The 51,141-nt window shown below is 38.3% G+C and overlaps 3 protein-coding genes across 10 annotated transcripts; 1 reads left to right on the forward strand and 2 right to left on the reverse strand.

Annotated features, from left to right (window-relative positions):
* LOC109726370 (transcriptional regulator ATRX-like) lies at nt 4,117–16,618 on the reverse strand. Of its 8 annotated transcripts, XR_002220491.1 has the most exons (8): nt 16,237–16,618; nt 16,046–16,113; nt 14,997–15,282; nt 13,037–14,914; nt 11,836–12,897; nt 7,292–7,358; nt 6,045–6,152; nt 4,465–4,591 (listed from the first exon to the last, which is right to left on the reverse strand). XR_002220491.1 is itself a non-coding variant. In XM_020255907.1 (7 exons), exons 1-7 carry the CDS (start codon nt 16,439–16,441, stop codon nt 4,432–4,434), a joined length of 3,708 nt encoding a protein of 1,235 aa, XP_020111496.1. In that variant the 5' UTR covers nt 16,442–16,618; the 3' UTR covers nt 4,117–4,431. The 8 variants fall into 8 exon arrangements, 7 of the variants coding, with proteins under 7 accessions (XP_020111496.1, XP_020111495.1, XP_020111494.1 ...); XM_020255907.1 differs by lacking the exon at nt 6,045–6,152 and having other exon boundaries at nt 4,117–4,591; nt 13,055–14,914; XM_020255906.1 differs by lacking the exon at nt 6,045–6,152 and having other exon boundaries at nt 4,117–4,591; nt 13,037–14,905; nt 16,237–16,617.
* Nucleotides 26,572–27,246, forward strand: LOC109726323 (uncharacterized protein CG45076-like). The gene is made up of 2 exons (XM_020255861.1): nt 26,572–26,997; nt 27,097–27,246. Exons 1-2 carry the CDS (start codon nt 26,572–26,574, stop codon nt 27,244–27,246), a joined length of 576 nt encoding a protein of 191 aa, XP_020111450.1.
* Nucleotides 36,132–39,872, reverse strand: LOC109726638 (very-long-chain 3-oxoacyl-CoA reductase 1-like). Its single transcript, XM_020256367.1, has 3 exons — nt 39,168–39,872; nt 38,420–38,489; nt 36,132–36,575 (listed from the first exon to the last, which is right to left on the reverse strand). Exons 1-3 carry the CDS (start codon nt 39,833–39,835, stop codon nt 36,318–36,320), a joined length of 996 nt encoding a protein of 331 aa, XP_020111956.1. The 5' UTR covers nt 39,836–39,872; the 3' UTR covers nt 36,132–36,317.

A 51,141-nucleotide genomic window follows, 5' to 3' on the forward strand; every position in this document is an offset into this window, starting at 1 on the left:
CGGATTAAAGCTCAGCTTGGCTCGAGCTCGAGATTTACTCGGCTAACTTTAAGAACTATAATATATTAGTTATCAAATTAAAAATATCTTGTAATGGATGTTAAACTATGTTATACAGGTTGTCAAGTTTTATGTTTTATTAACGTTCTTTACACTCGATCCCACTGTCCCAGACTCCCTCTTACTCTCTCTCTCTCTCTCTCTCTCTCTCTCCCTTTTTTTTAATCCCTAAACTTTTAATCTTACAATAGTACAAAATCCCAATACACGTTGTCACTTTCAGACTTTCTCTCTCACATAATACATTTAAATCTCAACCCGAGTTAACGTGCCAACATGAACAACCCAAATAAAATACCTGGTTATTATTACCGGGTTTAATTTAATTTCGTCGCTCGAGCTCGGCTCGAATTAATTTCAAGCCGAGCTTGAGCCTAGATTTAGGCTCGAAATTAATTTCAAGCCGAATTTGAGCTGACATAAGCTGGCTCGAGCTCGGCTCGTTTCCACCCCTAACCATTTCTCGTTTGTGAAATATCGCCATCCGACTCGCAAAAAGGTCCTATACAAAATTAAAATTTTAATCAGCCCAACTTTAATTTTATAAAATAAAAATATCTTAATATGTTATTTAAATTAACTTATATTATAATTTTATCCTTTTTAGGCTTAGTTTGGCATTGTGGCCTATCGAACGCTATTAGATAAAATAGAGTTGAGGAGAGATATGCTTCTGCGTTCTTCGGTGGGACCGTAGAAAATATATCGTAACCGACTCATTGCGATATGTGGAACGCAATATTACGTACGGAAACAAACAGGATATTTTTCTAACGTACTTTCTCACCGCACGTAACGTAATATCCCCGCAATCCTAGCCGCACGTAACGCAATATCCCCGTAATCCCAAACAAAGTCTTAGACCACTGGTTTTGTGCTTTTCGAAAATAAACTATTTTTTTGGAGTTTGAAGAGTAGGTCTAGATTTTTAGTAAACCGATAAAAAAAAAAAAAATTCTCCCTTTCCTTTTTCTCTACAAAGCATGAGGTGGTTAAGGTAGAGGGTGAGGGAGGTGGCATGGTAAGCGAAAAGGAAGAAAAAGAAAACAATTTTTATTCTCTTGGAAGGGCCACCACGCTCCATACCCACTACAAGAAAAAAGCCAAGAAGTTTTTTTTTTNCTTTTCTTTGTCAGCAATCATCTTTCTTCCACCACATATTATATAAAGTATTTATTTTCTCTATTTTCTAGACTTTTAAGTCATTATTGATCAACAAATAATAATTATTCTTTTTTATTTTTTTGACTGTATGGTATATAACATAAGCAATTAATTATAAGCATGCTTGTAGAACATAGGGATACAATTTTTTTTTTTTTTTTTTGAGAGAGAACGATAGCTTGCTACCCACTTCGTTTATTTCTTTTAGAAATAAACTCAGCTGGAAATATGAATCAACTAGAATTTAAACTTGGGATCTCGAATACCCATCACCAAGTTTTTTGCCACTTACGCTAGAAACGATCGGTATAGTAAAAAACCAATTTTGATAGCATTGTGATTATATTCTAAAAAAGCAATTGAACGGTAAAAATAGACATGTTGGAGTGAAATCTACTAAATCTATCCTAAATCTACTAAATAAGATTAAGTAAAAAAGGATTAAACCCAAGTAATGTAGTGACTAAACGTACCTACTTTGATACTTCAAAAATTTCCGAAGAGCTTCCTCTTCACATGCAATAAAATAGTGATAAAAGCTTCTGTGAAGAAGTATATTAGTTCATGCTGTTGTACTGGCCATTCCTATCAACATTAGGGATGTTAATGGGTATGGATTACCAACATATTATCCAAATCCAAACCTGAACGGGACGGGTTTATCCGAGTTAAACGGATATGAATTCAGTTATGGGTATAGAAAATAAAAATCCGATAGATTCGGATACGGATATGAATTTTGTATGCACCCGACCCGAACCCGAACCCAACTCCGAGCCCGAACCTGAATAATTTTTATATTATTTATTTATTTATATAAAACATTCTAATAATTTTAATCTATTTGATCTCCATCCAACGGTAAAGAAAATAGCCATATTATCATCCAAACCTTAACCAGCCTCTTCTTCTCTATCCGAGTTCGGGCTTTTGGGTTCGATTTGGGGTTTGGTTTCGGCTTTTTGGTCGAGGTTGGATGTGGAAATGGATTTTTAAAACCCGCGGGGTTTGGGTTTAGGTCCGGGTTCGGATTTCGATTTTGGTTGTCGGGTTCGGTTTTGAGTTTTTGAAAACCCGACCCAATGTAAGGTCCCGGACTACCCGCAACCCGTCGATGACAAGATATCGCTGAGATGAGGATGGCGGGAAGGACGATGGGTGCCCGAGCTAAGATTCGCCCTACTAATCTCGAGTAAGGTGAGGAAATTAGGGGGGAATTGGAAGATTAGTCTGAGAGGGATAGAGGAGAGGATAGAGGAAAGCTGAGAGAGGTGTGGAATTGAGGAGAGCAGGGAGGAAGAGGAGAAGAAGGTGAACTGGGAAAAGAAACGACTAATTTCATTCATGTCCTGCTGCAATTGCATTCTTGTATATATAATATATATATATATATATATATATATATATATATATACTTTCTAACAACTTGTACTGAAAATAGAGTAAAACTATCCTATGAGAGAGAGCTAAACAGCAAAAATGGTAAATTAGAGTGTGGGCCTGCCTGATGGGCTGATTTTCGGCGGTTGATGGGTCTCGGATGGGCTTATCACAGGTCCATGAGTATCACTAAAATCGGGCGAACGGTCATCGGGTCCCTCCTCTCATCCGACCGGCAGAAGGGCGGGCATTGGGTCCGCCGTTCTCGCCCGCTCCAAGAATCCGACCACCCGATCCGCCAGCAGCTTGAGTATTACCACTTCCCAACCTCCAGATTCGGTCGGATCTCTCCTCTCAATCTCGATCTTGATCGCGATCTCCCCCTTCTTCTCTATTTCAGAGGATGCCCTAATCGCCCCTTTTTCTGCCCTGCCCCGTCATCCCACCGGAGTTCTCCCAAGCACCGTCTCGCCAGCCAGCTCACCGGCCTCGCTCCTCCCATCTTGCTACTGCCTTTTATTTCATTTCTACCGCGTAAAGTTGCTACCTTTCCACTCTTCCTCTACTAACTACTACTACTAATTCTGCAGGACTAACACCCAAACTAACCCGTTGACATCCCTAATCAACATTTTGTGGCATGTAAAAAAGAAAATTTTAAAATAGTTTTGAACTTTTTTTTAACCATCCTCTACAGTATCACAATGTGTTTAGCCACAACATTCTCAAACTCGGTCTAATTTATTTTAAAAAGGTTTTTAGCAACATTTCCAGGCAATCCAATTAGTTGCCTAAAAATAGATCATTGGAACATGAACTTTTAATATTTCTTTATCCGAGAAAATATTCCACTTGAGAACATCATAATCACATATTACTTTTTACCACATTGGCGTACATCAGCATTTATTTTTTAGTTATATTTTTTATATAAAAAAATTAATTTATTATAGTATTTTAATATCTCTAGTGGCTACAAAAATAATTTTTAGCAGTATATTTCACATAATTTAGTACGAATAGAGGCGAACATCTTAATAACTAAAAAAAAAATCATATTCAGTATATGCACAATACTAAAATCCAAATCCTACTGGACAAAAATTAAAGAAAAACACTACCATGATTATATTCACTAGGTCTGAAACGATAAAAGAAATTAAAAAAAAAAAAATCTTCTTACTTATATTTTTTTTACCAACTGCTCCAAATACTAGGAGATTTATAAAATCTACAAAATCTACATATTTAAAGTATAAAAATATTTTTATAAAACTTTTTACCACAAAAGGAGAAAGAACTAGAAAAAGATAGCGAAGAAACAATGCAAAAAATATCATTTTATAAATAAGGTATCNAAAAAAAAAAAAAAAAATCTTCTTACTTATATTTTTTTTACCAACTGCTCCAAATACTAGGAGATTTATAAAATCTACAAAATCTACATATTTAAAGTATAAAAATATTTTTATAAAACTTTTTACCACAAAAGGAGAAAGAACTAGAAAAAGATAGCGAAGAAACAATGCAAAAAATATCATTTTATAAATAAGGTATCGGCGCGAACCCATGCCACAAAAGGTATATATGTTCAATCTCATTACTCTCTCAAGAGATTTAAGGACAAAGGGACAAAAATTGATCACCAAAAAAGAAACCATCACAATCTCACAAAAAACCAACAGAGTTTCTTAAATGAAGACCAAGAACAGTGCAGGTAGAACAAAAGCATCAACATGAGAATATGCAACTAATAACCCTTCCCGACAACCAAAAAATTGCAAAATTTGAGGATAACAGGTACCTAATTTGCTCGAGGCTCCCGATTTAGTCGAGGTCCGGTTGAGTTTCCAAGACTACATCGACAGGTTGACTCTCAGAATCATCAGCTTGCGACTGGGACGCCGTCAGCTTTGCCTTTTTGTAGCTGCTTGAACTCCTGAGAATTGTACCGAGGGGCAGCTTCTTTTTGGGCCCATTTGATGATCTGATAAAGCAAGATATAGCAATTTAAATTGTCTCAACTGTAAAATAGCTGCAACTTCTTTTCGTCAGCACACATTCACTAAATTTCTTATGTAAAATTGAGATGTGGACTATATCAACTGAAAAAGAGAATGCTGACAGAAGTGGTTTAACAAAATACATCAAGTAGTCTTTGAAAATGAAAGGCAGTATTCAGACGGTAAGAAACTCAAAAAACCAAAAAAAACAAGAGATGCTCTCTATAGTGCTAGGCGTCACGGACACAGATATGGAACACGACACGTCTCAGACACGACGACTCGACAGCTTCAAAAAACTAAGAACAAGAAAACAGATGGACTTATTAATATAATAATATATACCTAATAATATATATAAAGTATTAATTTTGCCAAAATATTACTATATTTCTCATAGGAATGGAAACTTAATAAAATTCTTATTAATAGTTCATATATTTTAAGGAAAGGAGGTCTCCACCATATATAATTTTATATATATTGTCTAAAAAGAGTTTGCATGTGTTCATCAAAAAGCCAAAATATCTATTATCTTATATTATATATGTATAAAAAAAAGTAAGGTAGAAAATATATATTTTTTTTTAACGGGACGCATTATGAAGGCGCATCAATGGTGTGTCTGCGTCGGACATGAATCCGACATAAACACGCGTGTATCAGACACGGACACGCGAGGCTTATAGCCCGTGTCCGTGATACATAGCTTTAGTCCCTATATTTTCGGTATATGTCTCCATACTTCCACCTTCCTCAGGCTTTTTCGCCACATTATACTATTCATTAATGCTGTTTGAGGAGCAAGATACGTTTAGCTTAATCAATCTCTCCTTAATAGACCTAGAGCTTAGCTGTGAAGCTTTTCTCTCTTGTAATTTCGCTGGCCATAACTTTGCTACCATTTACTAAATAACTAATGTCAGGTCACAGACAGGCACAGAAGATTGTCACTCTTTCACAAGCCTTCACTACCTTAACCTTAAGTTTCACTTCAGCTAAGCACATATTGTTAAATATAAAGGATCATAAAGAGTAGAGATGACGAATCAATAACTAATTCTGGATTGGCAACGAATTCCGAAGATTTACATAAGGTACATTTGTATACCCACCATTTACTCAAGCACATGTTTAACGTGAAAGTGCATTTCCTGAACAAATCCTACACCTGTTCGTGCAGTAGGTAAGAGGGTTAATCATATTTGATATATCGATTCGAGTCAGCTGCACTTCAAGTACTTGCTTGACAAACAAAATTGCACCACTCAACCTAAATTAGAAACAGAAGGTTGCTAAATTACTTACTATGACAACTCGTTAAACAGAAGAGAAGGAAAAATGATACCAAATAACAACACAAAAAAAGAATGGTTCAATAAAATGAACCGTTCCATCCTTCCAAAGCTATCAACAGAAAAACGAGATCATGCATACCTATAAGTCCACATACAAGTGAAAAGATTTTGGATACTGGGGGTCCCACAGGGGTTGAAGCTTCATATAGGATCATTCAAGAAGGGCAAGGAGTACCAAACATTAACCCTGTTACAAGAAAGGCTGCTCTTAACTTCCTATGAGTTGTAAGTTACGCAACCCAGTGGACAAGCTTAAACCATTAACACCTAATACTTGCCACGTGAATGCAAATTCAAAGTATTGTTACTTAAAATATACGGCTGCTACTGTTTTCACTCGTTAGTTGGATAAAAGATAGAGGAAGGTACAAAAATGTAATATTAAGGTAGCATAAGAGTCGTATTTTGAGATATTTGTAAGGAGAGTCAAAGAGACTGACATGCAGTAGCTTCAAATGATTAATGGCTCAAAAGAGCAGTACAATTGTCCAAAATGAGGCATCAGAAAGATCATATAACTCTTAATCCACATCTTTGAGACTTGCTGTGACCAAGGAAGTAACACTAGAGTAAAAAATAAAAACAAGGCTCCACAAAACAATGCTAAAAATCTTGAGGCATGTCTGCAAGTGAATAATAATTCTGTGTACAGTATTTCTTTGCTGTTTTTATCAGATGAAATTGATTAAAATCCAATCAGTAAACTTTTTCTGCATACTTCAGATTTTTTACGCATTTCATAACCTGACGGGAGAATGTTCCAAAGTAAAATTAACAATGAAAGATGAATCTCAATGATTGCAAATTTAATAGAATCAGATATGGAGCAGCAACATTCTTCTGAAGTTCATCAAGTTTAATATGGACTGACGAGCCTGATCTACTAATATTACAGAAGGGAAAGGATTTCGATTCTACTTGAACTTCCTTCACAAATGGCAAAAGAACAGTGGAATCTTTGAAAAAAGACAAAGCACAACTATCAGAAGTCCACTTGCCAGCACGAGAAGAAGAGATCCTTCATCTTGTGACTATTTACATTATTCCTTAGACTCTTAATTATCTCCCCTCAAACACAAATTATATGATTTTGCAACATAAAAGACATCTAAATGGACGGTTAAATAAATTTGCCAACTCAGAAGACGCTGAAAGGATTCAATACCTCAGCATTATCTGAATGTGAACAACCACCGGGCAAAAAACAACCTTCTAATTTCATTCGGGTTAGAAACGTAATTTTTCAGTATAGGAAACTTATATATTCCAAGCATAGAATGGAAGTACAGGACTACTGATGTTATCAGCTTTAAAGTTGGTACTTACTGTGAAAGACTGATGCCTCCATCATCAGCTTTCCTCTCTTTCTTATCACGAGCAGCAGAAGAAATTCCTGCCATAATAATTATACAACAAAAAAGTTTTAAAAACCTCCAGTACATTCTGACAAAGTTACTAGATATTGCTTCTGCAAAGGGGGTTTGTGATTAATACAGGAAAACATATATATTCAGATGCTTAAGAAAACTGGAAGAGCATCCTGGTGCTATAAAAAATGATTTTCTTGCACAAACAATATGAAATTGTCTGATGACTCCAATAACCAAACGCAGCAAAAAGAAACCATTGGAAAATGAAACAAGAAATTCATTGATAAAGAACAATTATAAACGAACCCAAAGATTGACCAAAGGGTGGTAAGACAAAAGAAAAGGAAGACAAAGCAAAAACAAGATGCGGCAAGGAAGCCAAACTTAACATCGGTAACCCTAGCAACATCACCTAAGTAGCATGACAGCTACCACTAATAAAAGTTAGTTATTTGCTGACAATAACAAGAATTTTCCTTAAGAATTCAATATCAACATTAGGAAATAACAAAAGATGCAAAAGAAAATTTCATGGCCTTTCTACCTCTTCTGTCCTTCTAGTCCAAAAGAACCTGCTAGTTAAAAGACAATGGAGGTATGCCTCATATTTCAAACCGACCAATCTGTTTACTGGGAACTGAGTTCAGGAAACCGGCAGACCAATAAATGGTAAAGGGGATAAAATGCAGTTTCACCCAAACAATGACGAGAAAAGAATTTGACCATAAACAGCCAGTCTTTTTCTTATACTGCATTAGTCAAAGGTCAATATTCTAGCAAACACGGCGAGATAATGGTTGAGCCCCACTACCATATGTCCAAAGGAAGGATTGCCGTACACTGGCATGGCCCATGCCAGTGGCAGCAGCACGGCACAGCGGCATGATGGCAGGCAAGGGTTTTCTTAATTGAATTGTCATGAAAAATTAATTTTTTAGAGTGTTTTAATATCTTTAAAGGTTACATCTCACATAATTAAGTAAGAATAGAGTCATAATAATCTTATTAACTAAAGAAAAATCATTTTATGTATATTATGAAAGTATATGCATGAAACCAAAATCAGAATCATAACTGGATAAAAATTTATAGGAAAGCACTACCATGTATGAAATCACTAGATCTAAAAAATGCTAAAAAAAATTGGAAGCTATCTTTTTATTTGTATTTCTTCACTAAAAGTTGGTGCTTACGATGCAATGGAACTAACTAATTTCTTTAAATGTTAGAAGATTTACAAGATCTATTGTAAAAGTTTTTACCTCAAAATTTAAAAAGATCCAAAAAAATGTAAAAAAATCCATTATGTTGATACGACGTCGGCACGACCTATGTTACGTGCCGCACAGCCTCAGCACGGCGGCATGTGCAATCCTGGTCTAAACTCTAACACTCTGTTTGGTTCGGGGTTGGGGGGGGGGGGGGGTGATAACCCTTAACCCGAACTTAATCACAAACAAAAAAATTATAGGGGTGGAGTTAACAAACCCACCCCTATCGGTTATCCTGATAACCGATAGGGGTGGTTTTGTTAACTCCACCCACCCCCCGAATAGGACTTAGCCACCCCCACCCCCCCCCCCTCTAAAAAACCCTGCGTAGCTACTGTGGACGACCCCTGCCTCCAAAATACCCTGCGTAGCTACTGTTCACCCCCCTTCATCTCTTCTTCTTCCCCCGAAAACCTCATCCCCCCTCCTCGCCGCCGTTGGTCGCAAGGGCTTCCCCTCCGGCCGAAGCGATTGGTCGTAAGGGCTTCACCTCGTCGCCATCAGTCGTAAAGGCTTCACCTCCCCCGAAAACCTCATCCCCCTCCTCGTCGCCGTTGGTCATAAAGGCTTCACCGACAGCCGAAGCGATTGGGGGTTTCCTCTTGGTCTCGGTTTAGGGTATTTCCTCTATTTCCGTCACCGTCGGGGAGGCTTCGTGCTGCCACCCTTCTTGCTATTCGGCTCAGATCTCGCCAATTGTTTTGCTTTTCATTCACCCGCACTGTTTGGCCCTTCAGCTCAAATCTCGCCAATTACCTCAAAATTGTTTTCATATGTAGCTAATGATTTTTACAAAAAACTGGGTAAAGTATTTGTAATTTGAACTCAAGAAAATTTTAGAATAGATTTTTGAAAAATTTTGGTCGTTTCAAAGTCACAAAATAATAGTGAAAAATTATATTGGTAACAAATTATGCTAAAATTAATTTAATTTGACCCCCAAAAAAATTGCAATCATCTAAATTTAAATGCAAAAATTAAAAGCTCTTATTTACATAGATTTCTTGTGAGGGATATTTTGATCTTTTTATCTCTATAACAACCCACTATCCTTTTTATTCCACTTACTCCAACCAAACACTATTTTGCTTATACCTAGACCAAACCCAATTCTCAACCAAACACAAAATTACTCTAACCCCACCTTAACCCTGAACTTAACCCTATCCCCGGAATAACTAGTTCTTACTTAACCCTGAACCAAACGGAGCCTAAAGAGACTGAAATAATCTCAAATAAACATAAATCCAAATTATGGCAAAAAAGGGTCGAATACAAGATATAATTGCCAAGCATTTGGCCTTAAGACTAGCTTAGCAAAAAGGCTGATATGTAGTAAGAAAAGGCAACAGAAAAATGGTCAATTACCCCCACAAGTGCATGCAACAATAAGAAACAAGAGCATTTGCACGAATAAAATGGTTCTCTGAACTATGGCACATACTACTCGAAAGCCCAATATCTAGATTAAAAGCAAAATATTTGAAAATGCGACTCATTTAGGTCGGATGCAATAGCACTCTTTTTCTTTTATGTTGTTTAGCCCTAACAGCAATGAGAGAAACACCAAGCTGAGCATTGTAGCAAAGAATACAAAAGATGAATGGAGGAAAGGATAAGGTATAATTCTAGTGCAGGAAAGTTTTTAAGTTGCAAGTACTAGCAATGCAATCTAAAGTTGCATTAGGTGCAATGTATGGTAAAAGGTAGAAACGACAATTTGAGAAGCCACATCAACTAGATATAAAGAAGTCCGATTGTAAAAAGCTGCAGCATTCATCTTATTAAACAATAGAAGACAAAATTAACAAGGCATAGAACCCTGAACATTATTTCAACATCGATACCTTGCATACAAGCTTTAAAAGAAAGAAGCTAGCCAGAAAAATTGGGTCATAATGAAAACCAGTGTATGGAAATTTAAACAATGTAAGGACAATTTGCCTAAAATATGCTTCAATTCTAGACAATAGGGGCTCGTTTGGTTCAGGGATAGCGAACATTGAGATAAATTTTTTTATCCCTAGAATAGCTTATTTTTTTGGAAAAGTCAAGAATAAAAAAAAAGTTGGGTTGGTTTGTAATACTGCTATTCTCAAGAATAATTTAAATTGTGTTTGCTTAATTTTATGAAACAGTAGAGGATAGTGAAAAAAAAAAAGTGATGGCTAAATTTGATATAAAATATGATTTAATAAAATTATTTATTATAAAATTAATTTAGTAAAAAAATATATTTTAATATTTAATAGGAAATGATTTATTAGAAAATATGATTTAGTAAAATAATTTATTATAAAAATAATTTATTCTGTTTTAAATTCTAATTCAACTTAAATTTAATAAAAATAATTTATTATAATATTTACGTATAATTTATTATAATAAATAAGTACAATAAAATGTAATAATATAGTACAATTAATAATTTCATAAACAATTAATCAATTTATAATAAAAATAATTTGTTATAATAATATATCATGTCTACATAATTTACTTTAATTCAATTTATAATATTAATAAAGCTTGTAATTAAACCTGGGAATAGCACTATTCCACCAAAAGAGTGGAATAGGGATAACCAAAAATAGTTAGGTTTGACCGGGATTATTTTATCCCGGCCAAAAAAAATGCGCCATTTAGCAGAATAGTGGGGATAAATTTCGTTATCCCCACTTTACCTCCGAACCAAACTAGGCTGAGGAGAATAGGCTGAGGAGAATATTAATGGATCAAAAAACAAAGGAAATAACAAATCTCTCAACCACATACTGCTAACATGATACCCCTTTAATCAGATGCACATTCCTCTCCCACCCAACCTCCATATTGAAGAAGCTTAAATGCACTCATGCACACTTAAAGAACTTTGGAAGAAAAAAAAAGCTAGCCCATCAAAGAGGGCACAACTAGTATGACAAAGTGAAGAGACAGCATACTGCCATCTATAAAAGTTACAAAATAATCATGCGATGTAACTTGTAAGACAATGATAATGTGCTTAAAGCAAAAAATTCATCAAATTGCAGTTCATAATTTGTTGGCTTACTACTTGATGTGACCTTGGTGTCTACAACACAACTAAAGGTGGAGGAAATAATACGAAGGAAATGATGCCAACATCATGTTTGATAAGCAAATCTAAGAACAAAATGATTTAGCTCCAATTTATGACAAAGTAGTTTCGTATTAATTTTGACAGAAACATTGTAACAACAACCAGTACCTTTTTGCTGCCTTCCTACATCATGGTCCCCATCTGAGTCAGCAGATGTAGATGAACTATCTGAAGTTGCTTCCATGGCAGTTCTATTAATGATGTCACTTTCATCCTCAGAACTATCACTTGTAGCACCATGGAAGATTGCAACAGAGCTAGCTCCTGTAGTCTTCTCTTGTGTTGAACTGTCCAGGGCATTCACTAATCTTCTATGTGGAATCTTCCTAACAGCAACTTTATATCTTTTTGCCAGAGATGGTGTATCTTCTTCCGTGCTGTCACTTGATGCTACTAGATCAGTAATTGTTTCGTTATGATGTGGATCAGTACGGGAAAAGGAGTTATTCTGAGATGCAGATGCACTGAGAGAAAAAGCTTTGACAAGTGCATTATCATTCCCATGTTGTGGGACTTCTTTTGCAGAGTCAATGGAAATTGTGCCAATGTCATTGTTGACATGTTTGTGCTTCTCAGATTCAGACATCTTTTCCTTTAGTTTATTCGCATCTTTACGATGCTGTTTCCTGGACGATAAAGATTCCTGAGATTTGTTTTCAACTGGACAAATCAAAGCAGAAGAGGTCTGACCAAGGTCTGCATCAAATTTACTGTTGCTCTTAACAGCTTTTTCTTTAGATGCTTTTCCTACTTTTGTTTCCTTAGCTCTTTGCTGTGCTGTGGTATCAACCAATGAACGACTACCAGTATCAGTATCATGAATCTTCCTGTCAATCATTGGCTGTTCATTTGAAGAATTAACCAGACCAGGGTTTGAACTTTGTGAATTTATGTCTGTTTTTCTTTTTCTCTTCGTTTTCTCCTTATTTTGCTTCATGGTTTCAGCCTCTGTGGCCAGTGGATCTTCTGGAGAAGGTTCGTGCACCTTTTTGGGGGCAAAATAATCAACGAAATTGATTCTATCACTATCCGAGCTCCGATTAACCATTGGCTCGTCTGCTTCAACGCAATCTGCAGAGCTGTTATATTTCCCTGCCTCAGGAGCTTCTTTGCTGGCATTCCCATGAGTATCACCTAGTGAATCCTCCCTATAGTCCTGCAACGTCCTTTCTGCCACATGATGAGCAATATAGTACTTGTTAGACAAACCATACTTAGCCCAACACAAAGAGAAAAAAAAAAGGAAAAAAAAAAAAGAGATAAGTTTAGTTGGCTTTGTTATGAAGCATCTGAATAAAAGTTTTATTACCCGAATCCTCTGGAGTACCTCTGTGTGCTTTAGCTGAAACCCTATCATTGTTTTCCTGTCTCTCTTTGGATTTTTCTTCATTAACTCCTTTCCCCAAAGGGTCGGTTACTTCTTGTGCAATAGCATCCTGATTTTGAAGTTCTGTTTTGGAAGCCTTTTTCCTTCTGCGGCGTGATTTCTTATCAGGAGGACTCCCAAAACCCATTACTGTGGAATCCACTGGAGCCACAACTTCTATACACACATCAGCCTCCTTAGATTCTTTATCTTGACCATCATCGCGGTCATCCACAGTTCCAATGTAGTTCTTTTCAGTGGCATACTTTCCTTTATCACTAGAAGAGTAAATAATTGCGTGGTCATTAGGTTCAATATGTTTTGCTGAATCTTTTCTCATTCGACGCTTTACAATTTTAGCATTACCATCAGATGGCTCTACAGTATATAATTTTGTAGAGTAATTACTATCCCTGGAATCAACAGAAGCCCTCACATCATCAACTTCTTTAGAAATCTCTTCAGTCGCATTGTCTAAAGCATTAGCAGGATCAGACTTCCGTGATGAAACTTTTGATGGGTCATTCTTGGATTTCTTCCTCCGTCCAAGTGAACGCGTAGGAACCTCAGGCTCAACTTCCAAATTATTTCTTTCCGGAACAGATTTCGTAAGTATGTCTGCATCATTTAATTCTTTAGAAAATTTTGAATAGTTACCATCGGACGGAATTTCTTGGTTCAGATCAGTGACTTCTGCTATAGCATTTACCTGAAAGTCCTCACGTAATACATCAGTAGATAGTCCATCTCTTTTATCCTTAGATCGATCGTGAGGTTTGTCATCAGAATCATTAGACTTAGTTGACAAAGGATCAGGGAGGCCAAGATCTGCAGAATCAGCATTAGCTCCATTTCGGGTGTCCTTATCAGAAACAGTCATGATATCAGATTCTTTGTTAAGTTCTTCATGATTGTTTTCCACTGCTTCTTTAGGATTGTCTTGTATAGATTGTTCGATCGCGGAAATAACAGCTTCCATGTTGGCCAACGAATTATCATTTGTAGCAGCTTTTGGAAATTGTTTTGCATTCTCACCATCAAAAGGAGCATCAACAATATCAGATTGATTTCCAGACTCAAGTTCCTTGCTAGACTTTGACGATCGCCTTCTCCTTTTCTTTCTCTTTCCATTATCATCTGGATAGTTGGGTAATGCAGGTTCTCCAATGGGTTTGTTGCCGGTTAGCTCTTTTGAATGGGCCATCTCACTTTCGTGCTGCTCATGAGTGCTTGCTTCCATAGGAACTGTTCCCAGTTCGGATGCCTCTCCTCTACTTTGAGAGTTAATTCCTCTAACAGGCTCTTCCAACAGCATCTCAGAAGAAGAGGAAACCTTTGCCTTCTTATGCCTTTTCTTCTCAGGAGAAGAAACAAGCCCTGGGTGTTGATCGATTATGCGATTTTCCTTTAAGACCTCATTTTTCTCTCCAGACTTCTCTTTACTAGATTTTTCGCTCTCATCCTTTTCTCCAGAGCTCTCTTTACTTGATTTTTCCTTCTCACTAACAACAAGTGCAGTGGATTCATCATTAGCTTCAACACTAGAATTCCTACGTTCTTCCTGTCCGTGATCTTTTTCTCGATCAACTACTAGGTCAGTACGATCCTGAACATCTTTTACCCCTCCATCAGGAACACAATTTTCACCCAACATACGAGTTTCCTCTAAGACGCCATTCCTTTCTCTAGACTTCTCTTTGCCCAAGCTTTCTTTCTCAATAACGATTCTATCGATATTGGATAGAGATGAATTACTATATGCATGGAAAGTCACCGCCTCTTTCGAGTTGGTTTGGTTTATTGGTATAATAGCTGCATCACCTGTGACAAATTAAATTAAAAAGACAAAACTAATATTTACAATAGCAATATCCAGCATTTCCTAATTATAGTCAGGAATTACCTTTGCCCAACGACTCATCCAAGACAGGCACCTCATTAAGCTCGCAATTCTCGCTTCCAGAGGATCCCAGAAGCACATTCAATTTATGATCAGAATGATCTTTTCGGTCCTGCTCCAAGTTCCCACCATCCTCAACTGTCGGATTTTGAGCACCACCTGCTTGATGTTTTGCTGCAGAGGTTGGCACAGCTTCGAGATACAGAAACTGAGTTTCTTTCATCCAACTGATTGCACTTTGAACTGGCATGGAATCAGCCAAGTGGTAGAAGCACCCTTTCTTCCTCACCTGCAACGACTTAGAACCCAATTTTCACAAAGACCCAAAGGTAATACCCAAATATAAATAAATAAATAAATAACCACCTGATGTCACGTCCCAGGGGTTCACCCATCCTCGAGCCCACGGCTCGCTTAACTGTAGCACCCTAGCCCTAATAACCTACTGGGCCCTATATACCCTACTCCATGCCCTTGGCTATCGCATGTGGGACTATTCAGCGGCCTTGAGTGTCACACCTGAAGTTTGCCTAAATTGCAATTCGCATCTTGGGTTTGAAAATTGTAAAATTTACCATTGGAAGAATCAATTATTCAGCCGAGCATATGAAGGGGAAAGTCAGTATTTTGTTCAAAGTGTGACTCATATGGGATCACGAGACGAGAATAATGAACATCTAGTCATGTTCAGCAGATGGTTGATTGCAACAGTATTATTGTTCAAAAGGTGAAGATTTGTTAAAACAGCCAATTTCTCCATAAGGTTAAAGGTGCCGAGGCGCAGAAGAACAGAAGTGTCTTTTCATAATTTATATTCAACACTTCCCCTTTTCCGTCTGGGACCGAGACTTTACTTTTTGATCCGCCAAAACTAAGAACCCGGCAAGACAACCAATTTCTCGGAAAACTTGCAAGCAAGCTGCTACAGGATGGTGTTGTTTCATTTCATTTTATTTTATTTTATTTTATATTCAACACTACTTTCCCTACTACAAAGAGGAACAAGGTTCAGAACCACCCTAAAAAGCATGCATTTATTTACTCGGACGCACCTTTATCGCCCTGACAATAATCCGTCCTATTTCAGGAAACGAAATTGCGTGCTCGATCTCTACTTTCCCTGCTCAACATAACATAGAAAGAAACCCAAAAAACAAAAAAAAAAAAAAAAGAAAAAAAAATCTTTATATAAAAGGATTTTACATTGAAGGGGGGAAAGAAACCTAGATCATAGAGGTGATACTCTTGAGATCGGCGACGGTGTCGGCGAGGGAGACAAGCATGGCGAGGTGGGTGTCGAGGGTGGAGTCGAAGAAGATGGTTCGCCCTGATGGAGGCGGCGGCGGCGGCGGCGGCGGAAGAAGGCGAGAAGAGGAAGGGAAGGTGATGGTAGTGTTGTTGTTGGTGGTGGTGGTGGTGGTGGTGGTGGTGGGGGTGGGCTTCGCCATTGGAGGCAGAGAAGCTTCAGATTGGAGTTGCGGCGGCGGAGGCGGCGGGGGCGGGGGTGGCGGCGGCCGGCGGCGGCGGCGGCATCTCTCTCTCTCAATCGCTTCCCGCCAAACAGAGCGCTCCGAGGGGCGATATGGAAGAAAAGAGCAGTGAACTGGTTACAGAGAGAGAGAGAGAGAGAGAGAGAGGAGAGAGAGAGGGCTTTTTGGAAGGGGGCAGTTACTTGTAGGGTGCCAACGAGCCCAAACACGAGCGAATTGGCCAGCTCATATTCACGACTTGTTTAATCTGCGGGCCGTTGGTGTTCGCTTGTTAAAGTGTCCAGTAGAAAAAATTTGGCTAATGTTTCTGCTCGTTAATAAGTTAATAAATTAATAAACGAGCCGAACGCGAGCCAGTCAACGGACAATAAGTTAAAAAAATTAAATTAAATATATATAAAATTAAATTTATAAAATTTTAATCATTATTCTTTGATCAAATAATTGAAATTTTATATATAAATGAGTTTTTATAATTGAGCTCGCCTTTATATTTTTATCTTGCTAAAAAGTAAATAATAAAAAAATATATTATATATATAATTATTTATTTATATATATAAATATAAATTAAATAAATTATATAAATATAAAATATATGTAATCGAGCTATTATCCAACCGAACACGAGCGAGCCGACCCTAACTTGTGTTCGGCTCGTTTACTAAACGAACGATTCGATCTCGAACTCATTTCGAGTCAAACACGAGCTCGCTCGTGAACAGCGAGCTGGATTACCACCCATAGTTACTTGTATCCTTTCTGAAAAAATTTTAGACTTTTGTATTCACAACACTTGAATACAGCTAACATAGAAAAATATTTTTTTTTAATATTTTAAGTTCTTTCCATATTTTTTTAAAATTGGATTCTGATTGTTAAATATTAAAAATAATCATTATTTTTGTAAAATTAAAAATTTATTCTTTCAAATATATCTTTCACTAATTTTTTTTATTTGTTCTTAAATTAGAGAGAAAAGAGGTATTTTGACTTCTTTAGCTCTGATAGAAATTTAATTCGGATTTAACTCACAATGACTTAACAGATACTGACAGCGAAGTTATTTTTGAATAACCAAGAAATATACAAAAGATATATTTGAAAAAAAAAAAAAAGAAAGATAGGGTATATAAGATATTTAATAAGTTTTAAGGGGTATATACGTAATTATCCCTTTCAGAAAAAATTTGGAATGTTTTTTTTTTATTTAGGGAAATGGATGGTAAAAACATACAAAAGTAATCTAAATTACCGACTAGCTTTAAATAATTATCTAATGTTTTAAAATTTAAATATGCCCCCCCGCAGAGGTTGAGGGACGAAAAAATATTTTATAATTTTAATATTTTGATAAAATAAAAAAACTTATATTATATTATTATTATAAGCCCAAGGCTCAACTTGTTAGGCCCAAGGGCCCGCCCGTGGCGGTGTAGGCTTGGGTCTATTAGAAGCCCACTAGACCGGACCAAGCTCTACATGTTAAAATCTGGCCCGGCTAAACCCGGCCCTTCTCAGCCCATGAACAAGTCGAACACTTGGCTGAGAAATTGTGTAGTAAATTTGAAAACAAAATATTATACTGAAATACCTTCAGTAGATATCTCTATTTGTCAAACGCTCTACTAAATAAAACATAAGAGCGCATTTTGTATGGAAAGCTGTCTAATGCTATTGGGCTAAAAGGAATTGCAGAAAAATCTATGTAGCTATATGCTTCTTTATTTTCTAGTAGAATCGTAAATATTATATGTCGAATCATCGTAATATATACAATGTGATATTTTTAACAAAAGGAAACGGAATATCTTCTTAGCGCACCTTCTTATTGTACCTAATATGTATTCTTGACATTTCAGAATGGAGCCCGAGACCAAAAGGACACTGAGGCCTCAAATCTCCTTTTAGTATGTTTGGTATTAGGAACTGCCTGCCACTGGAGGGTAAGGATGTAAAAATATATTTCTACATATTAAATATAAATAAATATTAGACATTATTCTTTAATAGCTCAAGCTTTCATAATATAACGATTATCTCATATTACAGCAGTAGGTTTTGAGCTCGAATTCCGTCGAGCCGCTAGCCTCATTTAAATTTCTCTTTTAGTTTAAGTATACATCTTGAGCCTATTAAAACATCTCGATTTTAAATGTGAGAAAAAATATTGAATATAGATATTTCCACACTGTTTTTTGACAACTTAAACTAACAATAATTGTTGATAGGACACGTAGATAATATTTGAATTGGGTATAAGAGGGGGGATAAGGCCTTTCCCCCCTCTTATACCAAAACAATATTTTGGATGGATGGGAACAAGCTTGCTCCAACCTCTTGTAGGTTGAAAGAGAGAGAGAGAGAGAGAGAGAGAGAGATGTTGAGAAATTAGATTGCAAATTTTAATGATGTGTATTTGACAAATTACTTAGTGAAATTTATGTGAATAATAATAATAAAATAAAATTGAAAGGATTCCTTGTGGGACATGTCTGTTCAAACAGACATGACCTTTCAATTATGTCTGTTCAAAACAGACATAACTTACCTTTTGAAAACATATAAATAGAAGCTCTTGTGCCAAAATTCATACATATCAAAAAAGGTTTCCAGATTTCAGAGTTAAGAGCGTGAGAGATTCCGAGTTTTGCTTTTTGAGTATCTCTCGCCTCGTTCTATCCCGAGAGTTCTTTGTCATAACCTGAAGCAAACTTTGTGTGGGGGCAAATCTACTCTTTGGAAAGCGCTGAACCTGTGGCTCAAGGCTTCCCCCGTGTACGAGTATTTGCTCGTGTTTATTACTTGAAGTGTTCGTGGCTCGTGTTCGAGTTCGATAATCGTCTCCTCCGGTTGTCATCCCCTACCGTCATCAACAAGAGAGAGAGAGAGAGAGTTTTGTGTGCGTGAGAAATAAATTTGTTTTCAATTAGAATTTAAATCTTTAAATTTAAAATTTGTAATCTCAAAATTAAAGTTTTTAATTTAAAATTTGATATTTTAATTTTTTTAAAATTTAGAATTTTTTGATAGTTTATATTTTTCAAATTTAAATTTGATCTTAAATTTAAAATTTAAAATTTTAAAATTTAAAATTTGAGATTGTAAATTTTAATATTTAAATTTTAATATTTAAAAGTTAAAATTTTAAATTTAAAATTATAAATATAAAATTTAAAAATTCAAATTCAAATATAATGGAAGAAATAATATCATTATTTTGGCCAATTTGCATAAAAAATCCACTTATTTTGGGCTTTTGCAAAACCGAGCCACCTTTTTCGTTTTTGCAGATTCGGTTCGCTATTTCCGCTGCCTGACCAAAATACCCCTCCTATACAATAGCCTCCCGCGTATTTCTTGACATACGTATACTACCCTACTACCATGCCGTACTGTCTGGCGCGCATTAAATGCGCCGCTTCCGCCTTACGCAATCTCGCTCATTTCTCGGAACCCGAACCACATCTGCCCCTCTATTCGCCGTCACCGTTGTTTCTTGTTCGGCTTTAAGACTTTAATATAATTACTCAAGATAAATAACAAAATCTGCACGGCCCGCAACAGGGATAATAGTGCAACGCAAAGTACAACGCCAGGAAAAATGGTGCAACTTCCCTTCTAACAGTGCATCGCTAGGCTCGTTCCAGTGCAACCTCTCCTTAACCAGTCAAAATTTTACTTTCTCTATTTCTTAATATAATCTGAACTTAAAAGTGCAAAAGAATGGCGTCCCCTCCAAATGCAGGCGAAGCGTCGGCGGCGCAGGACGGTCGCTGCGGGGTAGGGCGGTCGGCGATGTGCGACATAAGAGTCGGCGTGCCAGGAAGCTCGGCGGCGGGGCTGGACGGTCGCCGGCGGGGTTCGGAGTTCGAGAGGCGCGACATAATGGCTAAACGATTGTGTAAAGTTTTCCTATAAAAGATCACGCGTTCTTTTAACTGTTAAATAAGTTCACAGTTAAACGCGAATAATAGTGTAAGGCAGTGTGAATAACAGAACAATATTTTACAAAAGAGTGCAAAGAAGCTTGTAAGAGTGCAATACGGGGTAAATAACAGTACAATGGATTTAAAAATGAGTGCAACGAAACTTGTAAGAGTGCAATACGGTAGTAATACCAGTGCAATGTTTTAAAAAAGACTCGTACTAAGCTTGTAAGGGTGCGTTGGAGAGGTGGATACAACGTATAATAATAGTGCAACTTTAAACGCCGATAATAGTGCAATGGGTGAAATAAAATTTATATTTAAAAAAGGCTTTAAGTGGTATAACTCAGATCAAAAGAGTTCAAGATTCTCCGCTAAAGCGTGTAACAGTACGATATGTAGCACAAAATTTTCACAGAATTAGTGTTAACATGAACATAATAGTGCAAAAATGGTCCAAATTTATATTATACTATGATGTAAACAATGCAACATTGTTTGGTAAATATTATAACTGGTAAATAGTGTAACAAATCCGTAAGGAGTACATTAATTTGTGAACAAGAATTACATTTTCTTTAAAGCCGAGTACACGATTTTATAGAAGTTTACAAAATACAAAAAGGATTTGCTTACAATGCAACCTTCTATTACATCAACTATAACAAACTGAACATAATATAATTATTTAACAGAAATATGTAATCATCGAAGCTTGTCTGCAATTCCACGCGCACATAGCCTAAGGTAACAGGTATAGGCTAGGGAAGACTTCCGCAGGAGACTACGAGGAGGAGACTGCGAGGAGGAGACTGCTGAAGGAGACTACGACGAGGAGGAGGGTCGTTCGAAAAGGTAGATCCAGCAACGAGGCGTTAAGATTGATTTGCACTATCTGGAGTGCTTTATTTGCCTCAAGCCCTTTGGAGCTCCGCTCTACCATGAAACAGACAGTTCAATAAGCAAAACATAAGAATCTATCAATAACAATAAAGATCTGCAAGAATTTAAGAACCTGTATAAGAGGAGGGCCAATGGGCTCGTGGCAAATAAAGCACTCCAGATAGTGCGAATCAATCTTAACGCCTCATTGTTGGATGGTACCCTTCGGAGCGAGTCGCCTACTCCACGAACTCTGCTTCAGCTCTCTTCGGAGCGAGCCGCCTACTCCTCGAACTCTGCTTCAGCCATCTACGGTTGTTGCCAAAACGTCATGGACGAACTGTAGCCTGGTACCAGTCGTTGTGGCGGCTGCGGTGACTCATCTCTTCGTAAAGGCGACGAGGTTAAGGTGACGCAACTTTTGGTCAAGGAGGCGAAGGCGACGAACGGCGTTCCCGGCAGGAGGAAGCGGCGTGGCGGAGTAGGAGGAGGCTCCATCTCGTACTTCGGCACTGCGCTTCCTCTTGCGGGGAACGCCGTTGTCGATTCACCTCCTTCACCAAAGGTTGTGTCTCCGTAAAGGGGATGTATATGAAGAACCGATATTTAAACAAAATGAATCGTCGGCTGACAAGCCCGCCGGTGCCTCTTCTCCTCACTTAACCGAATATATAACGTACACGTCACTCTTCGTGCCTGCCGCTAGCATCAAATGCGATAGGGATTAACAGTGCAACGCGCACGGCGATTAATAGTGCAACGTAGGGTAAAAGACTACAACCGTGATTGTAATGGTGCAATGTGGTCGACAGGAAACGGTGCGCAACGCGGTTAATAGTACAACGTAGGGTAAAATAGTAGAACTAAGTTCATAAGGGTGCAACTATGTCACTATAATAGTGCTATAGATTCATGGAACAGCAAACACACGGTCTGGCGAATAGTGTGGATATACGCTCCCAGCGCAGCGCGCATTTAATGCTTCTAAAAGTACGTAGCGTAATGTCTACGTTATAGCGTCTCTTCTGTGAGGCGAGGAGACACCGGCGGTTATATCGAAGCTGCCTCGGGAAAAGTAAAAGCGACTATTCAAACATATTTTGGTTTTGTTTAAATATGGCTTCTTCAATTTTATTCCTCGTAAAGACGTTGCACTATTATAATGAATGTTACTCTAATATCGCGCCAGTATTGCACTTTTTTTGCATTTTGTTACTTGGCGTTGCACTATTATTACAGCCTATCGTTGCACTATTATTATACGATTGAATGAACAATTGATATTTTTAAGTGATGTTACAGTAATACGGCTATTGAGGTGAGCATTAGCAACTTTCTGTTCACGACGAAAACTAATATTTCACGAGCATTAATAGTCGGTGACCTAAATGGTTACGCAACCTCCCAGTCTTGGAGTTGCTCGACTCGATTCTTCAAATGCCTTTTCGTTTTCTATAAAATGGTTCTTCAGATGTATTCTTGTTTCATTACAATATATAAAAAGCACTCTCTAGGGACTTGGGCAACCGGCGACGAGAAAACGGCGATGATGGAGGTACACGAGACAAGGGGAGAGAGCCACAGGAGACGTCGACGAAGAAGGGGCTCGGTCGTAAGTGTACCATCCAGTAAGGAAACGTTAAGATTGATTCGCACTATCTGAAGTACTGTGCTTTATTTGCGACGAGGCACCACCCTATACCAGGTTCTTAAATTCTTCCAGATCTTTATTCTTATCGATAGATTCTAATTTTTTTCTGACTATACTGTCTCTTTACGAACAATATAGTACCAAAACGTCAATGCCAAAGTTCCTAGTGCAAATAAAGCACTCGACATACCCCTCCGAGCGAGCCCTCTCCTCTTTGCCATTTCATCTTCCGATAGAGGAACAGCAGCGTATGTTATGTGCTCGTAGATTTGCCGGCTAGTTTTGATGATTATTCAGTATTTTTGTAAAATGAAAGCCTAATTTTGTTCATTAATAATGTTGATGCGAAAGTTACAGTTGATGTTGTGAACATCGTATTGTATGCAAAACGTGTATTATATGTTGCATTTTCATCAAAAACAATGTATAATTTGCTAGTATATTAATAAAGAGATCCCTTTCTTTACATTGTTACGCCTTATAGTAAATATATCTGTATAATTCATTCTATTCTTGCACCGCTTTTAGCTGTATTACACTATTACAGCAGATGTTACACTATTATTTCCGACGCAATAGCCCATACAATTATTTTGAATAGATGTTGCACTTTTACATTCATATTATAAACAAATTCAGAGAAAATCTTACACTGTTTTCTGACAACTTACAGTAAAATATTTTTAAAAAAGTTCTTGCACCAACGATTTTTCTTGCACTGGTTAGAGAGTTGTTGCACCATTTAGATAATTTATTACACTAATTGGTGAACGACCACACGATTAAGTTTACAACGTTAAACACGAGTAAGTTTACAACGTTAAACACGATTAATAGTGCCACGCGCTGTAAAAGAGCTCAAATCAGCACGTAATGGTGTAATATTATCGTAGTAATCGATCAATGGTTTGAAAGTAATGGTGCAACGAGTCCACAATATTTAGAACTGGCTAATGATGGTCCATATATTTTATAATACACGTTCAACAGTATGTTGAGAATGGTGCAATAAGAAGTTTATTAATGTAAAATTACAACTTACTTTTGGAGCCCAAAGAGTAAGAAGAAGAATTGTAATAGAATATACAAATTGTTTTAATCAGGGATTAAATCCGGGATGAAATCTCCCGAGGAAACTTCGATGTGTCGCCGGTGTCTCTTCCCCTCTCTTACCGGCCAGTGCCTCTTCACTACTTACTCGAGTATAACGATCACGTCAATGTACGAATCTGTCGCTATATTTAATGCCACTATATTTCACATTCTCGCTGTTGGGTGTTTGGTGTGCTAATGTGTCAGGTTTTGTATGCACTCTTACGCTGTTTCGTAAAAAAGTTGGCCCATACTAGCATCCCACTAACTTTCAAACTCCTGTTGCTCCCTATTACCCTATTCTAATCTTTTAAGGCCTCTAAACCGCCTTACGGCGGTCATTGCCCTATCAACCGCATTTCTATTTGTAACCACCATCGTCCACTTCGAATCCCATCGGCGAATACACGACCAATCTAAATCTACATTGCTTGCAATGGCGTCGAAGTTGTCGCAATCTACTGATTCATCGTCTGCCGATGGCCGTAAGGCGCCTTCGCGGCCGGTTGCTGGCGGCCCCGCCGGTAGATTCATTGTGAATTCTCGGTGTTTCGTCGGAGCGTATAAGAAGACTTACGCGTCGGTCGTGAAGCCGCATCATCTTCCCGTTATCCAGAGTACGATATACGGTAATATCTTACACTTCCCCGACATCACCTCAGATAGGCCATTGCTGGAGTTCATCCTCCGTCATTAGAAGGAGGGTGTAGAATTCGAAATAGGCCCTCAAGTCATACGCTTCACAGCCAAGGAGGTGGCAGTTCTTCTTGGATTACCCCTGTCGGGCCAAGCTCTAGACCTAAGCCTCAATTGGGGGTTGGATATTCAAAATTGTTTCCTTGAGGGGAAGAAGGTCGACCGCAAGAACCTGAAGGTGGTTTTGAAGGAGATGTCACCCAAGCAGGACGAAAAGGACATTACCGACTTTGTCAAATTACTTATTCTCTACTTTTTTGTTGTATTCTTTTCACCAATACCAATAATCTCTGTCCCAAAGGACTGGTGGGTCTTGTTGATGATCTCCCCGCACTGGCACGCTACAATTGGCCGGAAGCAGTACACCGGCTTATAATTGACAGCCTATGCTCCGCCGCCATTAAATTGCAACCTAATTCGAAGCGGGTAGGATACGTTCTTGGATGCACCCCGCTTCTCCCAGTAAGTGTCTATTGTTCAAGTAATCGTGCAAATCCATTTTTGAAATAGTGCAAATTAAGCTATTGTATGCTTAAATCAAGTAACTGTGTGAACTCTAGTGTAATATCGTTCTGATATTAGTGTAATAATGTCTTTGCTATCAGGTGTGGATATATGAGCACACTGGGTACAGATGCCCTCTGCCTTCCCGCCGTGCAATATTTCCTCGTGTCCAGAGGTGGGATACGATTAGATGGACTCTTCATTCGCGGGGATCGTCGAGAGTGAAGGAGGATTTTAACTTCACTATGTGCCGCCGCTAGCTCGAACTCTCCCCGGAGGAACTACGGCTTGTGGGTGTCGTGGCTCAAGTTCCGAGGCGCCATCGCCGCCCCAGAAATGAGGAACCTCCGGGGGGTTATAAAGAGGTGATGGCGGCAATTAGCCATCTGGAGGCCGTGGTGTTCAGTCTTGCCACCTCCGTTGCCGGCATACTGAGCAATCCGGCACTCCTACCAGCACCAAAATCCACCCCGACACCTACTGGAATTATCAAAAGCAAGAAGAGGAGGCACGATGGGGTGCAAGTACCAACACCCCCACCGTCTAAATCATCTACGCGATCGACACAGGGAGTTTAAAAAGGAATGATAGGATCGTCCGTATTGGTGATGCCCGCACCGATCTCGGCCATTAAGGAGAATCCCGAAATCGGGAAAGAACGGTCGAGATCTTCTTCCAAATCTAGAAAGGATGGGGCACGCCAAAAACTAGAGAGTCCGCCAAAGGCTCCCAAGGAGTGTCTTAAAAATCGCACGCCGAGGAAGGGCAAACGATTTCGAAGCCCGTACGATCTCCGACCTCGCTGGGGACGAAAGAATAAAGCCGATGACACAATCGCCGACGTATGTGACGCCCTTATTATTTTACATTCTCAACATACGATTGATTCGTATATTTCATCTCAATAATAATGTAACTGTACCAGACTTGGATTAATAAATTCTTGTTTTAGTTCTGTATTTGTGTAAATTTCTTTGTAATAGTGCATCATATACTTGTGTAGTGTAACATAGAATCGCATTATTTGTATGCAGGCTTCGCAGCCGAGACGGAGCGGCCACCCGCCGGCGCCTCGGCCACTCAATATATATGAAGAAAATGTCGAAGAATATGACTGTCCAAAAGCTGGTCTTTTCGCAGGCGACTCCTTTATGAAAAGCGATGAAATAAGTAATAGTGTAAACGGTAATTAAATAGTGTAATTTCTAAATAATTAGTGTAATTGACGCCAATTTTAAATTTTTTAAAATTTAGCTGCATAACATCGTCATCCAAATATGTGAAGACGTGCCCCGTTATCTTCACTACCAGAGTTGCCGGCGGCGGGGGCACCGATGGCGGCGACGGTAACAGACGTTCCGGCGAAAGAGGAGCCGGTGGCAACCAAGACGGCTGAATCGGACATGGCGGGGGTAACTTTCGTGGCGACGGTGGATGAAAAGGAAGCGGCGGGAGCGGCAGATGAGGAGGAAAATGTGGCGGTGGAGGCGGAAGTGGAGGCTGTGGCGGAGGAAAAGGTGGAGGCGGCTGCAGCGCCGGCGGAGGATGAGGAAAAGGAGGAGGCGAAGGCGGCGGAGGAGGCTGCGGAGGAGGCGACCGCGAAGGAAAAGGTGTTGGCGGCGGCAGCTGCGGCGGAGGAGTTGGACAAGGAGATTGCGGCAGCGACTACGACAACGGAAGAAAAGGACTTCGAATTAGTGCCGGGGGTTGCTTCGGAGTTATCGGCGATACACACTAAGACGACTCGCGCATCTAAACGTGTAAGTTGATATTACATCGATACCTTTGAAATAATGCAATATATTGCTATTCGTGTAATATAACCTTTCTTGTTGCAGTACTTTAAATTCTTTGTACAGGACATTGAAAAAATGGACAAGCCTCGCCCGAAGAGACGCTTGGTGCATCTGTCGACGGCGACAAAGGCGCCTACACAAACTGCGAAGTCTTCCATGCAAGAACCCAGCATTATAGAGGTATATGAATATTGCAACGATACATTTCATTAATGCGATACAGCTTATAGTAGTGTAAGCATATCCTGCAATGGTGTAATTACGATCTCATTCTTTCATTGTTTGCTAAACAGCACCCAATAATCATCGACATCCCCCCTCGGAAGAAACATCAAAAATTAAAAAGGGCAAAACACTTAAATTGAAGGTCGCAAAATCTTCACCGCCCCTGGATTTAAAGTACTACGGCAAGGGTGAGTTACCGAAGGAGAATCAGGAGCAAATTGAAAAATTCCTGACAAGCACCACCCCCTCCGCATTAGTAGTGGCTTCGAAAAGTATTGACGTCGGGAGGAAGGACTTCGTTGACCTAACAAGTCACATGTCCTTCGTCAGTTCCGATGTTATTGACAGCTACCAGCATTTACTCAAGGAGGCAGAAGGCCACAGATGCATATACTCCACGACATTCCTTTATCAGACCCTAGGGAGTGCAATGAGCCCCGAGATATTTTTGGACGACATCACCGAGGGGAGGATCAGTGAGGCAAAGTACTGGTTCATCCCGCTCTTCGACTTCGAACACTGGCATTTGCTAGCGGTTGATCTCCAAGACGGAAAGTACCTCCACTTATCGTCCATTAAAAACCCTAAATACAACGCGGGGTTTGAAAAAGCAGTAAGTGTTTTCTAATACTTAGAAATTGTACCAGCATTATCCTATTATATTTCTAATTAGTGTAATGTTTTCTTATGCAGTGTAAGTTCATAGGAAATTATTTGCAACAAAAATTTTTCGATTTGTTTCGGCGCCGCGGTACCTGTCCCGTCGACTGGGAGAAGATCAATATGGAAGACATCCCGATGCAAGATCAGTCAAATGACTGCGCAATCTTCCTTTTAGCATACGAGGAATACTTACAGAAGGGGTGGAACTTGGACTTCTCCCAGAAGGATATGACGAGGAGACGCGGCGAGATAGCAGCAGAATTCTTGCGTCTTTTTTACTCGTAATAATTCGAGGCTGATTCGAGTTACAGTTCTTTCATTTGTACTGTCATTTTTTTCACACTAAGACGAATTGGTGTACATATTGTAATTCTCATTACATTTGTTATAAAGAAATGAATTGAATTTTACTTGTAATGTTCCTCGTTACACTATTTACAAGAATGTTGAACTATTATCCCTCCTTACTTCAAGGTGTTTGCACTGGAGCGAGCCTAGTGATGCACGCTTAGAAGGGCAGTTACATCATTTAACCTGGCATTGCTCCTTCTCGTTGCACTATTATCCCGGATGCGTCCTCTCAGTCTTGTTTTAGCTTCACATATTTAAAATTATTAAAGCCGAACAGCAAACAGTGGGGCTGGCGAATAGCGGAACAGATGTTGTTCGAGTTCCGAAAAAGAGCCATGTTGCGTGAAGCGCATGGGCCGCATTTAATGCCCCGAAGGGTTTGTCTAGGGGAATTTCTAACGGTGCAATGTAACAGACATAATAGTGCAATTGAATGTTTAAGTGCGTTAAGAGAATCCATGTTGGATTGTAACAGTGCAATTCATTGTAGAAATTGGTGATTTGTTTACAGCTGTTACACTGTTTTATTTCCATTCCCAAACATCGAAAGTTGCTTACCTTCCCGAGGCGAAATTTTCTTACAATCCTGTAATTATATGAGGTCCATGCGCTATACGCAACAGCGCCGTTTTATGAAAGAGCATTAAATGCAAACCATTAAAGAGCCATTAATACAGCAAGCGCGGGAAACGCAGGTTTAGGGCGACGATATTCTATTCACCAGAGCCGGTATTTGCTGTTAGGTTTTTAATTTTTTTATTTATATTATTTGGAAGTGCAGCTGCAATTGTCTCAAGGACTGAAGGGAATATAAAATCTAATGATTCCACTGTCTCAAGTACACAACTTAACAACTCATGCACGTTAACTGGATTATATTATATAAAGAGTGTTTTTGGATAACTTTTAGCTAATTTCTTGTATCCAACTCTTATAAGTCATGGATAACACTGAAATTCCAGTGCACTTCAATTTTAATGGGTGTTTTAAGGAGGAAGGAGGCATTGTCAATTATGTAGGAGGATCCAGCCGGCTCAATTTCATCAGGCAAGGCGATAATTTTAAATCCCTGCAAGCAATGTTCTGCAAGTACATTAATACTTCACAGGAATCCTGCAATATCGAAATTAAACTTTGCTATAGTGGGAATCTCAGCAAACTCATCGACATTGTTGACGACGACGATGTCGGAAACATACAGAGACTCTATAAAACCCACGCGTATCTGATGGAGCTTTATGCTGTGAGTAACTTAGTCGAGAGAAAGTTTGCTACTTGTGATCCCGATGATATAGACGAAGTGCTTACAGACGAACAGCTGGATCTGTTGATTAACAGGCGTTCTGGGAATGCATCTACTCCTCAGCAGACAAATTTTGAAATAGTTGGCTCGTAAGTTACACTATTATTTCTTTTGCACCATTACCGAGCCTTATTGCACTTGTAACCTCTTTATTTTAAGCGGTTGCACTACTCTCAATGCACTTTTGCACCATTATATTTTACTTCTTTGAACTGTAAGCAATATATATTATACGGTTGCACTATTACATAATTTTTTTATTATATATTATTTTTATGCTGCACTGGTTCGCGTAATATTTTGCATCATTACTTCGACCTCTTGCACCGTATGAACTTTACACTTAAGGATTCTTGTACTATTTAATATTTACAATGCACTCCTTGCTTTCACTTGTGTTGCAGATTTTCTCATCCTATTCTTATTGACGATGCAGAAGCGGTAGACAGTGACGACGGTTTTATTATTGCTGATCTGAAAGACGAGTCAGATTCCGACGTTAGCATCCGTATCGTCTCGACTTTTCTCGACGCAGCTCATCGGACATACAGCACCATGGATGTTCTCCCATTGCGGCAAGGCGATACAGTGGGACTTACTGCTGAGCAATTTCGCGACGACGAGCTTAAAGAAGACCTCATTGTAAACAGCTCTACGATGGAGTCAGTTGTTGACGTCGCAGAAGCGGACGATGTCCACGAGGGCCAGCTCTACAAGACGCAAGGCGACTTCAAACGAGCTCTCAAAGCATACGCAATGAAAAGAGGTTTTGAGTACGCACCGACGAAATGCAACGACCATAAGATAACCNACGAGCTCTCAAAGCATACGCAATGAAAAGAGGTTTTGAGTACGCACCGACGAAATGCAACGACCATAAGATAACCGCACGATGCCGTGTCTCAGATTGTCCTTGGAGAATAAAGGTGCGTCAAGTACCAGGAATTGCTCAATGGTGGGTGAAGAAATTTGATTCACAACACACTTGTAGCAGAGCAATAAGGGGATTGGGCTACAGGAATTGCGATGCGGCTTTTATAGCAGCATTTGTTAGGGAGCAGGTGGTGGCAAACGAGAAATACACGCCGAAGATGGTTCAGACTGAGATTCTTCGGCAGCACGGCGTAAAAATTTCATACTGGAAAGCCTATCGGGCTAGAGAATTGGTCCTTCAAGAGGTGCGCGGCGATTTCGAGAGCTCGTTTGCTCTACTTCCCTCGTACATGCAAGAGTTGAGGAGTGGAGATGCGGAAACATGTCTCCAATTACTTTACCAGGACGAGGGTCATTTTCACCGTTTTTTCTGGGCATTCGGTGCAGCGATTCGAGCATTCAGGAAGCACTGCAGGCCGCTGATTGGTCTGGATGGTACGTTATTGCACTATTACGCCACTGTCACATCATTATTTTACTATGTTGCACTATTATATAATAAATTCATGAATGTAATACAATTTTTTACACGATTACACATTAATATACACGGTTTCTTATTCTTCCAGGAACCTTCCTAACTGGTAAGTTTAGATATTGTCTGCTGACGGCGTCATGTATTGATGGGAATAACTGTATATTGCCATTGGCGTGGGCAGTTGTTGAAGGTGAAAATCGCTATTCCTGGCACTGGTTTCTGGAACAGTTATGGGATGGCGTCGTCGGTGATCGCGACTCCAGCAGAGCAAATAGTGTACTTACTATTATTTCCGACCGCCAAAAAGGATTGATTGATGCTGTATCTGATGTTTTTTCGGATGCAGCTCATGGTTATTGCAGTTACCATTTGTCTACCAATCTCCCGCACGCGCAAAAGAATACACCTGCGTGGAGAAGATTTTGGGCTGCGGCGCGTGCATACACTGTCGCGGAGTTCAACGAACACATGAAGAAGATGAAAGAGTTGAACCCCGAACAGTACAAGTATGTGGTCAAGCTTCCTCAGCATAGGTGGGCTACCTATTGCTTCCTGGGGAGGCGTTATTCAATGCTCACTTCCAACTGTGCCGAGACGATAAATAGTGTAATTCGACATTTAAAGGGCCTTCCAATTACCTATCTCGTCGAGGAAACATGAAAGAAAATAGCTAGTTATTTTTACCAGAGGAAAAATAATGGGGAGAATATTACCAGTGTAGTAACATCCTATGCAGAAAAGATATTAGGGAGCTCGAGGAAAACATCCCGTTTTTACACGCTGAATCCTTTGATCGATGTCCTCTTTCAGGTATTATCATTTATTTTGCACCATTTAGTCAGTATCTTACACTACTTATCAATTAGTTACATATAGCCATTACACTATTTGTCCCACCCTTTGGACTGGCTTGTTGTTTTTCTGGTAATTGCAGCCGACCGTACGGATGTTGTGCATCTTTCCAAAAAGACATATTCTTGCAAGCGATGGGACATTGACGGCATTCCATGTAATCACGCCATGGTAGCAATTTCATTTAGGCTACGGGATCCGTATGATTTTGTCGAGGATTGGTTTAAGACCTCGACTTATCGTGCAACCTACAACGATTGCGTCCCCCCCACCAGAGGCAAAGAGTAATAGCCTGCAATACCAAGTAATGTTGTTCCGCCGCGGCCTCCAAACATCGACATACAACTGGGCAGAAGAAAGGTTTCGCGGCGAGAGTCTATTGCTAACGGCTTAATAAAGAAGCGGTGCCGGAATTGCCAGAGATGGGGGTACAACAAAAGGTCATGCAAGAACCCTCCTGTGGCTAGAGCAAACCAGCAGCCCGCGACGACATCCGCGGGCGCACCGCAGGAAACATCGGAAAATCCATACGTCTTATTGCAATAGTTCAAGGCTAATGTTAATAGTGAACATATAGATAATTTAATTAAGTAAATTTTTGTAATAGTATAAAATAGAGGATAACAGTTCAACATATTTAAAAAATAGTGTAACGAGAATCTCAAAATTTTTACTGGTTAAGTAAGGTTGCACTGAAACGAGGCAACAGATGCACTGTTATAGCGATAATTGCACCATTTCTACTGCAGTAGAACATTCCCATTGCACTATTATCCCTGGCGCATAGAGACTAATTCGACACGGCGTCTGAATAGTCGGTTTATCTTCTCGAGACAGTTTCGATATACCCACCGGTGTCTCTTCGAGCGCTGAAGAGACGCTATAACGTACACGTTAGTGTTTGCTATCAGGTTTATAATTTATTAGGTCAGTCGAAGAGGCACCGGTGGGTTGGTGAGGTAACGATTCGTTTTGTTTAAATATCGGTTCTTCAGATGCATTCCCCATTACGAAGACAGTGGTGTTCGTGAAAGAAGTGAAGACGACAACGGCATTCCCGGTAAGAGGAAGCGCAGCGCTTCCCCTCCGCAGCAGCGCTTCCCCTCCTACGAGGAACACCGTTTGTCGCCTTCGACTCGTTCACAAATATTGGCCTTGCTTTAACCTCCTCGCCTTTACGTAGAGAAGATTCGCACTATCTGAAGTGTTTTATTTGCTAGGAGCCCATTGGCCCTCCTCTTATACAGTTTCTTAATTTCTTGCAGATTTTTATTCTTATCGTTGGATTCTAATATTTTTCTGTCTGTACTGTTTGTTTCATGGTAGAGCGGAGCTCCAAATTGCCCAAAGCAAATGAAACATTCCAGATAGTGCAAATCAACCTTAACGCCTCGTTGCTGGATCGATCGTATCCTTCCGATCGAGCCTCCTCATCCTAGCAGTCTCCTTCGGTAGTCTCCTTTGGCCAATATCTATTTGCGTCGGCTATGTGATCGTGGATTTGCAGATAAACTTCGATGATTTCATAATCAATCTTATGAAGAGATTGTTATAGTTGATCTAATAGAAGGTTGCATTGTGATAAAATCGTGTAATCGGCTTTACAGATAATGTAATTCTTGTTTACAGATTAATGTACTCCTTACGAATTTGTTACACTATTTACAAGTTACTCTCTTTTAGCAAACATTGTTGCACTGTTTACTTCATATTATAATATTAATTTCAGACTTTTTTGCACTATTATGTTCATGTTATCACCTAGCCTGAGAAACTTTAATAAGAAATTGCACTATTATCCTTGGCACGCGGAGGTATAGCGCCACGGCGGAGGCGGCAATAAAGAGGTGGTGTAGCCTCCTCCTACTCCACACCGCTATATTCGACGTCACCATATCCTTTCATTTGCACTATTAGCTTAAAATTATATTAAGAAATAAAATAAGTAAAATTTTGATTGTTATGGATTGGTTGCACTGGAACGAGGCTACGGATGCACTGTTATAGAAGGCGGTTGCACCATTTCTCCTTTCGTGCCTCCTTCACGTTGCACTATTATAGGAAAACTCAATTGTAGGTTTGACTATATTAGCTCTTTTCGTAGCTCCTTTCGTAGCTCCTATAAAAGAACGCCCGATTGAGTTTCGTAGCTCCTTCGCGTTGCACTGTTTACTTCATATTATAATATTAATTTCAGACTTTTTTGCACTTTTATGTTCATGTTATCACCTAGCCTGGGAAACGTTAATAAGGAATTCATCTCTGATTAATGGGTTTGTATTTTCTTTTCCTATTCTTCTTCTTACTCTTTGGGCTTCTAAAGTAAGTTAACTTTTACTTAGAAAATTTCGTAAAGTCTTAAAGCCGACACGGCGGCGGCGGCGGCGGCGGCGGCGGCGATAAAGAGGTCATGGAGCCTCCTCCCACTCCGCCCCGGTATTATTGACGGCCCCCATGTCCTTTCATTTGCACTATTAGATTAACATTACATTATGAAATAAAATAAGCAAAATTTTGCTTGGTTTTGGAGAGGTAGGGATGCAAACGGGGCGGATCCGGGGGCGGGAGAGTTCCCCCACCTCCCGCTCCATTTCTTATCGGGGCAGGGCGGGGCGGATTCGGGGCGGGTTACTTTTCATTTTATTTTTGGCTCCCACTTACCGCTCCATTCGGGGCGGATCGGGGCGGGAGCCGGATTTTTGACGGATCGNGGTTACTTTTCATTTTATTTTTGGCTCCCACTTACCGCTCCATTCGGGGCGGATCGGGGCGGGAGCCGGATTTTTGACGGATCGGGGCGGATTGAAGGAAAAAAAGAGTCTCCCACCTCCCGCTCCATTTACTTGGCGGATCGGGGCGGATTCGGGGCGGGTTATATTTTTTTATATTTTTTTGTTCCCACTTACCACCCCATTCGGGGCGGATCGGGGCGGAGCTCCACCAACCCGGATCCATTTGCATCCCTATGGAGAGGTTGCACTGGAACGAGACTACGGTTGCATGTTAGAAGGTTCGTTCCATCATTTCTCCTGCCGTAGAGCCTTCGCCTTGCACTATTATCTCTGGCGCGCGGAGGTATAGCGCCACGGCGGCGGCGGCAATAAAGAGGTAGTGGAGCCTCCTCCTACTCCACACCGCTATATTCGACGTCACCATGTCCTTTCATTTGCACTATTAGCTTAAGATTACATTAAGAAATAAAATAAGTAAAATTTTGACTGTTATGGATTGGTTGCACTGGAACGAGGCTACGAATGCACTGTTATTATAGAGGGGGTTGCACCATTTCTCCTTTCGTAGCTCCTTCGCGTTGCACTATTATCCCTGTTGCGGGGCGCGCAGTATTTCTCAATAGCTTTAGAAAATGTCTTAAAGTCTTAAAGCTGAACAGAAAACAGCGGGGCCGGTGAATAGCGGGGGCAGATATGATCCGGGTTCCGAGAAATGAGCGAGATTGCGTAAGGCGGAAGCGGCGCATTTAATGCGCGCCTGACCGTACGGCAGGGTAGTAGGGTAGTATACGTATGTCAAGAAATATGCGGGAGGTTATTGTATAGGAGGGGCATTTTGGTCAAGCGGCAGAAAAAGCGGATTGAATCTGCAAAAACGACAAAGGTGGCCCGGTTTTGTAAAAGCCCAAAATAAGTGAATTTTTTATGCAAATTGGCCCATTATTTTCTATTTATAATTACTTATTATTTTTTTTTATTTCATTTTATCTGCTCAAATGTTATTTTTCTTATTCTCGAAAACAACCTAATTTTCATTCAAACGCAAAGTGATCTAATTCTCGCTTATACCTAAACTTCCATTTATCAAATGCAAAGTTGATTTAATTTTCACTTATACCTAAACTTCCATCTATCCCTGCAATAGGCAGTTATTTCAGGGAAACCATAGAAAAACAAACCAAACATTTTCCCTTGGCAGCACTACTGTTCTCCCAGTCGTTACCAGACAAACAGTCGGTTTTCTGCCAACTAAAACTTTGACACGCTGGGCGCGCCCTCCTTTCTTCACTCCACACACACACACACACACACACACACACACACACACGAAAAGCACAAACGTGCACGCCTCCCTGGCTGCTTCATTGACCGCAATCAAGTAGAGACAAAGAAAAAAAAAAAAAGAAACAACTTGCCAACTCTAGGCCATTTTAGGCCATCCAAGTGGAGTAACACTTCGTTTTTTTCGGTATTATAAACAATGCAATGTTGGCAAAACGTCAAGCATGTCGTGGATTTTGTCAAATCTCGGCAGATAAAACCCAAAACTGAAAAGCGAGACAAAAAAAAAAGATGCAGCACATCTAGCAAAGGTACCAGTTTAAACAACACAAAAAGTGCAATTCAGACAAGAATACGGCAGCGTTCTCAAATCCCGACTATGAGGGACAACGAACAAGAAGGAATTCGAAAATCCTAAAGACCCAGAAACCACGACACAGCTTGTGCCGGTACACTAATCGAAACATTACTGTGCTTTCTTTTGGGCATCTTTCTGCTGTCCCCTCTTGCGGATCTTGAGGCAGAAGCCGAGGCGCCAGTAATCGATCGCAGACTCGGGAAGCAAGGAGAGCAGGCCCCAGATGAGGGAGTGCGGCCAGTAGGGAGTGCATCTTGGCTCGTAGCCAATCCACCGTACCGCGGCACGAGTGTAGGTATCAGCTGACGGGACGAAGAAGGAAGATTTCCTGATGGATGCCATCTTCGTAGCGACGTACAAGGGCACCTGTTGTGAATAAGTTACAGGGAGGTCAAAGACTAGACTGCAACAGTTTAAAGAGGAGACTTGCCCTAGCGGATTAATTAGGTAGTAGTAAAAATAAAAAGTAAATTAAAATCTATAGATCTGCTATTCTTTTGTCGAGTCTGCTGCGCCAAAAGAGATGTCATTGGAGGTAGTAGTCACCAAGCAAATATGAAGACAAATGACAGAAGAAAAGAAAAGTAAATGGTGAAATTTGTCCCATGTGACCTAATTTTAGATGCCTAACCATAATTTCTTATCTATAAGATGTGGATACTTACGTATCCTTCAGAAATCTTTCCCTGCCAAAGTTAGAGAATTCTTTAACTTCAAGAATGTTTATCCAGTCATGCATCAGGTGATTTGAAATCATCCTAGCCAGAAGCTTTTCTTTCAGCATTAGGTTAAAATTGATAGTTTATTTGATAATTTGCTCTATTTATACCTGGCAAAGATAGTCAATACCGTGGAATTATACAAGAGTGCATAAACCCATCTTTTCTTTTTCCGTTTATCATTTTTTTTTGAAACTTCCCTTTCTAGAAAATACCAAAATATCAACTAGATACACTATTAGTGGATATCTATTACAGCTTCCTATGTGAATAGAGTCCAAAGCTATTATCCAACAAATTTAAAGTTTACATATTCTTGTTTCGAATCAGGTAATGTTTTGAGTACTTGAAGTGCTGCTCAATTACGAAGTTGAAGATTTAGAGGCAACATAACAGGAAGTTCACCTAGTGACCTCCAAAGGCAAGCCTTTCTATTGTCATTGTAAGGCTTTTGCCTAGGTCAGGCAATCTGAAGGCATCATGTCATAACCTAGTAAAAGTAACTTTTCTCTGTGTTTCCAAGGAATCAAAATTAACTTTTTAGTTAACTTATCTTAAATGTAAAGAGCAGTGAAAAATAAGCTAAAAGTGTTTTAGACACTATCAAACCATTAAAGACCACATTGCCTTCCACTTCGAATACGATATAGAAATGAGCAACGAAAACAAAACATGCTTCCCAATCGTAATAGTAATAAGTCTTCTCCTGACGGACAGAACCTTTTAGAACTAAAGTATGGAAAGTTTCAAATCAAAACGTTCGTTAAGGCCTGTAAGGATGGACAAATACATTATTCAACATATCTCCCTTGTTTACTCAAGAGGCATGTGGTAATTTATTGGTACGAGCAGGAAAAGATGTCTACAACCGCATATCATAAATCTGCACTAAATTATTTTCCCAACAATAAAATAACCTTATCAGTTTAAATACACCATCTCGAGAAGTCATGATTATTTCGCCCTTATAAATTAAATCAAACCATTAGGTTGAAATCACTAAAAAAAAAAAAAAGCTCCATGGCACAAAAGTTATTAGCAGATAACTTGCTCCCAGATCCAGATAGGCTCTAAATTAAAAAAAAAGAACTCCATATGATCCAATGTCAGCTATGTGAAGGTTTAAGTATAAGAATACTATTCTAACTTTAGCTCTTCTTAGATGTTATAAAACCCACAACAACACCACACAACGATTCTTCATAAAACATATCTAAAACTAAGTACGATTGTTTTTTCACAATAGATAGGAATAATAACTAACTATATAGTGATTCAGCGAAAGGAAGGATTCCTAAAGAACTAAACAAGGATATCCACATCAAAGATATTACATAGCAATATATTACTGCAAGCAAGCAAGAATCGGCATATTATCTTGTAAGGGCATTTTTCAGGGCTAAATCAAAAGACTGAAAGAGCAACAAGCATAGCAAAGAAGTTTACTTGAAGATGAATTTGAGTGCGTGAAGTGGAATAACAAAGCAATACCTGACATTGCACATCAATCCCCTTGCCCTTGTATTCAACATAAAGGCATCTTGAGAACTGGTCAATGTACCTGACATGTTCACAGTAAATAAATAAACAAATAAATCCCTCATAACACACTTTTCTGTACTATTTCTCATCAAATAGGAATCTAGGCCTCCAGAAAATACAAAACGACGGAGGGAATGGACATCCGGCAAAATTGCATGAAGTACATCTTGCTGTTCACAGATCACAGAGGAAGAGAAAGGAGAATTTGAGTAGAGAATTGGTTTTCAATTTATCCTCTGTTTCCATCTTGTTAATGGTTGGTTAATACTCTAATAAAAATTGTGGGCCAAAGCGAAAACATATTTTGAAAACATATGTCTCAATCAAGAGTCTTAAGAGCAAGAAAATTCACGACCTACCCAATTCATCTGAAGAGTACTATCTGAAGAGTACTAAGAGATCCACAAATCCGCGTAAATCCATAAATCTAAACTCAGAACAAACACACGCTTGCTTGCTCTTGCTCTACCCGTGAATTTATGGTTAAGAGAAAGAAAATTCTCGGATCGTTCTTCTTCGTAAGTCAAACAACGATCGAACGAACGAACGAACGAACGAACGAACGAACGATCGATTAAACCTAAAAGGCGGGCTATGCAATTCGATCAAATCTACGTCACTTTTGTTTGTTTGTTTGTTTGTTTGTTTGTGCGCATTCAATGGGTGAGGGNGGAGGGGAGAAAAGGATGATGATTACGCTTTGGTGGCGGCGTAGACGGCGTAGAGGGGATCGGAGGGGATGACGATGGCGGCGCCGGATCCGATGTTGACGATGGCGCCGCGCTTGCGTTGGAGCATGGCGGGGAGGAGGGCGCGGGTGACGCGGGTGACGGCGTCGACGTTGACGTTGATGAGGGTGCGGAGGAGGTGGTCGTCGACCTCGTGGAAGTAGCGGGCGTAGGGGTAGGACACGCCGGCGCTGTTCACGAGCAGGCCGACGTCGAGGCCGGCGACGGCGCGCTCCAGCCGGCGGACGCCCTCGTCGGCGAGATCGGGCGCGGCGAAGTCGGCCACGACCTCCACCACCTCGACCTTCGGGCTGCGGGAGCGGACGGCGGCGGCGACGTCGCGGAGCTTGTCCGGGTTGCGGCCGACGAGGACGAGGCTGAGGCCGCCGGCGGCGAGGCGGAAGGCGAAGGCGCGCCCGATGCCGTCGGAGGCGCCCGTGACGACGGCCCACGCGCCGTAGCGCCGGCGGAGGGGCTTCGCCGGCCGGAGGAAGCAGACGTACACCCACCGCGCCACGACGAAGCCCACGCGCAGCAGCGTCAGCAGCCCCACGGCCGCCAGGCCCACCGCCCACGCCGGCTGCGACCGCAGCACCTCCAGGTGCGGGCACGACGATGACGACGACGACGACGCCATTCTCTTCCTCTCTCTCTCTCTCTCTCTCTCTCTCCTCTCCGCCCCTCGCCCTCGCAAATGCAACCCGTTTCTCCTCTCTCGGAATGGAACCTTCGAGAAAGAAGCTTCTCAACTCCCTNGAAATTAGGCTCGTTCGAGCTCGGCTCGAATTAATTTCAATTCAAGCTTGAGCTTAAATTTAAGCTCGAAATTAATTTCAAGTCGAATTTAAGCCGAGGTAAGCTCGCTCGAGCACGGCTCGTTTCCACCCCTAATTGCCACCTCTAGTATTCATCGACATCCTTACCAGTCACCCCCCACGCATAATTCTATTTTTGAAATTTAGAGGGACTTGTATGAAATTATAACTTTTTTGGAGGGTACGAAAGAAATTAACACTTCACCCTTGAAGCACCGACAACTTCGGTGAAGCGCGTCGGAGAAAGAAGTGTTTAATTAACCAAAAAGTAATTAACAACAACTAATTAAACAAAAATATTAATAATTATAATAATTAATAATTAATAACTCGGTGGTTGTGAAAGCGATGTCTCCTCTTCTTCTTCTTCCTCGCTCTCTCTCTCTCCTCAACGAGGAGAGAGAGAGAGAGAGAGACAGAGAGGAGAGGAGAGTAGAACCGGATCTCAAAGATGGGTCTTCGCCTCGCCCTCCTCTACTTCGTTCTCTTCGTGTTCCTCCTCGGATTCGCCGAATCTGATGGTAAATCTCTCGCTCGATCTCCACCCTGTTTTTTCTTCTTTTTTTTTTTTGTTGGGATTCATTGTGTGATCGGAACCAAATGGGGGAGAAATGTCTCTTTTAGATTCGCAAATGGTGTGGTGTTTTGTCCAGGATCAAATGGAGGAATGGGTCTCTATAAAAGTTTAAATTTATTTTCATTTTCCACACTAGTTTCTCTTCTTTTTTTCTTTTCTTTTTTTTGCATTTTTTATGTAATTAGAACCAAATGGAGAAATGAGAGTCTCTTTTAGTTCTGTTAAAAAGTTCTTCTTTTTAAAAGATGATTTATTTTATTTATTTAACATTTTTTTTTTATGCATGAATGCTTTATTTGACATGTTTTTCTTAATTTACTAAAAGAGTTCGTAGTATTTAGCAAATGAGAAGTTTGGTCAGATATCTAAGATTACATATAAACATATTCAATTTTAAATTATATTTTCATAATAAAATAAATCATCTTTTATGTGAAATATATTGTTCTATTAAATTATAAATGCTAATGTCTTTTCAAAAATTAAAATTAAATCCCTTCCTTTCAATCATATAAGAAAGTTACCGTGTCCAATAAGTTATCATTAAATAATTAATTTTGATAGTCAAAGTGTAGTGTCCCATCTCGGTTTTCATTTTCGGTCATATATTTTCTTATATTTGTTTCTTAGCTTTCTTCTATTTAATTNAAGTGTAGTGTCCCATCTCGGTTTTCATTTTCGGTCATATATTTTCTTATATTTGTTTCTTAGCTTTCTTCTATTTAATTCATTTAGCTAGAACGAAAATTATAATCTATCTATCCAACTACATTAAAGGAAGATTTGGGGACTAAAGAGTGACGCGTGTCTCCCCCAAACCCTTCTTTACTCTCTCCATATATATATATATATATATATATATGCGGCTAGGATTCTTATGGAAGCACGGAGGGCTTCGTGCTTCCACTTTATTTTCGATGTTCGGACTTTCGAATCGACGATCGGCTCCGTTAGACTTGATCTAGAATATTTGAAGTATCTAGAAAATAAATTTTGTGATTTTTCGATATTATTTGCCTAGTGATCGAAGTGGCTCAAAATCAACGGCTGAAAATAAAAATCTTACAAAATATGATGATATGACATTAAAATTTTAGATCAAAGTTATTGATGTTGTTTTATATGGTATAAAAAATTTTCTATCAAAATTTCATGTGATTTGGATATGTCTACACCGTTAAACTTGCAACCGGCTCACCATGGCCGTTAAAATTATTGATTTTGAGCCCTTTCGATCACTTAGCAAATGATATCGAAAAATCGGCAAATTTAGTTTACTAGGGTACTTCAAGATATCTCTAGTCACTCAAACGGAGCCTGATCGTCGATTCGAAAGTCTAGACATCGAAAACGATTAAAAAACGGGACCTTCGTCTTCCATACAATATATGCGGACAATGTATATATATATATAATATAGTAACGTATATAGTATAGTTATATAAGTATATATATATATATAGTATAATATAATTGGAGCTCCTATGCTTTTTAAAGTACCAGGGGAAGTATTAGTGCTGTGAGTTTTTACCTTTAGATTAAAAAATATGTGGTATAGGATGATGGTGGCCCCTAGGTGTTGAGTGGTGTTCTGTGAATAGTATAATCTAACGGGTGTAAGAATGATCAACAGTGCTGATCTTAAACGGTTAAACCTTCAAGCACAGAAGTGTTGGTGCTTTTACAAGCACATAGCCAGACTCTCTCTCTCTCTCATTCTCCCATTGGGAGAATTCTCTCCCTCGGTCACTACTACCTTATTCTAATATATTATATATATTAAGAGAGAGAGAGAGAGAGAGAGAGAGAGAGTGAGAAGAGATATTATTAGAGAAGAAGAGAGAGAGGGGAGAGCAGTCCGGCCTATATATAGTTCGATAATAGCAAAGCCGTTTGGACTTTGAGTTTCTACTATAATCTACTCCTTCGATATTTCACCCGTTAGATTATACTATTAAACCAACCATCCACCAACCTAGGGACACGATACAATTGTAACTAGCGGACGACTATTATCCTAACCGACTACTATTTATCAACGGCGAAAACTCAATAGTACGAGGGCTTGGTACTATTGATAGTATAGTAGCATAATTCTATTATATATATATTGAGTAGGCTACTATATACTCATTGATTATTGAAGCTTCGTACTCATAAGTTGTTTTGATGATGGAACTTCCGAATCGACGACACTCCGTAATATAATCTAGAGTATTATGAAACTTCTTAGAAAATAAATTTCATAAATTTTCGAATATCGATAATAAAAGTCATCAAGCGGAGAATAAAATGTAGCGGTAAAATGCAACGACCGTCCTAAAAATGGATTATAGATCCTTCAATTTAAGATATCGCGAACTTATTGATCTTTATCGTAGATAGTGAATGGAATTTCTAACAAAAATTCAACAAATTCCGATTCTTTACAACCGTTAAACTAGCAAGAATCTTCATACGCCGTTAAAATTGTTCAATTTTGGTGACTTGATCGTAAGGCTAATGATGTCAAAAAATTCTAAAATTTGATTTTCTAGAAGTTTAAATGCTGTAGATAACGTTAACCGGTGATGGATCGTCGATTGTCGGAAGCTCTCATTATCGAAAACGTTATGTACTGGATGGGCGCATTGTACCGAAATATTGATAAGTAGCCGGACTCTATATATATATTACTAGAGAGAGAGAGAGAGCAGGATGCTTGGCTTCAGGAGCACAGAAGGCGTCCGTGCTCCTGAGCCGGTTTTTGATGATGGAATTTCCAGAATCGACGATCGGCTTGCGTTAGACTTGATCTAGCGTGTTTAGAGGTTTCTAGAAAATAATTTTGTGATTTTTCGATATCATTTACTTAGCAATTGAAAGGATTCAAACTCTTAACGGCTGAAAATAATAATCCTATAAAAATGGGATAATAGTACTAAATTTTCGATCAAGAATCAGTTGTCTTAGTTGTAGATAGTATAAAGAATTTTTGTATCAAAATGTTCCATCTGACTTTCCGACCGTCCTTAGGAACAAGTGGCAAAGGCTTGGTGGCTGGTACTTGAGACCCAAGTTCGACCTAATTGATCGCACATGTTCTATAAGTTTATTTCAAATGAAATAACAAAGCGCGGGTGCGTGCTAGCTATCTCTCAAAAAAAAAAATTCATCTGATTTGAATACTTTACACCGTTAAACTTGAAACGGCGGATATAATCATTAAAATACATTATGATTTTGAATCCTTTCGATCACTAGAGGTAAAGATGATTTAAAAATGTGCAAAAATTATTCTTCTAGGAAAACTCAAATCCTATATCAAGTCTAACGGAGCGCGATCGGCGGCATTTGAAAAGTTCCATCTTCGAAACAGGTCAGGAGCATGGAGGCCTCCATGCTCGTGAGAACACAACAGGTCCTGCTATATATAATGTATTGATATAGTATTTATATGATATATATATAGAGGAGAGAGGAACGAGGAAGCGAGGAATTGCGAGAGAGAATGAGAGAGAGATAGAAAGGGGGGGGGGGGGGGAATAAGTCGATAGCACCAAGGGCTTGATGTGAGAGTTTTCCCGACCATAAATTTAATACCAGGCTTAATTATTTTACCCGTTAGATTTATACTATTCACCAACCACTCACCGCTAGGGTGTCCACATCATCCTAAACGTACATGTTACCTCATCCAAAAGATACAAAACTAATAGGCAACGCAAGCGCATTGGTGCATATAGTAGTATTCAGCCTAATTCGTATATATATATACGTAAGGTAGAGAGAGTCCGGCTGCTATATTCGGTAGCAGAGAGGCTTTCCATGCGTTACCAAGGTTATTTCGATGATGCGGTCTCAAATCGACTCGAGCTCGTTTAGACTTGATCATATAGACTACTTGAAAGTATTTGGAACTAAATTTAGAATTTTAGACATCATTTGACTAGTGATCAGAAAGGTTCAAATTGACAATTTTAATAGTAGATGTGATGCATTTGTAAACTTATAGTGTAAAACAATCAAATCAGATTGAATTTTTAATAGAAATTTTTTTTTACGTATTTAGAATAAGGATTAGTATCTCTGATCTTAATTCAAGTCGTCTATCATCCCCCCCCATATTTATGAGTTTTTTTTCAGGCCGTTCATTTTTTAGACTACTCGTTTATAGGTAGAGATCGATAGCGAAAAAATTATAAAATTAAGTTTCCAAATACTTTCAATAGTGTAATCAAGTTAAGGAGGCCGATCGTACGATTTTGGGAAGGGGCATATTGGAAAACAACTTGGTACAGGACGGCGTCCAGGTGTACCAGATGGTGAGAGCAGCTAGAAAATTATAGAAAATTAATAGAAAATTTTATATGAAATTTATAGAAAATTCTACTTAACATCAGTATGCATGATCGAATACTTCCCGGATTTAAAATTTGAATCTTTTTGCACTGTTTTTAATGGGAGCATTATTCATTTCAGCCGTTCATTTTGGGCTACTCGTTCACTAGACAAACGAAATCAAAAAATTATGAAATTTGGTTCTAGATAATTCCAATAAGCGTAGATAAGTTAAGGACGATCGCCGAATCGGATGTCCGCATCATCGAAACAGCAACTTAAAGCACGGGCGACCTCCGTCTGTTCGATAGAGGACCTAGCTCTTCTCTCTCTCTCTTCTCCTGCTCTCTCACATTCTCTCTCATCTCTCTCTCTCAGAATCTCTCTCGTCATCTATATATATATAATATATATAGGAGTCCGGCTATATAGTTTATGAGTATATCGCTTCGTGACTCATTAAGACTCGTTTTCGGATGTAGAGCTTGCGATCTGACGATACCACACGTTTAAACCGTTATTTACAAGCCCACTTTGATGGATAAATGATCAATGCATACATAGATAAAGATCAATAACTCGTCGAATTTGAAATTGAAGAATCCGATCACTTTTTTAGACGTCGTTCGATTAGTTTGACCATTCATTTTATGCCCACTTGATGGACTTAATTATATATATCGAATTTACGAAATATTATTTTTCTAGACAGATTCAAAATGCTCTAGATATATTAACGAAGTGGATCATCGATTACGGAAGTCCTCATGAAAACAAGCTTATGAGTAGAGGGCTCCAATACTCATAATAGTATAGTAGCCATTACTATATTATATATATATATATATATACTATATATATATATATATATACATTGGCTCTATGTATTAATAGCACAGTCATTGGTGCTTACAATTTTTGACCATTGATAAGAGATTGTGGCGTTAGGATGATGCGGGCCCTAGGTTGAGTGGGTGGTTGGTTAATAGTATGATCTAACGGTGAAATGATTCAAAATGGTAGATCTAACGGCGGAAAACTTGGTAGACGAAGTGCTTCGTGCTATTATAGGCATAGTACCGGACTCTATATAATATATGAATTAGGCTAGGAGATACTATTATAGTAAACGCTCTTTTGCTATCAGTTTTTAACGGCCTTGATGAAAAATTGTATGGGTTAGGATGAATTTATTCAGTTAGAGTTAGTGTGTCCTTAGGATTGAGTTGGTCGCCACAGGGTTATAAGTATTTAATCCAATGATTAGAAATGATGAAAAAAGAATTGATCCAAAGGCTAAAAACTTGTAAGGAACATAACAATGGAATTGGCTAACTAATGAGTAGCCCAGTCCAACATGATAATATATAGGTATATATATATATATAAATATATATATATATTATATATATATAGTATATATATATATATATACATATATTTGATACAAATATTTAAAATTTGGATCTTTCAATTTATTATGTTAAATTCTAATTTTTACAATTAATTAATGACTAGTGATAAAGGGTTCAAATTGACAATTTTTAAATAGTAGATGTGATTGCATTTGTAAACTTATAGTGTAAACAATCCAAATCAGATTGAATTTTTATAGAAATTTTTTTTTACTATTTAGAATAAAGATTAGTATCTCTGATCTTATTCAAGTCGTCTATCATCATATTTATGAGTTTTTATTTCAGGCCGTTCATTTTTTAGACTACTCGTTATAAGGTAAGATGATAGAAAAAATTATAAAATTAAGTTTCCAATACTTTTCAATAGTGTAATCAAGTCTAAGCGGGCCGATCGTACGATTATTGGGAAGGGGGCATATTGAAAACAACTTGGTCAGACGGCGTCCGGGTGGTACCAGATGGTAGAGCAGCCTAGAAAATTTATAGAAAATTTAATAGAAATTTTATATAAAATTTATAGAAAATTCTACTTAAACATCATAGCATAGATGAATACTTCCGGATTTAAAATTTGAATTTTTTGCACTGTTTTATAATGACATTATTCATTTTCAGGCCGTTCATGTTTGAGGCTACTCGTTACTAGACAAACAAATAAAAATTATGAAAATTTGGTTCTAGATAATTCCAATAGCGTAGATAAGTTTAAGGAGATGCCAGAATCGGATGTCCGCATATCGAAAAGAACTTAAAGCACGGGCCGACAGCCTCCGTCTTTCGATAAAGTAGGAAGCCTAGGCTCTTCTCTCTCTCTCTTCACTCCGTGCTCTGCGGTCACATGTCTCTCTCATCTCTCTCTCTTCTCCGTCTACTCCTCTCTCTCTCGTCTATTATATATATATATATATAGGGTCGGCTACTATATATTATGAGTATGATCGCTCGTCGTACTCATAAGCTGTTTCTGATGTAGAGCTTGCGTCGCGACGCATCCGACACCGGTAAACCGTTATTACAGGCGCACTTTGATGGATTTAAGATCAACTCACTTACTAATAAAGTATCAATAACTCGTCGATTTGAATTGAAGAATCCGTATACACTTTTTTAGACGTGTTCGAAGTTTGACCGATTCATTGTTATGCCATTGATGGGACTTAATTATATTTCGAAAATTACGAAATTTATTTCTGAAAGTTCAAATGCTCTAGATATATTTAACGAAGTGGATCATCGATTCGGAAGCTCCACATTGAAAACAACTTATGGAGTAGCAGGGCTCCAATATCATAATAGTATTAGTAAGCCATTACCTATTATATATTATATATATATATATATATACTATATATATATATATATATAATTAGGCTCTATGCTATTAATAGCACAAGTCATTGGTGCTTACAATTATTTGACCCATTGGATAAAGAGATTGTGGTCAGTTAGGATGATGCGGGCCCTGGTTGAGTGGGGTGGGTTGGTTTAATAGTATGACTCTAACGGCTGAAATGATTCAAAATGTAGATCTAACGGCGGAAACTTGGTTAGACGAAGGCTTCGTGCTATTATAGACATTAGTACCCGGACTCTATATATATATAGAATTAGGCTAGGAATACTATTAATAGTAAACGCTCTTTTAGCTATCAGTTTTTTAACGCCTTGATGGAAAAATTGTAGGGTTAGGATGAATTTATTCAGTTAGTAGTTGAGTGGTCCCTTAGGATTGAGTGGTCCGCCACAGGGTTATAAGTATTTAATCCAATGATTAGAATGATGAAAAAAGAATTGATCCAAAGGCCTAAAAACTTGTAAGAACATACATGGAATTTGGCTAACTAATAGTAGCCCAGTCCAACATATAATATATATATATATATATATATAAATATTATATATATATAATTATAGTGGTATATATTATATATATATACTATATTGATACAAATTTTAAAAATTTAGGATCTTTCAATTTATTATGTTAAATTCTAAATTTTTACAATTAATTAAATATTTATTTTCAAATTTTAAACTTCAAAATTTAAAATTTTAAATCTTTAAATTCTATGAAATTAATTAATTAATTTTATTAATAATACGAGTAATAAATCGCGTAATAAAATCTAACATGATAGATGCAATTTAAATTATGTAAAATATCGCTGTATAAAAAAAATACAGCATTTAAATTTCAGGAGTAAAATTTTAGAAATATAGTGTATTTCTGTGTATATATAATTAATTTTATTAAACAATTTCTTTTACAATTTTATTTTCCCTCTATTTATTGATTTTTTTAAAAATTATTTTGATAGATTTATCTCAAATTCTTTCAATATAAATCTTTATAAAATAAATTGTTGTATAAATTTACTCTGCTCATATACCAATTTTAATGACTTTTATTTAAAAAGATTTAGCTATTAAATTATTTTTATATAATATTTATTTAATTAATAATTAGGCTTATAAAAATATTAAAAAAAATAAAATTCATTATAAAAGTGTTTTTATATCCGCAGTATCGCGCTGGTATTTCACTAGTGTATGAAGAAGATTTGATACTGAAATAGTAAACATAATAATTTGGGTGTCAACATGGCAATTTTCTTTCAAATTAATAGAATTTTGAATAGAAGAGATACAGGTGAAGCAAGTAACAATAAATATTGGGGACCTAATTACAAAAAGCAAAAGATAGTGAACAAAAATACATAGTCAGTTGGAAGTTGAGGACCAATGCTACACGTAATTCCGAATAATAAATGAGAATTTAAAGCATATATATATATGCCATAATTAGATTAGATGGTGACACTTTTGGCTCCGCAAACAACACGTGTTCGAATGTTTAAAACTCAATCGATTATTCAGTAAAATAATTTGAATCTTAAAGCCAACCAATTTGATTTAACTAAACTAGTATTGCATTTACTATGGTTGCAAAATCGGTCCGGAATGTAATTATCGCGAGTGCATCTCTTGTTCTTTTGAAAGCACTGAAGCTTCCGAGCTTATAATTATTTAAAGATAATAGAACATCCGATTTGACTATCGACTCTATTAGACATAATCTATATTATTAGTACGGTTTAGAAACTAAATTTTATAATTTTTCAACATTATTTACCAAATAATAAAAGGATTTAAAAATAGCCGATAGACATGTTTGTCAGTTCAACGGTATAGAACAATTCAAATTAGCTGAAATTTTAATAAAACATTCTACTTTACTTACCATGCAGTGCAAGATTAATATTTTTGATTTAAAATTTAAGTTTTTTATTATTATTTTTTATAGGATTGTTGTTTGTAGCTGTTCATTTTGAAGCTACTTAATTATTCACTAGGCAAATAAAATCACAAAATTATGAATTTTGATTTCTACATAGCTTCAACAGAATAGATCATGTCTAGTAAAATCGAGTCGAATATCCCATCATCGAAAATAACTTATGATAAATTATAGAAACCCTTTTATAAATACTCGTCTTTTCAATTTCTCTCGTAACTCTCAAAAATCTATATTTTACTCTCTCCATATTTCAAAGACCCCACCCCCTCCATGTCAGGAGTTCTATTACTATTCTGTTCATTTCTTATAATTTATATCCAAAATGCTCCTTCAAAATAACAAAAAATATATTAAAAAATTATTTTTTCTCATATGAGAAGTAAGGGTAATTCGGTCATTTTACTCTCTAAATTAATGCCGCAGCCTCTGAAAATATTTCTGAAAATATTTCTGAAATTTTAAGGGGGCAAATTATAGATTTTTGAAAGTCAGAAAAAAAAAAAAGAGTATTTATAAAGAGGTTGGTTGATGGACAATGTTGCAATTAATTAACCCGTAAATAATGAGAACCTACGTGGATTTCTGGTTTGGCGGAGGACAGGAGGAGTCGGTGCGGAAGATGGCTAACCACATAGAATAGATAGCGACCTTAAACTAATTCTTACGGACCGGATTCATCTACTAAGAATTGGAGAGATTTGAAATTTTAGAGGGTATTTAGAAATTATATATAAACTCGATCGTATATAGCTTGTTTGGACTAAGTCTACGGACCTTAGGACTTGCTTGGTCACGCGTTAGAATTAGTATTGTTTAATAAATTATTATCCTATCATTAATTTTTGGGGAATGCCTTTTATTTTTTATTCACTTAATACACAAGAGAACAATATTTGAATAGTATGAATAATCTATATTATGTTCAACAATAGTAATTTTCGATTCGGAAGCTTTATAATGGAAAATAAATTGATAATAACGGAACTCATTTGCTATCGATATTATTCTAAGATTTAGAAGCTCTATCGTCGAAAACAAATTAGTAGTAGCGAAACTAGTTTACGACTGATATTATTCTAGGGAACCACTTTTATCCTAACTCTACAAATCTTTATCCAACGGCCGGAAACCTACGAGCACCGAAGGCTAGTGCTTTTAAAAGCAAAGGAGTTCGGTTTTCTCTCTCTCTCTCTCTATATATATATAGAGAGAGAAAGAGAGAGAGAGAGAGTCTGGTTGGAATACTATCGATAGCACCAAGCGCTTGATGCATGCTATCGAGTTTTCCACTGTTAGATTGAACTTTTTGACTATTTTTATCCGTTTGATTATATTATTCAATCAATAACTCATTCAACGCTAGAGGGCTCACATCATCCTAACCATACATTTTTTCATCCAAGGGCCAAAAACCTAACAGCACCAATAGCTTGGTGCTATTGATAGTATTCCAGCCTAGTTCTATATATATATATATATATATATATATATATATATATATATATATATATATAT

This window comes from Ananas comosus, linkage group 21 (genome assembly GCF_001540865.1).
Source record: "Ananas comosus cultivar F153 linkage group 21, ASM154086v1, whole genome shotgun sequence".
NCBI lineage: Eukaryota > Viridiplantae > Streptophyta > Magnoliopsida > Poales > Bromeliaceae > Ananas > Ananas comosus.

Excerpts from the sequence above, each read along its gene's own strand:
- LOC109726370 (XM_020255905.1), bottom strand. The coding sequence starts at position 16,441 with ATGGCGAAGCCCACCCCCACCACCACCACCACCACCACCACCACCAAC. Across the intron at positions 15,283-16,045 it reads TTATTGTCAGGGCGATAAAG|GTGAGGAAGAAAGGGTGCTT; the intron begins GTGCGTCCGAGT and ends AAGTCGTTGCAG. Across the intron at positions 4,592-7,291 it reads GGAGGCATCAGTCTTTCACA|ATCATCAAATGGGCCCAAAA; the intron begins GTAAGTACCAAC and ends TTGCTTTATCAG.
- LOC109726323 (XM_020255861.1), top strand. The coding sequence starts at position 26,572 with ATGGCGGCGACGGTAACAGACGTTCCGGCGAAAGAGGAGCCGGTGGCA. Across the intron at positions 26,998-27,096 it reads CGACTCGCGCATCTAAACGT|GACATTGAAAAAATGGACAA; the intron begins GTAAGTTGATAT and ends TTCTTTGTACAG.
- LOC109726638 (XM_020256367.1), bottom strand. The coding sequence starts at position 39,835 with ATGGCGTCGTCGTCGTCGTCATCGTCGTGCCCGCACCTGGAGGTGCTG. Across the intron at positions 38,490-39,167 it reads GTCTACGCCGCCACCAAAGC|GTACATTGACCAGTTCTCAA; the intron begins GTAATCATCATC and ends TGAACATGTCAG. Across the intron at positions 36,576-38,419 it reads GGATTGATGTGCAATGTCAG|GTGCCCTTGTACGTCGCTAC; the intron begins GTATTGCTTTGT and ends TATTCACAACAG.